This window comes from Aethalodelphis obliquidens, unplaced genomic scaffold, assembly GCF_003676395.1.
Source record: "Aethalodelphis obliquidens isolate GAN/ISIS:26980383/991018 unplaced genomic scaffold, ASM367639v1 scaffold8, whole genome shotgun sequence".
In the NCBI taxonomy this organism is placed as follows: Eukaryota; Metazoa; Chordata; class Mammalia; order Artiodactyla; family Delphinidae; genus Aethalodelphis; species Aethalodelphis obliquidens.
In genome coordinates, this window is record NW_020837952.1 from 48,159,791 (window position 1) to 48,231,879 (window position 72,089).

General features: G+C 42.2%; 1 protein-coding gene across 2 annotated transcripts; it reads left to right on the top strand.

The window, feature by feature from the left end:
• Positions 1–3,783: 3,783 nt before the first annotated feature.
• CUNH12orf75 (chromosome unknown C12orf75 homolog) lies at positions 3,784–41,455 on the top strand. 2 transcript variants are annotated; one of them, XM_027107424.1, is made up of 6 exons: positions 3,784–4,067; positions 18,454–18,478; positions 35,343–35,378; positions 36,200–36,279; positions 37,631–37,666; positions 40,581–41,455. In XM_027107424.1, the coding sequence occupies exons 1-5, from the start codon at positions 4,022–4,024 to the stop codon at positions 37,633–37,635; spliced, it is 192 nt and encodes a 63-aa protein (XP_026963225.1). In that variant the 5' UTR covers positions 3,784–4,021; the 3' UTR covers positions 37,636–37,666; positions 40,581–41,455. The 2 variants fall into 2 exon arrangements, with proteins under 2 accessions (XP_026963225.1, XP_026963224.1); XM_027107423.1 differs by having other exon boundaries at positions 3,815–4,067; positions 36,200–36,283; positions 40,581–41,449.
• The last annotated feature ends 30,634 nt before the right edge of the window (positions 41,456–72,089 follow it).

Below are 72,089 nucleotides of genomic sequence, written 5' to 3' on the forward strand. Positions count from 1 at the left end.
AACAACTGAACATTACACCTAAAGGAACTAGAGAAAGAAGAACAAACAAAACCCAAAGTTAGCAGAAGGATAGAAATCATAAAGGCCAGAGCAGAAATAAATGAAATAGAAACAAAGAAAACAATAGCAAAGATCAATAAAACTAAAAGCTGGTTCTTTGAGAAGATAAACAAAATTGATAAGCCATTAGCCAGACCCATCAAGAAAAAGAGGGAGAGGACTCAAATCAATAAAATTAGAAATGAAAAAGGAGAAGTTACAACAGACACTGCAGAAATACAAAGCATCCTAAGAGACTACTACAAGCAACTCTATGCCAATAAAATGGACAACCTGGAAGAAATGGACAAATTCTTAGGGGAGGTACAACCTTCCAAGACTGAACCAGGAAGAAATAGAAAATATGAACAGACCAATCACAAGAAATGAAATTGAAACTGTGATTAAAAGTCTCCCAACAAACAAAAGTCCAGGACAAGATGGCTTCACAGGTGAATTCCATCAAACATTTAGAGAAGAGCTAACACCCATCCTTCTCAAACTGTCCGAAAAAATTGCAGAGGAAGGAACACTCCCAAACTCATTCTATGAGGTCACCATCACCCTGATACCAAAACCAAAGATACTACAAAAAAAGAAAATTACAGACCAATATCACTGATGAATATAGATGCACAAATCCTCAACACAATACTAGCAAACAGAATCCAGCAGCACGTAAAAAGGATCATACACCATGATCAAGTGGGATTTATCCCAGGAATGCAAGGGTTCTTCAATATATGCAAATCAATCAATGTGATATACCATATTAACAAATTGAAGAATAAAAACCATATGATCATCTTAATAGATGCAGAAAAAGCCTTTGACAAAATTCAACACCCGTTTATGATAAAAACTCTCCAGAAAGTGGGCACAGAGGGAACCTAACTCAACATAATAAAGGCCATATACGAGAAACCCACAGCAAACATCATTCTCAATGGTGAAAAACTGAAAGCATTTCCTGTAAGATCAGGAACAAGACAAGGATGTCCACTCTCACCACTATTATCAACATAGTTTTGGAAGTCCTAGTCACAGCAATCAGAGAAGAAAAAGATATAAAAGAATACAACTTGGAAAATAAGAAGTAAAACTGTCACTGTTTGCAGATGACATGATACTATAAATAGAGATTCCTAGACTCTACCAGAAAACCGCTAGAACTAATCCATGAATTTGGTAAAGTAGCAGGATACAAAATTAATGCACAGAAATCTCTTGCATTCCTATACACTCATGATGAAAAATCTGAAAGAGAAATTAAGGAAACACTCCCGTTTACCACTGCAACAAAAAGAATAAAATACCTAGGAATAAACCTACCTAGGGAGACAAAAGACCTGTATGCTGAAAACTATAAGACACTGATGAAAGAAATTAAAGATGATACAAACATATGGAGAGATATACCGTGTTCTTGGATTGGAAGAATCAATATTGTGGAAATGACTATACTACCCAAAGCAATCTACAGATTCAATGCAATACCTATCAAGTTACCAATGGCATTTTTTACAGAACTAGAACAAAAAAATCTTAAAATTTGTATGGAGACACAAAAGACCTCGAATAGCCAAAGCAGTATTGAGGGAAAAAAATGGAGCTGGAGGAATCAGACTCCCTGACTTCAGACTATACTACAAAGCTACAGTAATCAAGACAATATCATACTGGCACAAAAACAGAAAGATAGATCAATGGAACAAGATAGAAAGCCCAGAGATAAACCCATGCACCTATCGTCAACTAATCTATGACAGAGTAGGCAAGGATATACAATGAAGAAAAAACAGTCTCTTCAATAAGTTGTGCTGGGAAAACTGGACAGCTACATGTAAAAGAATGAAAGTAGAACATTTCCTAACACCATACACAAAAATAAATTCAAAATGGATTAGAGACCTAAATGTAAGACTGGACACTATAAAACTCTTAGAGGAAAACATAGGAAAAACACTCTTTGACGTAAATCACAGCAAGATCTTTTTTGATCCACCTCCTAGAGTAATGGAAATAAAAACAAAAGTAAACAAATGGGACCTAAGGAAACGTAAAATCTTTTGCACAGCAAAGGAAACCATAAACAAGACGAAAAGACAACCCTCAGAATGGGAGAAAACATTTGCAAACGAATCAACGGACAAAGGATTAATCTCCAAAATATATAAACAGCTCATGCAGCTCAATATTAAAAGAAAAAACAACCCAATCCAACAATGGGAAGAAGACCTAAATAGACATTTCTCCAAAGAAGACACACAGATGGCCAAGAAGCACATGAAAAGCTGCTCAGCATCACTAATTATTAGAGAAATGCAAATCAAAACTACAATGAGGTATCACCTCACACCAGTTAGAATGGGCTTCATCAGAAAATCTACAAGCAACAAATGCTGGAGGGGGTGTGGAGAAAAAGGAACCCTCTTGCACTGTTGGTGGGAATGTAAACTGATACAGCCACTACGGAGAACAGTACGGAGGTTCCTTAAAAAACTAAAAATAGAATTACCATATGATCCAGGAATCCCACTACTGGGCATATACCCAGAGAAAACCATAATTCAAAAAGACACATGCACCCCAATGTTCATTGCAGCACTATTTACAGTAGCCAGGTCATGGAAGCAACCTAAATGCCCATCGACAGACGAATGGATAAAGAAGTGGTGGTATATATATTCAATGGAATATGACTCAGCCATAAAAAGGAACGAAATTGGGTCATTTGCTGAGACGTGGATGGATCTAGAGACTGTCATACAGAGTGAGGTAAGTGAGAAAGAGAAAAACAAATATTGTATATTAACGCATATATATGGAACTTAGAAAAATGGTACAGATGAACCGGTTTGCAGGGCAGAAATTGAGACACAAATGTAGAGAATAAACGTATGGACACCAAGGCGGGAAAGCGGCGGGGGGCGGGGGTGGTGGTGTGATGAATTGGGAGATTGGGATTGACATATATACACTAATATGTATAAAATGGATAACTAATAAGAACATGCTGTATAAAAAAATATAAATATAAAAAAAAATATATAAAATATATATTATATAAATATATAAAATAAAATCCAAAAAAAAAAAAAAGAGTGAGAAATATGTGGTCTCTTTATCTTCTATCCAAGCAGGACTCAGCTCATCTTGGCTCCTGCCATTATCTTTATCTTGGAGTATCTGTCCACAGGGGACAGATTCCAGCTGCTCAGCCTGGGGCCCACCTATCTCCTGCCTCAAGGTTCTGGATCCAGATCATCACAATTGTGGCAGATATCCATTTTAAAGTCGAGTAGGTTAATATGACCAACATGGGGAAGACTTATGTTGCAACTGTGGATGGGGGAACAGAGTTGCATTGGTTTTCTGTTAGAGCAGAAATGGATTTCAGTGTTGGCTTCAGTATGTAACATATTTTGCGCGCCCACCGTGCTCAAAACAGCTGTTTCCTGACACTTCCTCTCCTCCCCACATCCTGGAGCAGGGAGGGGAAGTGGCGAAAAGGAAGAAAAGGCAAAGAGGATGTGGAAGGCAAGCAGGTGGGCATCCTCTGCCGTCCAGCCTCACCCTCCAGCCTGCACCGGCAACGCCCCTCGGCCCCGCCCTCGCCCCAACCTACTTTAAACTCCCGCCCCCTCTTAACGACGACCAATGCCCAGCCGGGGAGCCCGCAGGAGGCTGCGGATTGGCCGGCGCCGCGGTTGCCCAGGTGACGGGTGGGTCCTGCTGGGTCCCAGAGCCGGGCGCGGCGGGGGCGAGGGTTGCCCGGTGGTTTCCGTCCCGGCCAGCCCAAGCCTGCGGCGCCCAGGTTTGCGCCCGTCGGTAGCTGGAGGGGGCTGTCCCCGCGCGCCCCTCCGCCCAGTGTGTTTCCTGCCGGCCTCCCGCCAGGGGCGCGACGCCCTCCGCCTCCGTCTCCGCCCCCAGGATCTGCGGCTGCCAGCTTCCGAGCGCGGCTTCCCTGGACGGCGGCGCGATGGGCTGCGGGAACTCCACCGCCACCAGCGCGGGCGCGGGCCAAGGTGAGCGCGGCGGGCGGCTGGGGGCGCGGTGACGGCGACTCGGGGGCTGTGGGGAGCTCTGCAGGGCGGGCCGCCTCTGCGGGAGAGGCCAGGAGAGAGGCGGCGAGAAGGAAGGATGCAGGGACCTCGGGCAGGGCGGGCGAGCAGCCCCCTCTCCCCGTCCCCATTTTCGGGACAGGTGCAGACTGTCCGGTTTTGGAAAGACCGAAAGCAGGGCATGTCCCCCCTGTGCGGGGGGCGGTCGCGCCGGGACGAGGCGAGCCTGCAGAGCGATCCTGCGGAGGGAGCGCGGGGAGTCCTGGCGGCGGGGCTCCCCTGCAGCGCGTAGACCCGGAACCCTCCTGGGAGAGAGGGTTCCTACTCGTGGCCGGCGTCCGCACCCCGTCGTCCCGCAGTCGCTCCCGCAGGCCTCGCCCCCAGCCCCTCGGAACCCAGAGGCTGCACCTGGAAAAGTGCAGCAGAACAATTCAGGACTTTTTTGGGGGGAGGGGGGTGCTAGTGCGTTGGGAAGAACTGCAAACAGGGCTCTAAAAATTCATCCGAGTCTGTCTTGATGCTTAAGACCCGCTGGGCTGCTTGTACGATTTCTCCGAGAACCTGCAGTATTGAGGATGCTTTAGAATATGTGTGACAGAGCTTTAATATTAGCAGTGATCTGTTCGTATATTTTTCATTTAAAAAATAAAAAAATATTGAAAGTTTTGTTTACACCTCTTCATTTTGTTGATTGGCAGGGGAAGTCTTTTACAGATTTACGCAGTCAGCCAGGCTTTGTATCGAGTGACTTATTCCAAAACTCAACCGTTCTCTTTGACCCAGCTAGTGTCTACTGATTTACGAGTCTGGATCTGTTTTGAGTAATATCTGCCGACCTATTTTGGTGTCTTTTGGATAAAGAACTCATATCTCATCCAGTTGAGATCAATCAGATGCCACATTCCATCCTAGCCAGCAAATGGGAACAGCACTCTGATGCTGCAGTATTTTCCTAGGCGGGCATGGATGCCCTGTCAATGACTTTGTGACCTTGGGTCTGTCACTTCCCTTAACCCAGACCTCCTGGAAGATGTAGTTTAAAATTTAAGCCTTTTTCATTTATTTAAAATTTATTTTGATGTTCACGTATGGGATCAGATATGGAAATCTGCTCATTTAATTGGCCAAGTTTGTTATTCCTCTTTGGCTGTCGGTGACCACACAAATGGAATATTTTAAGAAACGGTGCTACAATATGTGGGATTCTAGTCCTAGAGCTTTGAATGAACCCAGGTAATAATTTATTGAAAAGTTTATCTCTTGCAGGTAACATTTACCATCGCGAATTAAGTTCTCAATCTTGTGATAGGCAGAGAGCCACTGGGGAACACATTTTTCAATTCCTGTAACAGTGACATAGGTTAGTTAGCTTAGTTAGTGCCTTAAGGCAAGGACAGGATTCTAACTTGAGAGTGGCCAGAGAGCTCTGCGTGGAAACCTGGAACAGTGTCAAGGCCATATCCTGCACCAGGAATTACAATTGACCCTTGAGCAACATGAGGTTGAACTGTACAGGTCCACTTATACACGGATAGTTTTCAATAGTAAATACTATAGTACTACACGCTCTTTGGTCGTTTGAATCCGAGGATGTGGAACTGTGGATATAGAGGGCTGACCATAAGTTATACTCGGATTTTCAACTCTGTGGAGGGTTGAGGCCCCTAACCCCTGCGCTGTTCAAGTGTCAAGTGTATATCTCTCGATCTAACATGCACTGTGGCCCTACGCCTTCCACTGCATGTTCACCCTACTTTTAAAAAGGTTAAGAACCATTAACCACAATACACAAAAAAGGAAATCATAGGAAGGATTTGTAACAGATTTCCTTTAAAGTGGAGCTAGTTTACTTCATTTACATTTTTGTTTATTAATGAACTGCTTGTCAGGTTTGGGGATAGAGGGAGGAGTTCTACTGCTAAACCAGAATGATGATAAGGGAGCTCTGCAATGGTAATGTAACAAACAGAGAAAATATAATCCTCTTTACAAATATTTGGTTGACCTTTCCCCCCCCCCACCCCAGGAGCACATCCCTTATTATGTAAAGGGAAATACAGTTATATTGAAAAAAAACACTCCAAGTGCATGTCTTCTTGATGAGTAGCCTCACTTTTGTTCACGAAGGACAGCTCCCGTAAGAGCATGCTGTTCTCTCCTCAAGCTCGCTCTTTGCTAAAAATTACTGTATGTTCAGAGAAGAGCAAGATGCCGAGGGCAGACTGTAAAACATGAAGGAGGAGAAAACATTTGAGTTGGGAGTTGTTGCATCACTTCTTTGATGGCTCTGCCCTTGTCTCTGAGAAGTCACCCCCCCAAACATTTCTCTGCTAGTGAATCCAGCTGGCTAGCTTCGGGATTTGTTCATTGTTATTTTGAAATTTTCTATCAGCTGGTGGTAGGACTTCTGTTTCAGAAAGGAGGAGAGATGGAAGGTTAAGAAAACAGTTCAGAGAAAGATGGTGGGCAGGTGCTGAACTTGAGTCTGGAGAGTGAGGCTCAAGCTTGACATTGGCACTGTGCTGGCTGTGTTACTGTGGGCATTTCATTTTACTTTTTTGTACTCTGTACTGTAATTATTATATAGTAGTAGAAACTACAACGTTGAAGGTGAAATGGTTTTCCTTGAATATTTTTCTATAAGAACATGGCAAATCTACTTTCAGAGGATGCGTTTGCACTTTATAATGATGCCCCCAACCTGAAATCTCCATTGTAAGCCCTGTTTTACTACCTAAGTAATTCAGGTAAAACCAGATAATTGTTTCTGTTTTCCCTGAGCTATCTGGACAACTGCTTTTCTTGGCTTTTGTCTGGTGAAATTGGTTTCTATGACAAATTGATATTTAGTGGTGTACTTGAGTAAATTTGATTCTGTATGTCCAACATGTAGAAAAACTAAAGTGCAGTACGATGGTCAAATGGCCAGAAGGAATCAGATCATTCAGTCCCTAGATAATTCAGGTTAGATTTCCTTTATAGTAGATTTCTAACTCTATGTGCAAAGCTTTGTACCCTTTTAGGAAATTTTAGGGCAAGGGTAGGGGCAGCCAGCAAGGGATGATTGTAGAATGAAATCAAACTCTCCCCCTCTTAAGAAGGTGATTGTCTAGGTAGGAGGGTTAACCATTTGAGAACAGTTGCAAAGCAAGGTGTAGTAGAATATACATCGAACGTCCAAATGCCCAGGAGATGTTGAATAAGATGCTAGTTTAATCGGAGAAATCTTTGGGGAGGAGTCAAGCTATCAGTGCTTCAGTGTAGATGGGATCATGAGAACCGTTCTGCTTACACAAGCGCTCTCTCCATTCTAATGTTTTAATAAGATCACCCTCTCAATGTAGGAATTTGATTTTTCCCAACTTAGAATTATACAAGGACTTCTTGTATTTTCCATTCATTGAAGACTCAGTACATTTTTCCTGCATAGTGTAGAGTCTAGACCCTAAACTGTAGAGAAACATCTGGGTTAAAGAGTCCATTTTTAAAAATTGAAGTATAGTAGATTTATAACATTTTGTTAATTTCTGCTGTACAGCAAAGTGATTCAGTTATACATATATATACTTTTTTATATTCTTTTCCATTATGGTTTATCTCAGGATATTAAATATAGTTCTTTGTGCTATACGGTAGGACCTTGTTATTTATCCATCCTATATATAATAGTTTGCATCTGCTAACCCCAAATGCCCACTCTATCCCTCTCTCACCCTCCCTCCGCCTTGGCAACCACAAGTCTGTTCTCTATGTCTGTGAGTCTGTTTCTGTTTCATAGGTAGGTTCATTTGTGTCATATTTTAGATTCCACATATAAGTGGTATCATATGGTATTTATCTTTCTCTTTCTGACATAAAGAGTCCATTTTTAAGGAGTTCCATTTGCTATAGGGCAGGGAGCTTTTGCTTTCTGTGTGTTTTTCTCTGCTCTCCGTCCCCACCACTCTCTCACTCAGCAATCAGATTCTCTATCCGTTTGTTTTCCCTTGAATGTATTCTCTAATTAGGCTGAGACACGAACACCCTTGCATTTGAACTGATGATCCACAACAGGTCAGTCGTTTCCTGTATACAGTCATACATGTAGATTGTTGAGCAAGTCTGTAATGTAAACCAGAAAATCCTATTTTATGTGAACCAGAAAATCCCTTCAAAGTTTGCACGGTTCCAGATATCTACAAGAGCCTATCTCGATGCAGGCTATTTTGCAGGCTGTAGAAGCTTTTTGCAGGGCAGAGTCATTTCAGAAGTGTTCTGCTCATGGTAGTTGATTGAATTGATGAGTTGTAGGTTTTCCACCAGAGATGTGTAACTGGCAGCTATCTGACCATAGCTTACTACTAGAATGTTTCTATAATGGTTCTTCTGTTATTTATATACTAATAGTCTGAGAAGGCGTGGAGGAGGAATTTACCAGTTCTTTAGCCTATTTTATCAGTGTACCCAGGGAGTTACTCTAATTCTTTTGAGTCCAGTTACTTAGGTTAGTTATCTCCTTATCCTCAATTAGACAGGTAATTGCATTCTCTTCTTTTGCTGTAGCTGTATGGTCCGGCCTTAATCTACATCTGTAAATGGTTTGGTAGTATTAAAATTCTTCCACCGTGCTCAGCATTAGTCCAGGCCATGTGGGGGGGGGAAATACTATAAAATTTTGCTGATATCATCAAAGAAGTCATTAATATCTTGTGCTACGTCCCCCCAGCTCACTTAGGTCCCAGCCCCACCATCCTTCTTTCTGTTCTTTATGCTGAACTCATTCTTGTTTTCTATCTGTTTGAACCACTCTTTGCTGGAGAGCTGATATTTTGTTAATTTATTTATTGTTTTTTTTTTCCCCTTCCCCAAAGGTAGGCCTCATGAGAGCCTCGCACATCTTGTTCACAGCTGGACCCTCAGCCTCTAGACCAATATCCAAACTTTCAATGGAATTTTTAGGGTCTTAAAATTTTTTCTTTTGTTGAATGAATAACTATATTGGGGAAACAAAGAAGTTGTAAAATTGAGTCCTAAATTTTCATCATGTACCCTGTGACTGATGTAACACTGGAGGGAATGAAATAAAACCTTAAGCAATCAGGGAAGCCTGCTTGGAGGAGGTGGGACTCAATTTGACTTTGAAGAATAGGTAGGATTTGAATAAGCAGAAAACAGAAGGGAGGGCATTTTTAGAGCCGTATGAAAACATAGGGACAGAAATGGGTTCGGTGCATTTCAGGGCAGTGAGAAGTCAGGCCTGACTGGGTTAGTAGTTCATGTTGGTAGCAGGGTGTTGGAAGTAAGAACAGTTAGGATGGGGGTGAGGAGGACAGAGAGGCAGGAAGGCCTCAGAATTGAGAGGAGGCACTGGAGCCAAAAAATCCTAGTTTGAATCCTGCTTTCATCATTTATCAGCTGCATGACCTTGGGCCACTTGCTTAAACTGTCTGTACCTTAGTTTCCTCAGCTGTAAAATGGGAGAGTAGTTATAGAACCTACTCAAGATTAAATGAGTTAATATATGTAAAGTGCTTAGAGCAGTGCCTCATGTAAGTACTCAGTATGCTATTTATTATTAATATAGGGAAAGACATTCATGACTGGTATAGAAGGAAAGAGTGAGCATGTAGAGTGACATAAGTTAACGCTGTTGTCAGGAGTGAGTGAAGTGAGAGGGCCGTCGGTGAGTGATGGAGGCATTGATGTCAGGGACCCCTGGAAGCCAGCTAGGCTGAGGATGGGCTCCATGTGCGGGAGGAAGGGGAAGGGAGAAGGAAAAATGAACCCAAACTCTTAAAGCCTGGGCGACTGGGAGATGTTACTTCCTCTAAAGGAAGGTAAGAGGATGCAGGCCATCCATATACTCTTGGGTGTACCGCGTTTGACGTGATGTGAATGATGGGGGGTGTGGAAACGCCTGTGCTCAGACAGTTACCACTGATGCAGCAGAATCAGGAGGTTCACTTGTTCCAACTCCCCAGAATTGATGTTGCAACCATGTGAATGGTTCACGAAGGTGACCCAAGTGAATTACCCAAGTTCTGCCATGAGCCACTTACAGCTCAATCTAGACATGGCTTAAATTATAGCAGCTAACTGTCAACGTGTTACCTTATGTCTGTACTTATACGGCTACCTTTATTTATTAATTTTTACCTGCTGAAAGCATAGCTACTCAGCAAGGACAACCTGTAAGCAAAGAGATTTTCTGTAAGAGCTTCCACGTTCATTAACATAATTGTATTTGCAGTAACATGGATGGAGCTAGAGGGTATTATGCTAAGTAAAATAAGTCAGACAGAAAATGACAAATACTCTATGTTATCACTTACATGTTGAATCTAAAAAATGAAACAAATGAATAACTATAACAAAACAGAAACAGATTCACAGATACAGAAAACAAACTAGTGGCTGCCAGGGGTTGGGGGTGGAGTTACGGGTGAAATAGATGAAGGGGATTAAGAGGTACAAACTACCAATTATAAAATAAGTAAGTCACAGGGATGTAAGGTACAGCACAAGGAATATAGTCAATAATATTTTAATAAGTTTGGTGCATAATCTATAAAAATATTGAATCCTATGTTCTACACCTGAAATATAATATTGTAAAGCAACTATACTTTAAAAAAATTATATTTCTAGGACACGTTGACCTGAATTTTTTTCTGCATTACTGAAGAAATGACTAATGAATCTGTATCTCTTACTGGCTTATTAAAAAATAAACACTGCTTTAGATGAACTAAAGAGCTGTTGTTCTCCTTCTTTGGGCCAAATTGAGACTATGACATAGTTTTAGAACTATTATGGGTCAGAGGAGACGTAGCAAGCTGTCAAAATTAGAGGGAGCTCTGTTTATTTTTCTGTAGTTATGTTTATACAGTTCTCAGAGGGACGTTTTTCTTTTATAAAACAAATAAAGAGTAAAATGTTTCTGCATATTTTTATTATTTCCCATGAGAGCCATAATCATTTATATTTCTGATGATTTATGCTGAAAGAAGAGTGATTTGTAAATCTTTAGTACCTTTTAGAAATTCTTCATATACATAGTTTTATTTTTTGGTGTGTGTGTTTAAATTATCACTACTCAGTCTGAACAAAGAGACATGATTTAATATGTAATTTAGCAATTCATTTACTTGTGAATATTTCCAGTATGTTACATGAAAGCTATAAAGTGCATAGAGAACAGTGATGAAAAAGGCATTAATAGACTATATTCTCTAATAGACAGATGTATGTGACCTTTTAAAAGAGAGAAATATTTTCTTTATATTAGAATTTGGCACATGTAAGGAAACTCATAACAATAAACGTATGACTCTGAACAATATTGAAAACATACTGGGCAGTACAGCTCAATCTTTTTAACTTATAAGACTGATTAGATTACAAAGGAACATCTGTCTATAGGAACCAAGGTGTTATAAATATCTACTTAATATCACTGAACTGATGTAGTATCTTGCAGCTGGCTTTCTCATGCACAAGGAATAAAATTTTGTCTGTGTTTGCAGAATGTATGATATGTCATATTAAACTTAATTCTCCCCCAAGATTAATTTTGCTATGTATTTCTTTTCAAAAGGGAATTTCTGTTTTTGGAGAGGTGGAGGAGGCCAGGGATGAGAAGGTATAGTGGGTTGAATGGTGACCTCTAAAAAGATATGTTCGCATCCTAATCCCTGGAATGTGTGAATGCTATCTTGTTTCGAAAAAGGGTCTTTGCAGGTATAATTAAATGAAGAATTTTGAGATGAGGACATCATCCTAGGTTGTCTGGGTAGGCCCTAAATCCAGTGATAAGTTTCCTTATAAGAGACAGACGAGGAGAAGACAGAGATACAGAGAGAAGGTGGTGTGAGAACAGGTGTAGAACAGAAACGCACAAGCCAAATAATGCCAAGGAGGGCCTACTGCCACCAGATGCTAAGAGGCCTAGAACGGATTCTTCCCCGGAGCCTCTGTAGGTAGTTGGGAACTCCTGACACCTTGATTTTGTACTTCTGGCCTCCAGAATTCTGAGAGCACGTATTTCTGTTGATTTAAGCCACCCAACTAGGGGTGATTCGTTACAGCAGCGCTGTGGAACTAATACACAAGGCTTTTTCTGCACTTGTTCTGGGAATGGGATAAAATAAGAAAATATAGTTTACAAACTATACCTGGAGCATAAATAATTATTTGCTGAAGCAAATACAGTGCAACTTAATCTTGGTGTGATTCATAAAGCATTTCAAGGTTGTTCAGGGGGTACCCGATTTTTATGGGGGTACCTGATTTTTGTAAAACATGAAGAATATCTGAGAGGTTTATTCTCTCCAGATGCTATCCACTTCTCCAGTTCTCGTACACCAGCTGGGCTGTCCTACCATCCAGTTCAATTCTGATGCTCCTACCCAGAGTTAGTGTCTGTCACCACAGGTTTGAGGGCTCAGTCCCCCGAGATGGTCTCACCTCAGATGCCAGTAGCAAGGATCAGGTCCCCAGCTTACTTGCATTGCCATCTGACTTGACAGCAAATTTGGGGGTTCTCACAGCCCCCCTCCTCAGATTTGACAATTTGCTAGAATGCCTCACAGAGTTCAGGAAGGCACTTTTCTTACTGGTTTAAACATACCAGTTTCTTATAAAGGACACAAATGAACAGCCAGATGAAGAGGTACAGGGGACATGTTAAGGGTCTCAGGGGCAGGGGGTCTCTGTCTCCATGGAGTTGGGGGCTGCCCCCTCCTGGCACATGGATGTGTTCAACTCAGAACCCTGTCCTTATAGGGTTTTTTTGTTTGTTTGTTTTTGCGGTACGCGGGCCTCTCGCTGTTGTGGCCTCTCCCGTTGCGGAGCACAGGCTCCGGACGCGCAGGCTCAGCGGCCATGGCTCACGGGCCCAGCCGCTCCGCAGCATGTGGGATCTTCCCGGACCGGGGCACGAACCCGTGTCCCCTGCATCGGCAGGCGGACTCTCAACCACTGCGCCACCAGGGAAGCCCCTTATAGGGTTTTTTATGGAGGTTTCACTACATAGGCATGATTGTTCAAATCATTGGCCATTGCTGATTAACTTAATCTCCAGCCCCTCTCTTTTCCCAGGAGGACAGGGAATGGGGCTGAAAGTTCCAAGCTTCTAATCAAGCCTTGCCTTTTCTGGTGACCAGCTCCCGTCCTGAAGCTCTGTAGGGGCTGCCAAGAGTCTCCTCATTGGAATGAAAGAGGTTCCTATCACCCCTATCTCTCAGGAAATTCCAAGGGTTCTAGAAGCTCTGTGCCAGGAATGGGGAACAAAAATCAAATACCTTTCTGTGACTCCTCAATATCAGATTAAGTTTTTTAAATGTTTAAAATAAATTGAATTTGCTATGCATTTTTAAGTGACTGAGGCTTTTGACTTGGAGAATCATGAATACAATTTTAAAATCGTTTGATGAAAGTATTGATAAAAGGTATAGACTTCCCTGGCGGTCCAGTGGTTAAGACTCCACGCTCCCACTGCGGGGAGCACAGGTTCGATCCCTGGTCGGCGAATCCAACGTGCCATGCAGAGCGGCCAAAAAAAAAGAAACCAACGGTGTACATAATAACGGTGAAGTGAAGTGATATTGTGAACAAGCAATAATCTTTAAGTGTTAAAGAAACAGTTACATTCAGAAGGAAATATTCTTCTTTACATACCCTAACCATTTACAATATTTGTCACTGGAACTGTATATGATACTTTTCTGAGAGCAGACCTTCCCCCCTTCTACTTTTTAGGAAGATATTTAAAATTATAATTATCAGTACTACAATTTAGGAAAATCGTCATTAAATCTTTTGACTGACAAAAATTCTAATGGTCTAGATATTTTGTGGTGCTTTTATCACACAAGAAACATTTTTACCTTGCCTCCCTTCTATTAAGGTACCACGGCTATGTTCAAATAGTAAAGAGTCATTTTGGCAGGAAATGAAGTGGTACTAACAGGAACAAATGTTCTATCCCAGACGGCTTGAAAGAAGTAGCTACACCACTATAAATATTTGTTCAATAAATGATGAATCACATGAACCATAAACATAACTTAAAGCAAATGGGATTTTGGCACTATCTGAATAGTTGTAGTCAAAGGATCTTTTGCATGAATTATCTAGAGAAGAACTCTCCGTCTGGTTAATTATAATCAATACATAGGTGAAGTGTGATTAAAATGTTGCACTGAGGGTAATCAGAATTTTTCTTCTATTTCTAATAATTTTATGATTTTATACTTTTGCAGAACAAAGAGATATTTCACATTTTATATGCCTAGATATTCTGATAGTTTTGCTGAGGGTTTCAACAATTACAGTCGTCTTTTTTTTTCCTTTTTCTCTGTGAAGCTGTGTGTCGGGAGTCGTGTTCTACCTGCCCTGGTTATAACCTTATCATTAACCCCCTGCTACCTTGCTCCTAAGAAGATGCACATCTTCTTCCCTTTTATAAAGATGGAGTGTACATTACAATCATATGTATATACTGGATTTAGTGTTTTTGACTTCTTGGCCTCCTTCACTTTGCAGTTATTAAATAGACGTTGCCCTTTAAATGAGGGACATTTGAGAACAGAAGAAATGGCCTGCTGACTTCCTTCTGGAAGGTAGTACGTGGCATCTGCCTTGAGCCTGCTGGGATGTTAGATGGTGAACCCAGCAGGGAAGCGGCCATAAGGGTGCCTGGAGCCTGGTGCAGTCAAGGTGAAGTGGATGCAGGGTTGCTGGTGGCTGATTAAAATAGGCACTGAGGAGGCAACGTGTGGCTGTTTTGAAGTGAATTTCACAGCCATTTATTGTACTTTGTCTTCTCAGCTGCCTTTGTCGGCCCAGTATTAGAAACTGAAGCTGGGTGAACTAGTGACTGTCAAACAAATACTGGAGCAGGAATTTTACTTGGGTCTTCTGCCTTCCAGTTCCACGCTGTTCTTTCCCTACCACCCTGCTGCCATTCCCTGAGACACAGTGGGGCAGCTTCTGTCTGCTGTGCCCTCCCTGTGGATTGTGCCTGATGGCCCTTCATCTCTAAAGGCCCAGCACTCATGACCCATCATGATCGCTTTCTTCTCTCTGTAAGACATCACAGAATCAGTTCCCAACACCTCCAGCTCTCCCTTCCCCTGAGTGCAGCAACCCCCCAATCATTCCCTGTCCTTTTCCATGAAAATGAAAATAAGAAAATGAGGATATTTATTTTCTTTTTAGACTTTCTTCCAGATTCTTATGCTTGTTTTGACTCTGAAATAAAACGTTAATTTTTATGGGTTTTTGGTGGCACTAATCCTTTATTTTTACCTATCAAAACACTCCACTGTTCTTATGTTAAGGTTTAAAAAATTTTACGTTTTTCTTTTTTGGTTTTATGATCTCAGATTCCAAAGCAGTTTTTATTTATATAATTTTAATGAGAATTGTGGGAACAGAAATGTTACTCTTCCCTGAGTAAAGACTCAAGTTTGTTACAAAGTTCAGGTTTGGTCAAAGCCTTAAAAGAATTTATTTGAGACATAGTCTTGATTACCTTTATGCTCTGCTTTGAATTCGCAGAATTATAGATCCTAGATTAATATCACTGGGGTACAGTTTTTACAGTTTTGGCAATAACTTTTTTGCAGACTTACTTGTTTATTTTGTAGCACATTTTCCTTTATTTTCACACCTCTGTGACTTGTGCAGAAGTTAATTTAATTCCCATTTCATAGATATGGAAATTGAGATATTAAGGAAAATGTGACTGCTAATAATAACAACTTAGTGAGCTATTTTTATGTGCCAGACTTTGTGCTGTTTACATCTTTTTATAATTTTTAAAATTTATTAAATTTTTTTTACTGAGATGTCATTGACATATAACATTGTATTGGTTTCAGGTGTACAATGAAATGATTCTGTATTTGTATACACAGTGAGATCATCACCACAATAAGTCTAGTTACCATCTGTCACCATGCATAGTTAACTTTTAGGATTTACTCTCTTGGCAACTTTAAAGTATGCTCTACAGTATTATTGACTGTAGTCACTGTGCTGTACGTGACATCCCCATGACTTATTTATTTTAGAACTGGAAGTTTATATCTCTTGACCCCTGTCACTTGTTTTGCCCATTCCCTAACCCACCTCCCCTCTGGCAACCACCATTCCTTTCTCTATATCTTTGACTTTTGTTTTGTTTTCATTTGTTTTGTTTTTTAGATTCCACATATAAGTGAAACCACATGGTATGTGTCTTTCTCTGACTTATTTTGCTTAGCATAATTCTCTCAAGGTCCGTCCATGTTTTCGCAAATGGCAAGATTTCCTTCTTTTTTTTATTGCTGAGTAGAATTCTATTATTCTAGCCTCTTATATATATAGGTATATCTATATATATCTCACATCTCCTTAATCCATTTATCCAGCAATGGACACTTGTTTTCAATCTTGGCTATTGTGGATAATGCTGCAATGAACATAGGGGTGTATATATCTTTTTGAATTAGTGTTTTTGTTTTCTTTGGATAAATACCCAGGAGTAGAATTGCTGGATTGTATGGTAGTTCTGTTTTTAATTTTTTGAGGAACTTCCATACTGTTTTCCGTAGTGGCTGCACCAATTTACATTCCCACCAACATGTGCACTGGTGCCCCCTTTTTTCCAGATCACTTACCAATACTTGTTATTTGTTGTCTTTTTGATAGTATCCATTCTAACAGGTGTGAGGTGATATCTTGTAGTTTTGATTTGCATTTCTCTGATGATTAGTGATATTGAGTATCATTTCATGTGCCTGTTGACCATCTGTATATCTTCTTTGGAAAAATTTCTATTCAGATGTTTGTGCATTTTAAAATCAGGTTGGTTTCTCTCTCTCTCTCTTTTTTGCTATTGAGTTTCATGAGTTCTTTATATATTTAGAATATTAACCCCAATCAGATATGTGATTTAGAAATATTTTTTCCCATTCAGTAGGTTGTCTTTTCATTTTGTTGATGGTTTCCTTTGCTGTGCAGAAGTTTTAAAATTTGATGTAGTCCCACTTGTTTACTTTTGCTTCTGTTGCCTTTGCTTTTGGAATCAGATCCAAGCATTAATTTCCAAGACTGGTGTCAAGTAGCTTACCACCTGTGTTTTCCTCCAGGAGTTTTTATGGTATCAGGTCTTACATTTAAGTCTTTAATCCATTTTGTGTTAATTTTTGCATATGATGTAAGATAATAGTTTAGTTTCATTCTTTTGCATATGACTGTCCAGTTTTCCCGACACCATTTATTGAAGAGACTGTCCTTTCCCTATTGTATATTCTTGCCTCATTTGTCATAAATTAATTGACCATGTATGCATGGGTTTATTTTTGGTTTCTCTAGTCTGTTTCATTGATCTGTGTACCTGTTTTTTGCCAGTACCATACTGTTTTGATTACTATAGCTTTGTCATATAGTTAGAAATCAGGGAGCATGATGCCTCCAGATTTGTTCTTTCTCAAGATTGCTTTGGCAATTCAGGGTCTCTTGTGGTTCCATAAAAATTTTAGGATTATTTGTTCTATTTCTTTGAAAAATGTCATTAGTATTTTGATAAGGATATACATCTTTTAAAGAACTTCACAATAACCTTTGAGAAAGGTATTCTTATTTTCCTCATTTGTCACAAGAGGGAAGTGAGTTTTTAAGAGATTAAAGTCTACTTAATGCCATGTGGCTTGTAAAGTTGGAACCAAGTTCTGTATTGTTCAGGTAAGGATATTAGGGGGAGGAAGTGCAGATGGAACTGTGCTGTGGGCAGAGAATCTGCGTTAAGTGATAGGACTGGGGTCCAAAAGAGATGGGTTGTTTATGCCACGTGAGTGGGAAGCAGAAACGAGAGGGTTCAGTAGCAAATAGAAGCAGAGTTAGAAATGTATGTTACTCCTTTTGGAGCTGGGCTGGCATCCTTGAGTCTTGCTAATTTATTTAGGACATCACCTCCATTTTGTCTTGTGACTTTGCTTTACTGTATGATTAGTACATAGTGTGACTTATAACAGTTCCATGTAGGTACTAGCTTAGAAAAGAAAATATTTCTCAAATCTGTCAGTTTCCTAATCTGCTCATCTGTAAAATGAGCAGATTAGTTTGGGCGGTCTGTAAAATCCCTTTCAGAAACAACACCTTATAATTTATAGGAATTGTTAAAAATGGGCAGAATAAATTCTAAACCGAAGATTTGGATTTTATGATTTTCCTGCTCTCCTTTTCTTTTTTTAAGAGGATCTTTCAAAAAATCATATTCTCAACTCATCTCTTATAAAATATTATTTTAGTTGGGTATTGGGCTTAAGATTTTTGTAGCAATACTATCAAGATAATGGAAAACTATCTTTTTCTTTTTTTCTAGGCCCTGCAGGAGCAGCTAAAGATGTGTAAGTACTTAATATTATGATTTTCTAAACTCTTTCTGAGGAAGACACTGTTTTCATGGTTATGACCTTTAGATATGTAGGTTTGGCTGAAAAGACATGGAAGTACTTTCTGTACTGAGCACAAATTAAGATTATTGTTTGGTTTATAACTAAAGGGCTATTTGAAGAATGGGTTTGTTTGTGACTTTTCATTTTAGCGTTTCAGTTGCCCTAGCATTTTAACTCAGAGCTTTAAGAAAGGGAAATGTTTAACTCTGTTTCTATACCAGCTTGTGTAGAGATTTCTTCTAATTGCAAGCAAGTGATTATGGAAGAATTAAGCACCTAGCTCCTATGACTATGCAACATCTTAGAGTTTAGCCAGTGAGGAGGGCCTGGAGCCAAGCATTTACCAAATGCACGCTGAATCGTTTTAAAGTCGATAATTAGACGTTTGAGTGAATGTATATGACCATTCAAGGTAATCAGTATTGAGTTGAACTTCATACCACAGGACCCTTTCAGTGTTTCCATCATGCCCCTTCTTTGCATCTTCCTACCTCAAATCTAGGTATAGTAAGGACACTGCAGTAGTTCACTATTTAAGAGTGTTTGTGGCACAGGAAACTGTATTCAATATTCTGTAATAAACCGTAATGGAAGAGAATATGAAGAAAATATATAACTGGATCACTTTGCTGTATACCACAAACTAACACAACATTGTAAATCAACTATACTTCAGTGAAAAAAATAAATAAAAATCAGCAGTTCTGGAAAAAAAAAAAAGTGCCATTAGGGAGCTGGACATTGGGATTGGGGGAGGGAGAAGGTGGGGATGGAGAACCCCAAGAACGACAACAACAAAAAGAGTGTTTGCAGTCACTCCATGGATTGTGGAATCAACCTCTGCCCAAGCCACCCCAGCTGGTTTGGATGTCAAGACCGATGGTGCCACACACACACCAAGAGGGTAGGAAAAGGTGTATTGCTCACATAATGAGGCTTTCTGGGGAGAGCAGGGTGGCTCCCGAACTGGTCCATTCAGTCTGAGTGAAGGAAATGGGTGAGCAGCTTTGGTTTTTATTGGGAGTGGGGCTGGGGTGAAGGCTCCTGTGCATGGGCAGAGGAGCGCCTGGCTGTATCTTCCCCGCCAGCACACATGTACGAGTTCCCAGCTTTCTTAAAGGCTTTCACAGCAGGGGCAAATGGAGTGGTGGGCCTTAAAAGCTTTCGTCAAAAGCAGAGTTGGACTTTTTTTTTAATTATAAAAAGGAATCTGGAGAAGATTAGAATAGGGTTGTAAAGTTTTTTGGGAATTAAATAAGCTTTTTATATGGGACTTTCGAGTCCCATATAAAAGGAGGCAGTATAGAATGCTTCAGTGTCCTGGTTACAGTGGTTGAGTTTATTACCAAAACGTTTAGCAACAATGTGTTCAGCATCCTTACCTGTTCCTGTTATTGCAGTATCTGGGTCTCTCTTGTCTCTCCCTCCCTTTCTATATGTTGTTGCCAGATTAATCCCCTGCCCTTTTGGGCCCTCCACTCCCAACTTTTGATTAGTCTCCACTGCCCACGGGATTGAGCCCAGAATCCTTTGGGAATAGGAAGGCCCTTTAGGTTTCAGCCTTTAGGGGGAAGGAAACCCTGCAGTTAGAGAGTGAATGAGGCCAAGGACCCAGAGGTGAGCTGAAGTCCTGCTCTGAGACCACTCTCATGGTCTCAAACTGACCTCCTGTTTCCTGTCTTGGCTCCTTGTTTTTTTTTGCTGTTCCCTCTGCCTGGAATGGCATTTTCCCCAATTCTGTCTGTGAAAATTCTATCTGTTCTCCTGGGTTTATATCTTATCCTTTACGAGAAGAACTTCCTGGATCTCTCTACTGGATATGTCTTCCTCTTCTGAACTTTCACAGCAGCTTGGACCTGTCTTATGATATGTCATATTGGGCTTATAGTGTTATTTATCTCCTTGTCTTTTCTCCCTTGGGAACTGAGAGAAGTCCCCTCTAGTTAATAGTATCGTGCTGTGGACATAGTGTTTAATAAATGAATTCCATCATTTCTCTTTAAGGAGAGATTGATTTCATGACTTCCTCTTTCTTTCAGAAGCATGGAAATTTCTAAGAAGATTTAGTGATACCTTTGTGGACATTTTGTCAACATTAACTACTCCAGGACATGAGATGCCATTTAACTACTTTCTAAAATCCTGAATTCTCTAGAATTTAAACTTTCTGTGGCTTTGTGTACCTCATAGGTTCTATAACTAAAAAGACGTAATTTTACTCAATAAATGACCCTTTAAAAAATAAATATGGTAAATTTAATTGGAAAAAATTGAAGAATATTATAGTATTATTTTTCCTTGCACAAAAGGTATATTCAAACCCTTTTTTAAGAAAAAATCAGAAGCTGTAGATTTATAAAGCTTGACCATAACATTGGGGGGTGCTATGAAATTAGGGGGTGCCATGAAAGGAGCTAAGAAATTAAGACAATTTAAACTTATATTATGAAGATTTAAATTTTTTCTTTTTGTTTTAAATCTGAAGACACTGATTTCAAGGCAAAAGAAGTGGCCAAACTCACGTAATGGATGCTAAGAGTACAGAACCTCAAATAGGGCAACCACCATAGTGTACAGACCACGTAAAAGCCTTTGGGGGGGGGAATTACGATTGTTTTTTACAAGTCAGAAACGTTATGATTACTCCCTTAATATATAATAAAAATAGTTCTCTAGGGAAGGTTTGGGATTTTTATTATATCTCCACTTACCTGTTTATTTGCCTGTTTTCTATAGGCAAGAAGCCAGGATTTAATAACAAATAAAATGATATTTCTGCCCTAAAGTAGGTCAGTGGCTACTGGGGACCAAAATACAGTGTGATTTTAAGTGTTAATTATTAAAATAGTTAATTATTAAATAGTCAAAATTTAATGCTTGTCTGGGTCTTGAAGGGTGAGTAAGAGTTTGTGTAGGAAGGAGAAGGATGGCAACCCAGGGCAGGAGAAAGAGCACGAAAGGAGGCACATGGGTGCAGGAGAGCCCCAGCTCTTCTGGGAAGTCAACCAGTCTGCCCTGAGCCTGTGGTGTAGGCTCAGCAGAGGTGGAAGATGAGGCTGGTGGGCTGGAGCCGGCTTGTGGAGGGCCTTTGGTGCCAGGCCGGTCATTGTACTTGGTTTTTATATGCATTCAAGAGCCATTCAGAATTTTAAGGTGGGGAATTACATGACTGTGTTTGAGCTTTAGGGTGATGACTCCCAAGGCAGTGGGATATGTGAGATGGGGGAGGGGTGGAGGCACAGGGGATTAATGGCGCTGAGGCCACGAGAGGGTTAGACAGCAGACAGGACACTGGAAAGGAGCAGAGGTGGTGTGTTCAAGGCGCACTCGGAAATACAATTGATAAGACCCGTTGAATGACTGAATGGGGAAGTAAAGGAAAGGAAAATCTGAGGCGAAGATGACCCTGTGGTTTCAAACTTGAGCCAAGGGAAGGGATGGCTGATGATCCAAAGAGATCACATGGGCTAAAGGGAGAAGAGAAGCCAGTGCATGTAGAGTGACAGCCACACTGGTCACTTGGTTTCAGCTGGGTGATGTGAGTTCTCTGATAGAGTCAGGGTGAAAGCGAACTTAGGAGTGAGGAAGGGATGCCTGGTCTTTTGTTTTACAACAAAAAGGCAGTAAGGGATAGAAAGATGTTAGTAGCTTAAAGAGGAAGCATATTTTAAGAAATACATTTCTTTTTTTTTTTTGGCCATGCCGTGTGGCTTGTGGGATCTTAGTTCTCCAACCAGGGATTGAAACCTGTGCCCCCTGCAGTGGAAGCGCAGAGTCTTAACCACTGGACCACCAGGGAAGTCCCAGAAATATATTTGTTATAAAAGGAATACTAAGGAAGTTCAGAAAGTATGGAAAAGTATTTTTTTAAAAAAGAAAAAATCAGCTATTATTCTCCCACCAGAGACAATCATCATTAATATTTTACACTGTTTTCTTGCGTTTCTTTGAGATTATTTCTGCCTAGTTATGTGTATGGATGATTTTGTATATTGAAGTCTGTTTTTCTTTTTCTGTTTATTTTTTACATGGAGGAGAGGTAGGTGTGCCCATAGGCAAAAGGGTAGGAGCAAGTTGAGTACGAAGAGCTGAGGGTAGTTTGGGGAGGTGTTATCTGTGTGGCTGAGGGAGTTATCAATGTACATAGATTCTAGAACATGCAAGAAGGATTAAAAACATAGAAGGGTCCCCTTAGCAACTTGAGATAAGGAGGAAAGCATGGGTGAAGATATATAGAAATTTAATCATCATAAGACAGACCCACATGTACATCAGAGAGTGAGACTTTCTTTTTTTTTTTTTTGCGGTACGCAGGCCTCTCACTGCTGTGGCCTCTCCCGTTGCGGAGCACAGGCTCCAGACGCGCAGGCTCAGTGGCCATGGCTCACGGGCCCAGCCGCTCCGTGGCATGTGGGATCTTCCCAGACTGGGACACGAACCCGTGTCCCCTGCATCGGCAGGCGGACTCTCAACCACTGCGCCACCAGGGAAGCCCGAGACTTTCTTTTTTCTCTCCCTCTCTTTTCAAAAATAAATCACAGTACACTAACATGCAGAACAAAACAGAAGTGATTTCAGTGTGATGACATTTGGCTATTTTCACAAACCTGCGAATCAACCATGCTTTTATTTTTTTTAACATCTTTATTGGAGTATAATTGCTTTACCATGGTGTGTTAGTTTCTGCTTTATAACAAAGTGAATCAGCTATACATATACATATATCCCCATAGCTCCTCCCTCTTGCGTCTCCCTCCCACCCTCCCTATCCCACCCCTCCAGGTGGTCACAAAGCACCGAGCTGATCTCCCTGTGCTGTGCGGCTGCTTCCCACTAGCTATCTACCTTACGTTTGGTAGTGGATATATGTCCACGCCTCTCTCTCACTTTGTCATAGCTTACCCTTCCCCCTCCCCATATCCTCAAGTCCATTCTCTAGTAGGTCTGTGTCTTTATTCCCATCTTACCCCAGCCATGCTTTTATTTTATTTCTGCGAATTATCTTAGCTATTTGGCACAAATAGGTCGTGTTGGGATATTTTTGGTTGGAAATGGCAGAAGCCCAGCTTAAACTGGCCTAAACAAACAAACATAAAGGAATTTATTGGCATGTGTAACGGAAAACTTCCAAGGGTTAGGCCTTAGTCACAGCTGGATCCAGGTAATTGAATGACAGGAAGAAACTCTCATCTCTACTTTCCTGTTTTTGGCTCCATGCTAAGGCAGCTTTCCCCCAGTGGTGATGGAGATGGCCAGTTTCTATCTCATCAGCTTAATAATTCCTGTAGAAAAAGAGCTTCTCTTTCTCCGTAGTTTGATCAAAAGTCCTAGGGCTAGGCTTTCCCTGGCTAGGACGTGGGGTCAGGTGCCTCTCCCTGAACCAGTCAGTGGGCCAGGGGAACGTGGGCTCTCATTGGCCAGGCCTGGGTCACGTGCCCACTGCTGCAGCCAATTGGTGTCATTAACCTCACCTAACCATATGGCTAAACAGTGGGAGAGTGGTGATGCTGTTACCAGAATGGGAGAGAATTATAACTGGGCAGGCAGAAGAGAAGCAGCTTCTCCATGTAGGTCACCTTCCATGTTATTTCAAAAAAAACTCTTGATTTTTAAGAATACATATATTCTATATATATGAATTTTCCAAATATATGTTGAATAACAAGTTGACTCAAATTTAATGTCTGCTCTTGAACATAAAAGCTCACGGCCACTCAATTTAAACAAGGTTATTCAAATACTTCTTTCACTTAAAACTTGTAAAGTGATATTTCATTAAGATTTTTTTCTGGGGAAAGTAATTTTATTGTTATGGAAGGTGACAGCTATAGAGAAAAATATCTTGGAATGAGTTATCATAAAACACGCCGAAGGGACTTCCCTGGCAGTCCAGTGGTTGAGACTTTGCCTTCCAAGGCAGGGGATGCGGGTTCAATCCCTGGTCGGGGAAGCTGAGATCCCGCATGCCTCGAGGCCAAAAAAACCCAAAATATAAAGCAGAAGCAATATGGTAACAAATTAAATAAAGACTTTAAAAATGGTCCACATCACAAAAAAAAAATCTTTAAAACAACAACAACAAAAACATGCTGAAGCTCTTTTTTTTTTTTTTTTTTGCGGTAGGCGGGCCTCTCACTGTTGTGGCCTCTCCCGTTGCGGAGCACAGGCTCCGGATGCGCAGGCTCAGCGGCCATGGCTCACGGGCCCAGCCGCTCCGCGGCATGTGGGATCCTCCCGGACCGGGGCACAAACCCGTGTCCCCTATATCGGCAGGCGGACTCTCAACCACTGCACCACCAGGGAAGCCCAGCTCTGTCTTTTTTAAAACATGGAATTATGTATCTCTAATCTTGAGTTTCCTTGGAATTCTTTAGAAATTTCTCGTGTCATATACACCCGTGTCAGCTGAGCCCTCTCCTAATTACAAGCCTGAGGGTATCTGATAGCCTTGTTTCTCCTCTGTGACATGGCAGGCAAGGCTGTCTTCTGAAGTGAGGTAGCATTGAAAAATTCTACCCGTCTTCCGGGGTGGAAGTAGCATTGAAAAAGCATGCATTTTGGAAGCAGACAGACCTCTGTTTAAACTGCTCTCCATCCTTTACTAGCTGTGTGATATTGTGTCTTTAATCTTCTTATCCGTAAAATTGGGATAATAATAACTGTTCAGGGTAACTGTCTTCATCATTATCCTCATCATTCTCAATTTTAATAGCTCATCTTTATTGAGAATTGCATACCATAGAGTGATTTCCAGCACTTTAAGTACATTATCTCATTCAGTACCCCCAACAGGCTGATGAAGACAGTAGTGCTCTTTCATTTTACAAATGAGGAGATGGGACACAGAGAGGTTAAGTAACTGCTTAATGGTTATGATGGTTATTAGTACAGTATAGTCAGCTCCTAGGATAATACTTGGTATTATGTGTTGCTATCCTGCTCCCCCATCCTGTCCCCCCCGCCCCCTGCCCGTAAATGGTAGCTAAAATTATTAGGTGGTTTAAGGTTGTTGAAAAGATTTGGCAGTGCCTCTGTTATGAATCCCTGATGGCAGAAGACCCAGTGCATTGAGGGCCTTGCTATGGTTACAAATCTCACATTCCCATTGGTTGCTCATCAATACATGGTCAGATTTTCCTTGGTGGGACCCAGTGGAATAAAAGGCAGAGAAGCAATTGAGTGGGTTCATTCAGGGATAGAGAGGGGTTGGTGGTGACCGGCAAGTATGGTTGAAATGCTTGACTGCAAGGCACATGCTAGAGAGAGGGGGAGGGGAAGCCCTAAGGGGCTGATGAATGGGGAGAGCTGGGGCTGGAGGCTTCTTGGGAATTGTGGGGAGGGGAGAAAGAAGGATTTTTTTTTTTCCCCTAAGGAGTGGGATTGTCTACTCTAAAATATCAGAGGTGAAATAATTGCAGGAACTAAGCTCCATGGAGCACTCCTGGGATTAAGTTCTTAGAGCAGCAGTAAAAGTTGCTGGGATAGAGGAAGTCAGCAAAATGTGAAGCAAGAGGTCGTTTAGGTGGTTTTCATGGGATTTAAAATTGTCCAAGGTAATGACGGTTAGGAAGAAAACCTTTGAGTCAGGGCCAAGATGTTTAGTGCGTCCGGGGCTGTTATGGCAGGGCTGATGCCAGCGAGGAGAGTTTTTGAGTGGAAATGAAATTGGCCCCATCTAAAGGAGTGCTTTGGGGAGGTTGGGAGCATTCTGGCTCTGTCTCCTGTTTGGAGACCCTGGGACGAGGGAAAACAAGCTGCTTATTCCCAAGGTTTTGAGAAAAGTGATACATCTGGGAAAAGCAAGGTTTCTTAAAGGGGAGAGAACACTCCTGCCTGCTTTGTAGCAAAGGATACTTCTACAGCCAATGTTGAAATAATCCAGCACTGTGTGCTTCTTAGAAGGAGAACAGAAGAGGGGTAGGGAAATTGCAATTTAATTCTTGATCCATTACCCCATACAAAGAGCAAATGTCACTCATGTTCTCCGGTAGTACATTCTGGAAGAAAGAAAGGGACCCATCCAAGGAGAGGGACTTAAAGCTAACTGTCCTAAGAAGTTTTGAACTTGTGAAGACATGAATGAGATTACATATAGGCCCTAACAGTCAATGATAAAGTGTTAATTCTGTCCAATATCTTACGTAATTAAATGCTCGGTAGAATCGATTGGAACCTCCGTGAAAAGGAGGGGTCATCATAAAAACATATTATAGAGAAAATTAAATGATTCCACTTTATCTAGAGGATCGTAGTGTCAAATGGAAGTAAACATTGTCAATTAATAAGCTTATTCCAAAAGATGATCATGAATGCTAACTAAAAATAGATCATTGGAGCTACACGCATGATCTCCTGAGGCTTCCGTGTTGAAATTGTACCGTTTACAAATCAAAATAAGTTTGGCCTCTGTAGTGACACTGCAAATATGGAAAAAGAAAAGGCTGCAGCCTGTTTTTCTGCTTTTTAGATCATCGCTAATAAGAATAGCTCTGTATTTAGAACATTTTTGTTGGTGAATAAGTGAAAAATAAATCCTTTCTTTGCCACAGAACTATGTCATTCTGGAAGTCTAGGGCAGTGAGAACGTTCTGAATTTTCAGGCACCTGTAGCCACCGTGCCGTGAGGAGCTATTAATTGGAGTGGCTAGCGGCTGCCTGATGTTTATCATCTGTGTTTGTCCTAGAGAATGCACGTGATGTGTCCATGCCGTGGTTCCATTATTTTGCCTTTGAAACCCTTTTTGTAGGTCACTTGGGACAGCTATTTTATACAACCCAGAAACTAAGCAAATATTGTGACGAAAATATTTTGATTACCATGTGCTACTGAAGAAGAAAAAAAGTAGTGGTTTATATTTACTGTAGTAACTCTGAATAAGGTCTCGCTTCATTGAAGTGATCGTTATTGATAGGATGGTAACCAGAGCGGTATAAATGGATTGAAAGGTTTATGTGTTTTGTGTGGAGAGTTAGCTTTAAATAGGTATATGCACGAAATACATTAATGAAGAAAGGACAGGCAGAGGAAAGCCAGCCAGCCCCAAAGAGCAACCACAGACATGGAGCTGGTTTGGAAGTGTCTCACCTTCTGGAGCCTTGACTTAAAAGAATTCAGAGCTTTATGGTTAGAGAGAAATTCAGTGTCTCTGGTTCATTTAGGAGAAGGTCTGCAAAGCTAGTAGGAAGCAGATGGGTGTGCAGTGACCTAGAGAACCTGGATCAGTATAGATACTCAATCTGAGAAGTGTGAGGAGAGTGCCACGCTGGCTTCAAAGGAAGTAGGCTAGAAGTATTTGGTGGAAACTCTGAGATATAAGAAAGCAGTTTTGAAACCAACGGTTGCTTTTTTTTTTCTTTTTCTGACATCGCCCCAAATAGGGGCAACTTTGGTAAGATAGCGATCACTAAGAACTATATTGCTCTGCAAAGGTGTGTCCTTTTTTTTTAACATCTTTATTGCAGTATAATAGCTTTACAATGGTGTGTTAGTTTCTGTTTTATAACAAGATGTGTCATTTTTAAACTATCAACTGAGGATTTAGCTTTTCAGCAATCCCCAAAGTGGGAGGAAATGACGGACTGGTGGTCTACCCTCAATCACACTTTGCTCTGCAAACATTTTTATGAATGCAGTGGCCGAAAATCTGAGTCAGACACTGGGAGCATGTGATCTCACTCTAGGAGATTATCATGAGACTCAGTGGATGGCTTTAACTTGGACACATTGTTTCTCCTCCAACACCTGTCCTTTGATAAAAGAAGCTAAATCTTTGTTAACAAAGAGAGACCCGATGGTAATTAAATGCCCAGTGTATTTTTTAAACCTGGTCCCAAATTGTTAACATATGCTCCATGGCTCTTAGGAAATGTTCTTGTGGTTTAAAAGGTTTTTTTCAAAAGATGTGATGTGACCTTTTGATTAAACAATATCACACTATTACATTTTCTTTCTAAATGTGACATCACTTTCCACAAATTTTCAGATGCTGTATATGCCCAGAAATAAGACACTGTCTTGAGACCGGAGAAAGCAATTTACCAAGAGGCTTTTGGTCATGCTCCCTCTGGTTTATTACACAAGTTTACTCTGTAGAGTAGTGGCTCATGGGGATTTAAAAATGGAAGAACTAGGCTTTCCTGGTGGCGCAGTGGTTGAAAGTCTGCCTGCTGATGCAGGGGACACGGGTTCGTGACCCGGTCCGGGAAGATCCCACATGCCGTGGAGCGGCTGGGCCCGTGAGCCATGGCCGCTGAGCCTGCGCGTCCGGAGCCTGTGCTCCGCAACGGGAGAGGCCACAGCAGTGAGAGGCCCGCGTACCCGGAAGAAAAAAAAAAAAAAAAAAAAAAAATGGAGGCACTACTTGCTAAACTTAATCGAGGTCTTTCAGTACCTCTTCGCTCCTTTACTCTTTGGACCCAAGAAGTAAGTCTTCCTTCTAAAATGTGTCCTGGGCACCACTGTGAAACGGACCCTGTTTATACCCGAACCCCAGCTCTTAGTTCCAGCCCCTCCCCTGGGGCCCGGCCTCCTCTTTCACGTGCCTCTCCCTTCATTGACACTGAGGCACATGTGATGGATAATAGAGAACTTGAATTTGTAACTTTAGCCAACAGGTAAAATTAAACTATATTTAAATCTTAGCCTTTCCAGACCCTCAAAATTGTTCAAATGGGTGGTTGCTTACACCACTGAATAAAAAAAGCCAGCCTACCTGCCTCTTTACACTCCACCCTGCCTTCCTCTTCACTTAGTTGGGGACGCCAGAAATCGAGGGGGGCCGTGACCTTCTCTTGCCATGATATTAAGGCATTAAGACTGTGTTAAGTGGCCGGGCTTTCTCTGTTAGCTGTTTTAGATTCAGTTACACATTGCAGGGGGTAGTCTGTGGCCATTTAGTCCCCGGTTAGATTAGAGACAGCTGTTGTAGCCTCGTCTATTTCCCATTTCCTCTCTCAAGAGCACTAGACTGGGCTAAATTAAAATGGAGGTGAAGCTAATGATGAAGAGCTGACTTTCTCTCCCCATCTTTGCCAGCCAGAAACTTCCTGTTTTCCTGGCAGGGCCTTTGAGAATGGGGTAGACCAGCTGGGTAAGAGGCATGGAATTGGGTCCCCTCGCCTGGGTGATTGCCTTGTTAGGGGGTGCTTGTCCCCCTCAGGACCTACTGCAACCACCCCTTATTGCTACGGGACCCACAAATAGAATCAGATCTCAGGATGCTCCCACGGGACAAGCACAATGTCTGACCTGGGAAGAAAGAGCTTATACTGCAAAGTAATTGCAGGCTTGTGCATTTTCTTCTACCAGAATCCTCAGGAATATGTATGGAAATTGCTTCTAAGGGTGTGAGACCAAGGAGAAGCAGTGTATGCTGAGACTGAATTTATTGATATTGTTGTATTTAACAGAGATTCCAGATTTAATTTAGGTGCATGGCTAGGACTCTTAACAGTTTAGTCAACTTGATTGATGAAACTAAACTGAAGGAGCTTATGCTCTCACCAGGGGAGGAGTATGTCAGAACTTCTCTGGTGTGATGGAGAGGAAGGAATCCAAAGGCTTGAAGAGATAGGAAAGCTGGTGTGAATTTCTCAAGTGTGAGCTTCTCCCCACTGCGGAGGAGACCCCCTTCCCTAGGAGACTGAGCAAATTGAGAGACACATAGTGAAGGGAGTATCCAAGATGACTGTCCTCTATAACGTGGCTATGACAGTTGGGAGATGCTGCCCTTGAGATGGGTTCTTTGTTTCCTTGGGTGTGACAGGATCCCAGAGAAGCAGAGGCCAAGAACTGAACCACCTAAGACAAGGTGGGCACACTTGCCATAACAGACAGCAGGGATGAAGAGGCAGAATGTTTCATCCTGGAAGGAATTTTAATGAGAGCTAGTTGATCACAATCTCCCTAGGGATAGATGAGAAAGATGACCACCTAAGGGTTCATTTTCTCCCTCTGTATATTTTATAAGAGGAAGACTTCTGGTCTGTGAGCCAGAAAGCTAAGCTGAGTCATCACAATGGAAAGGCATAGCCTCTTAACCCAGTTTCCAAACCCAAGTCAGACTCAGAGTAATTAAGGCCACATTCCCTTGAGGGAATTTTAAACACGGCCACATGTATGTACGGTAGATATTTTTTCACATCTTCCCCAAAGGATTTGTGTTCATTTACTAGAGCAACTGTGTGCAGAACAAAAGGAAGTGCCTGGACCTTTTAGAGATTTCTAGGCACTGGCTTTGAGTTGCTGTTAACACCTGAGGACCCAAAATGCCGTTATGGGCGATCAGTCCATGTGTGGGCTTATAGTCATCAGGTAAAAAATGGAATTTTGGCTAACCTAAAAATTGCAGTGAGTCCAGTAGTCTGCAGAACCCATACTCTGGTTATTTCTTCAGTTTGTGAGTTCATAATCAGAGTAGATGTATTTGGCAACTGGAAGAATCCCCACATTGGCTCTCTGACCTGTGAAGGAAGGGCTATCTTGGTAGGAAGGGTCAAGTAGAAGCCTATGGAATTTCCCTTCTATACCAGAATAATATACAAAAAGGAATACTGCATTCCTGGTGGAGTTGCAGAAATTGGTGCCGTCCCCAAAGACTTGAAAAAATGAAGACGCTTCTCATGTCTCCTTTTAACTTGCCTCTTTGGCCCATGTGGAAGGCAGATTTATTTTAGAGAGTGACTTTGGATACTTGTAAACTTGATGAAATGGTGATTCCAATTTCAGCTGCTGTTCAAGGTGTGGTATCTTTATTGAAAACACTCAACATAGCCCCGAGCTCCTGTTTTGCAACCTTTGGCGAATACTTTACCTCTGAACTGGTTTGCGAGGATAACAGAAGCAGTTTGCTTTTACCTGGCAAGGCCAACAGTATACCATCACAGTGTTGCCGTTCATCCTCTATTCGGCAGTATCTTGATGTTACTGATGTCCCACAGCATGTCATACTGGTCCAATACACTGATGACATAGTAATTGGGCCTGATAAACAGGAAATAACAGGTACTTTAAATGCTTTAGTGAGACACGTTCAATGCAGGGCTGGGAGATAAACCCTACTCTTGCTACCAAGTAGTGTGTCAGTTCATGTCCAGTCAGGGTAAAGGAAACCACATTAAATATTTTAGCAGAGAGAAATTACTATTAGGAATTGGTTGAACAGGTCATGGAGGATTGAGGATGTAAGAAGGGAAGGCTGAGGTCGTAGGGAGAGTTATAATAGGAAGTGGCTACTGTTCCTAGGGCAGGAGTGACAAAGGAAGGAAGTTGGGGTTATTGGAATCTAGGACCTGGAAGAGGAGCGGTTCTCTGGGGCTGGGACACTGACTTCTGGAGAGAGGGCACTGCCAGGCTGGTGTAATCGCAGCTGAATGTTGTAATCCAGCAGTAACCACAGTTGGAGGCCACATAGTAGCCACTGCCCACCCACTTGAGCTGTAGTGACCCGAAAAGGAGTGTTAACAGGGCCTGTCCTGGAAACTGGAGCCAGCTGCTGGGGTGCTGTAGGCTGGAGCAGCACGCAGAGCTAGAAGGAGCAGCCCTTTCCCCTCTTTTTGCATTTTATGTCTCTTGAGCATCCCATCTGGTAGAACCTAACAGGGAGCCAGGTGGCAAAGGAGGATGTTTCTCAGAGTCCTCGCCCCTGCGTTGCAGAACGTGGGGAGGGTGAGTCCAGCACAGTTTCCCTGGCCAGAGCAGATTTTGTGTTGCTAGGCCACGTAGTTGTTTCCAGTTGGCGACCCCTTGGTAATTTGTGCTGGCTTTCCTTCCCCTTATTGACATCAGCCTCCATGGTGGTGAAATTGGGACCGGAGCGGGGGGAGTGGGGAGGGAAACTGGTGAAAGTTACCTTTCACTTTTTGTTTTTAGGTGATTTGATTGATGGTATCTGGTCCCTTGCCTCCTATAACCCCGTGTTTTGATTCCCTTGGTAGAAGCCTTATTCTCAAGGTTTCTTCCCTATTTATGGTAGATTCAGGGGTGTTCTCATCCCTGAATCCCTTCATTCACACTTCCCATTTTCAGTGCCCCTGCCTGTAGGCACCTGGGCATTGACTCCTGCACTGTGCTTCAGAACTATTATTTAGAAGTGGATTGCTACACTAGGAGATTTCTCCTGGCTGAGGTATGTCCGCTTGCTTCTTGTCTAAAGGAGCAAGCGTACGGGTAGGCTGAGTTTGTGGAGATATTTGGACCAATTAACTCCGAGCAGTGTGGTCTGGCCTTTTCCAGCTCATCTAATGTGAATCGGCCTCTTTTTCACTTTGTCGTTTCCAGCATGGACTAATTCAATCTTCAGTCTCTGTTTTCTAAGGGAAGACTCCAGGGTGAAGTCATCTCATTCTTTGTCTTTAGTACCAACAGAAAATAGGGCCATGATGTCCGTGATCGAGGGCCCTCCAGACTCTGTCAGCGACTGCTGTTCTCGCCAAGGCGGAGTCTGTGTGGCTTTCTGTCCTGCGCTTCCTCCCCACTTCCTTCCCTGCTTTAGGAACAAGTCTTGTGATCCGTCAGCAATTACAGCTGCAGGCTGCACAATAACCACTGCCCTTCCACTAAAGCTGTCGTGACCAGAAAAGAAGAATAATCAAGTCCCTCATGAAAAACACTGGCTCATCCAAGGGCTCCATGGTGGGGGGTGATCTGGCCCGAGCGCAATTCCTAGCCCGACGCTCTGGATTGGCAGCGTCGGAGAAGGACCACAGGCTATGTTCATTACTTTAGAAACTGAACGGAAATCTGCGTGTGCCTACAACGAGGCTGCCCAAGCTCTACATTAGCAAAATATAAGATCTATTTGCCTTGGATTCGAATTACACAAACACCCTGTGGGAACCATCCCATGCACATCAGAGGCTCCCTTTGGCACTTGTGTGTCTAAGAAAATTATCAGCAAGTGAGATAGTAAGGCCAGTTGATAACAAAATCTTTCAAAATATGTTCTGTGAGGGGAAACAAGTACAGTGATTTAAAGTTGTGCACAGGTGGGGCAGCCCAGGTGTTCGGACGGCCAGGCCATTACTCAAAACCTAAAACAGTTGGGTTTTAGGGCATTGAATAATTTATGAGATAATAGATTAAAAATAATTCACTATTTTTTTACATTAGGGGAAGTTAAATATATTTTAAAACACTGATTAAATCCTTAAGATGGATTAGGCAAAAGGGGAAAGATTTAAAATACACAGATATGTCATTGGATATGAAAAGAATATCTGTGAGAAAAAACGAGACATTGTATATGTCCAAATCTGCCAGTTTCAGCTTCACAAACAATTTCATTATAATGTTGGCCATTCAGAACCAGAGTAAACAGTTCTGATAATCTTGAACGAGTTTGTCACCATCATTTTTCCTAGTATCTGTACTAATGGGTTATAAATCCATTTTAATTAAAACTGGTAAACAGCACCTGAAAGTGTTATACCACTTCAATAAGCATAGCACCAGTTCTAATACAGTATGACTTTGACACCTTTGAATTAAAAAACGATCCAACTTTAGCAAGAGATAAATGAAGTTGATAATTAAAAGTGGGTTATGGGCTCAATTTGGACAAATTAGATTGCAGGGTGGCTTTTGCCCTCTATTGGAGTATTTTCTGTGTGCATGGCCAGTGTTTAACAGATAATTTCCAAATCTCCACTTCCTTTCTCTATAGACTTCTGATTTACGGGCTGTTGCAATGAAGCAAAATCTCATGTACATATATACATTCACAGCTTTTAAATGTGTGAAACCATGATATGACAATCCCAGCAATTAAAAGATTCAGTGAAGCTGCTTAGATGTTTTCAGTCTGCTTTCTTCTTAACTGAAGCCCCTTATAATTACAAGTTGAGTTCAGCGAGATACATTTGAACCTTGTTTTTTTTTTGTTTTTTTTTTTCTTTCAGAAAAATAACTAATGTATGCTAGCTAGTACTTCAAGGTAAACTTCCTGATCTAAAAATACGCCGAGGAATTCTAGTAGAATATGGATTCCTCTTATTCAAGGAAAGATACTGTGCATTTTAAAGTAGTGATTCCCTCTAGAAATTTCCTTTGAACATTTCCCTCTTTGCAGTAGATCATGTATAAAATGGCTGTTTTTTTTAGATAAAAGAAAGTTAAATTGACTTTAACTCTTTTTGCACTAAGGAAATCTTTCATACCTAGAATTGTGCTGCTGAACTGGCATAAGAGACACAAACTTATAGTGTGTTAGGACTAGAAGGGACCTTGGGCGTCATCTGGTCGACCCCGTTATTTTACAGATGAGATACAGGCCGGCAACTTACCCACAGCCTGTCACACAGGGAGCGGGTGGCACAGCCAGACAAGAACCCAGGCTTCCTGACACCCACTTTATGTGCTCTTTCCAGTATTGGCTGCCCTCAGGTTTTTGGTTTTTTGTCCCTCGAATTAGTGTTTTCTGTTTTTTTAATTAAAAATTTTTTAATTGAAGTATAGTTATAATTGAAGTATAGTGCCTATCTCTGCTGTACAGCAAAGTGACTCAGTTATACACATATGGACATCCTTTTCTTTATATTCTTTTCCATTATGGTTACCTTAGTGTTTGATCTTGTTCAGCAATTGGACTTATTGGCACTTGATGGATGTGCGCTTTTTGGTAAGTAGAAAACTGCCAATTTCTTAGTGTATAAATGATTGAGGTGAAGAGAGAATCCTGTGTTACAGAAATACTTGATGGAAGAACTTGAAATAGACAAAATTGGCTTTAACTCGTCAGTCCCTCTTTTCTCAGAGCCAAAAATGAAGTCTCTGACTGTGTAACCAAACAGCTCATAGCAAACGTTTTTGACCTTTTAGAACAGAAGAATCAATAACAGAAGATGACAAGAGGAGGTATGTTTGGTGTTGAAGCTACCTTTAATTTGAATAATTTTGGTCCCACCTCATGGATTTAATTTAACATGAATTAATTTAACTCATGCATTTAATCGACCACTGTAGCACATTGCCAGTAATACAGATTCCACCAGGAAAACTTTTGGCACAGAGAATACAGGTAGGAGCATGCAGTGTGATAAATATCTTGCCCAGGGACCATAATCTTTGCTTCTTCCAAACAAGCTTGGTTTGTCCTGTGTACACGGCTTGTGCTAGTTTCCATCTTGTGGCCTTTGGATGTGCTGTTCTCTAAAATTGGATGATATCTCTTCCTTCCTTCCGCCTTCTCCGTCCTTCCATCCTCTGATTAGCAGAACTCCACTCTCATTACTCCTTCTCTCTCTCTCTTCCTCCTCACTTTATACCTACCTACAGGGAAAGTGTTTTTGTGTGTCCATAGCACCTCGTACCACATTGACCACTCTGAATTCTTGATAAATGTTGACTGATTAACTGTAACATGTCACGCTACTGATATTTATTACTCTACTAAATTGTAAAAATCCTAACTTCTCTTCTTTCTCATTGCAAGTAAAATATCTAAAAATTCTACTACACAGCTTTCTTTTTTTTATACATAGCTTCTTTTTTTTAACATAGAAAAACAATGATCTCTCCAAGGGCAATAATATTCTGAATTCTACTTTGGAAAGTCATGAGTTATTTTAATAATTCTATAATTGTTTGAAGGGCCCCATGCTCTCATCATTTTCTGCAAATGTTTAGTAACCATGTAGTTTGGTCTGATTTTTCTATCTCTGCTTCTTTTCATCAAGAAACTATGGAGGGGTGTATGTTGGTCTGCCATCTGAAGCTGTCAATATGGTGTCCAATCAAACAAAGACTGTGCGAAAAAGTAAGTAAAACCATGTGATGTTTACTCTCTCTACATGTTTATTTTTTTTTGTTTTGTGAAAAACGTATGAAATGTATATTTCAGCTTGCCTGACTCACCCTACATATTTCTGACTTGCAGTGAACTGTGTATAAGAGCCATAGCTGGGACTTCCCTGGCAGTCCAGTGGTTAAGACCCTGTGCTTCCACTGCAGGGGGCATAGGTTTGACCCCTGGTCGGGGAGCTAAGATTCCGCATGCCGCTCGGTGCGGCCTTAAAAAAAAAAACCAAAAAAATCCATATCTGCTCATTGTAATCACTTGTTGAAATTGCCACCCACATGATGAGAGTAATTCCAGAGCAAAATTTAGCTTCTGTTTGTCATTATGCTCCATGGATATTTTAAATTTCTTGTTAATTTCAGTGATGATCAGTGTGAAAATGAAAGCAAACATTTCAGTAAGTTTATGGAGTTTTTGTAGAACATAAAGGTACATTCCTATAATACATTATAAATGTGACTGATAAGTAGTCTGGTGATTAGAAGAAAATTAACTGTCTTTTGTATAATGAAATGAAGTGGAGACTCCTTTTTCTGAGTTTTAGTAGTTAGTAATTGCAGGGCTAATGAAGTTCTTTTGATAATAGGTACGATTGCAGCCTTGTAGATAGCTTCTTGCTTAAGTAAATTTTTTTTTAATTTATTTTTATTTATATTATTTATTTTTGGCTGTGTTGGGTCCTCTTTGCTGTGCACGGGCCTTCTCTAGTTGCGGCGAGCAGGGGCTACTCTTCATTGCAGTGCTTGGGCTTCTCGTTGCAGTGGCTTCTCTTGTTGCGGAGCACGGGCTCTAGGTGCATGGGCTTCAGTAGTTGTGGCACATGGGCTCAGTAGTTGTAGCCCTTGGGTTCTAGAGCACAGGCTCAGTAGTTGTGGCGCACGGGCTTGGTTGCTCCGTGGCATGTGGGATCTTCCTGAACCAGGGCTTGAACCTGTGTCCCCTGCATTGGCAGGCGGATTCCTAACCACTCCGCCACCAGGGAAGTCCCTTAAGTAAATTTTTAAGTGTGGCTCGTGGTGAAGAATGCTGATTTACTAATCACTGTACAGTTGTCTGATAATATGGTTTTAAAGAACTGTTAATATGTACACATAAAATTACATATATGTAATATTTGATTTAATTTGTACACAAGCCTTTATTATTTCTTAACGTACTATGGTTATTTGTTCCTCATTTTTTTTTCTCTACTCAATGATTTAGACTAGCAAATACATATATGTCACAACTATTTGTAGTTTTGTAGGAAACTGGAATATATTCTTTATAACTGAATATTTAACTTTTCTTAATTTTCTCTTTTTTTAAGATTAGAAGAAAGTAATATCATGACAATAATCAAGAGGTACTGTATATTTTTCTAAATAATTCTATATATTCAGCCTGGATGAATGAACTGTAGATATTAATGCTCTATAGTTCTAAGAAATCTCGAACTTGAGTATGAGGAGGGGTCTCATCTTGTGGTTAAATCTATGGAACCCAATATATTTTATTGTAAAGAGGTCTTTAATGACTAGATCAATTTTCTTTGCAGTTACCTTTTTTCATTAATATTTTTTCAAATGTAACTTAATTCATTTAATAAGAACAAGCTGTTTGCCTATACTACCAGGGTTTCACTCTTCATTGCCAAAATCTTTGAGGGGCTAGGACCTTGGAATTGACAGACAAGGAGAGACTAGAGAGGTTGGGAATTAGATTAGGATCAATATTAAATGTTTGGCAATAGTCAGGGGTAGTTGACCTACAGAGAGAAGATGTACCAGTACCAAAACTCCAGTAGAGATAGGCAATTGTCAGTGTGCAAAGATGCAGTTTTTCAGGAAGGAATAGTAAAATATAGACCAAGTTTAAAAGATGAAGCACTGTGGACCTGGTGAAGAGCTTGGAGTTAGAATTATAAGACAAACAAACAAGAACAAGGACAGAAGAAAAATAGCTTTCATTTATTAACTACTGTTTGGGTACTAGTCTCTAGAAGCTACTGAGCAGCATTTCCATTGAGGAGAAGAGTTTCTGTTTACCTGGACCAAAATGCATGCAATGCTTAGATCCCCACTGTCTTTCAGTCTTGCTGAATGACATCCCACCTCTTTTGAACATCCAGTGATCAGGAATGCTCTGTCTCCTGAGATAGCCCATTCTCTTTTGGGTGTCAAACAACCGTGGATTTGAATTCAGGCTCTTTCACTTTCTAGCTGGGCAAGTTTCTTCCCCTGATGCTTATTGAAGGGTTTGTGTTAGGATTAAATGTGAAGTAGATGGTAGCTTCTGCTATAATTGTCATTGTCATCATCACCATCAATATCATCATCACTGTACCATCATCCTTTTTTGTAACCAGAATCCAGCCATTGGTAGATCAGAAGCAAGACTGATTTGATATTGAACCAGCTTCTGGCTGAGGGCCAGTACTGATGCTGGTGTCTGGGATGGGATGGGTTGCAGAATAAGCTCACAGGTGGAGACAAATAAGCTTTCCTCCTGGAGGAAAGGGACATGGAAGCTGTAACTGGTTTCTTCTGGACAAGAAATACCACAATATTGGGCAGCTGCTTTTTCAAAGACCCTGTCATCAAGGCTACAGCATTATGGAGCATTATTCCCTAGTGCCCATAACCGCGTTAGGGTGTTGAGCTTCTCTTTAGGAACTTGCTGGAGATTTTCTATTTCTAGTATTTTTAACAGAGTTCTAAGTCTCATGTAGATTTCTAAGTTCCCTGCTAGTTTTCCCTGATGCAGCAGTAGTTTTACTATTTGCATCAAATAGAAAAGATAATCTAGTTGAAAGTAAACATATATTAGTGTTTACCCTCCTGAAAACAGGGTGTATTTCAAAAAGCATCTGAATAGAGTGGGAAGAAGTGCTGTGTAGATAGATATCTGGAGACTCGGTAGCTCTGCTGTTAACACAGGACCTTAGATGAATCCCTTACCTTCTCCCAGCTTCACCCAATTTCAGTTTTTACATGACAGAGTTACACAAGATGATTGTCCAGCTTTGTATATGGATCTAAAATTTCCTGATAACAGTTGAGCACTATTGCTGGTTAGTCAGTCCACATAACATTAGACAGCTAGGTAGAATATTTCCCTACTGCTCGTGGCTATCAATATAAAAATAAAAACTATTTTATTGCCATCCCTCTCTCTCAGTTTCCGCCATTCTTTACCTCTATTGCTAAACAATCCATTTGCCTCTTTTGAGTTATCTGAAAAGTTTTCTAAGTTGATAGGCTGTCCATTTACTCAATTGCTAAGCGCCCATTGTGGTACTTATCTGTGAGGCATCTGTATGCATGGCATCTGAGCTTAAATTATTGGGCAGAAACCCTGATGAGAAGAGACATTTTATGGAAAAGATTGGAGACACTTTTTTTTTTTTGACCTAACATATAAAACCTCTCTAGAAATAAAGCCACCGAACTCACTCAGTGACCCAACTTCAAAGTTGATTTGGTAACTTTTTTTTTTTTTTTGCGGTACGCGGGCCTCTCACTGTTGTGGCCTCTCCCGTTGCGGAGCACAGGCTCCGGACGCGCAGGCTCAGCGGCCATGGCTCACGGGCCCAGCCGCTCCGCGGCATGTGGGGTCCTCCCGGACCGGGGCACGAACCCGTGTCCGCTGCATCGGCAGGTGGACTCTTAACCACTGCGCCACCAGGGAAGCCCTGATTTGGTTACTTTTTGAAGCAAATTGAGGAATGATTTCAGAATCAAAGTTACTTATATCACGATACAAATGTGTAGTTTCTTCCCTAGATGACCCAAGGGTGAAAGTTATGCCCATTTAGGTATACAGAGTGCTGCCAGCACAGTGATGCTTCTCAAATGCCAGTGGATGGGCTTGCTGCATCAGATCCCCTGGGGGAGCTCGAGGTGAAGTGGATGGCTCGCCCCTCTTCCCAAGAGGGTCTGACCAAACAAGGAAGGGATAGACCGTGGCTGAGCAGTTGGTATCTCTGTGAGGTTGCCGTGCAGCTTGGTTCAGGCATCCTCCTGTTGTATTTTGGTTATAAGTTTAGAAGTCTCTCTCTCCACCTGACTTGGTCTCTTCATATAAGTGTCATCAGTGCTTCACACTGTGCTGGCCACATATTCAGTCTCAAATCAGTACTGGACAGATGTTGAACGTGTGTTTTACTGAAAAGAAAATCAGTAAATAATTTGCAGGCTTAACGCTGATATGTTTTTATCTAAGTGGTGCCTTTTCGCGCTTGCTAACTCTTTTCCCTTTTTTGTTTGTTGCCTTCATAGCCTGCTCATCAAGATCTGGCTGGAATTTTTGCTTTGTGGGATTTTGTAACGTGCACAGACATCTCCAAGGAAATTCTAAGCAGTCGCCCCCCCACCGCCCCAAATTCTTAGTTTATAGTTAAAACCATGGTACATATTGAATGTTGTGGTACTAGAAAGGAATTGGTTAAACAACACACGTATATGGAACTATATTTGATCCACCTGCGGAAGACAAGCTTACAAAGGGTTCTTGCCCAGCTGGCTGCTGTGTCCCAGCTGCGTTCTCACCCTGGCCATCCCCACAGCTCATGAAGATCATGTCTTTTCACTGATACGTTTTTGATAGTTTTTATATAACAAAATCCTTCATCTATTTATAACTTACAATAATAAGGCACTATCGATGAATTACCCAAAGTAATATATTTGTCTGTTATCTTTCACTATTTCTACTTCATGTTAATTTTTAGCTGTAAAATTGTTAAATTGATTCTTACTGTTATCTCCTTCCTTTTTTACTATTTGGTTTTCAGCTTTATTTAAACATCAGAGGAGTTTCTTTATTGAGAACAGTGTACTACATGGCAGTACTTAAACTGTTGAGGTTTGCATGCCGTATGTACATTTTGATTAATCTCCTATTTTCTTTAGTCAAAGGCTTAGGTAACTACAAATACTTCATAGCCATTGAGTCTCCCATTCTACCTGTGTGTGATCAGAGCATCTCATCATGTTAATTCTACACTGTTTTCAAGGACTTGTCACTGATGTTAGTCGGATATTTGGAAAGTTCTTAATTCGATAGTGATCATGTGTATCCACTTAGTACTGAAATGTAAATCACTCAATTTACCAGTGTATTTCAACAATTAAAACATTTTTATCCCTCTTTACCTGGATTTCTTCATTATTTTTCAAAAGAGCACTTTCAAATAAGTCACACATTGTGATGTATAGATATAATATATCAGTATAAAAATAAAAATGTATAAATAGATTACTATGAAAAACCAAAATTTTTCACAAGAAGAAAAGCATTATCTTATATATTGGGTCCATACAACTATCATAGGGACATCAAATTTTTTTTTTTATCTCTTTACTGGAGTATAATTGCTTTACAATGTTGGGTTCGTTTCTGCTGTACAACAAAGTGAATCAGCTATATGTATACATATATCCCCATAGCCCCTCCCTCTTGAGCCTCCCTCCCACCCTCCCTCTCCCACCCCTCTAGAGGGACATCCGGTTGATCCGAAAAATAAAGCTGAAGATTAGAGTCACTGAGAAAAGATTACGATACACCTACTCCTGTCCCATGTCCACATGTCCATAATGGAATTTAGGTGAAACATCAGCAGTTTATCCCATTAGAGATAACAGATTCACTTTTTGAAAACTTTTAATTTTGAAATAACTTTAGATTTACAGAGGAGTATAAGGATGGTACAGAGAGTTCCTATATGCCTTCATTTTTAAAAACATTAATTTTTATTGGAGTATAGTTGATTTACAATGTTGTGTTAGTTTCTGCTGTACAGCAAGGTGAATCAGTTATACGTATACATGTATATCCACTCGTTTTTAGATTCTATTCCCATATAGGTCATTACAGAGTATTGAGTAGAGTTCCCTGTGCTATACAGCAGGTTCTTATTAGTTATCTATTTTATATATAGCCGTGTGTATATGTCAACCCCAATTTCCCAATTTATCCCTCTCTCTTCTTCCCCCGTGGTATCCATAAGTTTGTTTTCTACGTCTGTGACTCTATTTCTGTTTTGTAAATAGGTTCATTTGTACCATTTGTTTTTAGATTCCACATATAAGCAATATCATATGATATTTGTCCTTCTTTGTCTTTCTATGTCTGATCAGCTTCCCCTAATGTTAAATAACATCTTACAAAACGTAGCACATTTGTCAAAACTGAGAAATTGAACTTTGGTACAATGCTATAAACTAAACTGCAGCCTCTCATTGGATTCCATTAGTTTTTCTATTACTATCCTTTTTCTGTTCCGGGATCCAACCCAAGATTGCATTGCATTCTGCTGCATTTAGTCATCCTGTCTCCTGAGTCTCCTCTCCCTGGCATTTTTCTCAGTCTTTCCTTGTTTTTCACCACAGAGGTGAAGCGCCCCTCTCATCACATCATATCATAATATCTCATGATTTCAACATAACTTGTTATTGGTGATATTAACCATGATCACTTGGATAGGGGCGTCTGTCAGGTTTCTCCACTGTAAGTTTTCTTGTTTACTGTTTCCATCCTCTGTTCCTTATAAGTGAATCATAAGTTTAGACCACACTCAAAGGAGAGGGGAATTAAGCTCAACCTCCTGGAGGAAAGAGTATCAAGAAATTTCTGGAATTTTTTTTTTTTAATTTACTATCTTAGCCATTTAAAAAAATATTTATTTATTTATTTTTGGCTGCGTTGAGTCTTCGTTGCTGTGCGCGGGCATTCTCTAGTTGTGGCGAGTGGGAGCTACTCTTCGTTGCACGGTCTTCTCATTGCGGTGGCTTCTCTTGTTGTGGAGCACGGGCTCTAGGCGAGCGGGCTTCAGTAGTTGTGACACACGGGCTCAATAGTTGTGGCTTGTGGGCTCTAGGGCGCGGGCTAAGTAGTTGTGGCGCACGGGCTTAGTTGCTCTGTGTCATGTGGGATTGTCCCGGACCAGGGCTCGAACCCATGTTCCCTGCATCGGCAGGCAGATTCTTAACCACTGTGCCACCAGGGAAGTCCCTGGAATTTGTTAAAAGCATTTTTAATATATGTGTGTGTGTGTATGTGTGCGTGCACTTTTATATATAAGCATTATATATTATGTATATAATGAAATATTATTCAGCCATAAAAGGAATGAAAATCTTGCCATTTGTGACAACATGGATGGACTTAGAGGGTATTATACTTAATGAAATAAGTCAGACAAAGAAAGACAAATACTGTATGATTTCACTTATATGTGGAATCTAAAGAACAAAACAAAGGAACAAACATTACAAAACAGAAACAGAGTCATAGACATAAACAGCTGTTTGCCAGAGGGGAGGGGCTGGGGGGAAGAGTGAAATCGCTGAAGGAGATTAAGAAGTACAAACTTCCAGTTACAAAAAAAGGAGTCGCAGGGATGAAATGTACATTGTGGGGAATATAGTCAATAATAATGTAGCATCTTCGTATGGTGACAGATGGTAACTAGACTCGTGATCATTTCGAAATGTATAGAAATATCAAGTCACTCTGTTGTGCACCTGGAATTAACAAAATGTTGTAGGTCAATTATACTTCAGATCAAGAGGGAAAGGGGAAAAACCAAGCACCACAGTAATTATTAATTATTTGGGGGGAGATACTTTGAGACTCTGCACATGTCCTGTTTCTCCTTAAAGATTTGTCTGCTAATTTTAGCATTCACCTTTGGACCTTGCCTGTAGCATATACTGTGGTGTTCCAATGCTGATTTTCTACTCCCCTTGTTCCTTCACATGTGTTACTTGGAATTCTTCTCTAAGGAATATTTTGTCTTATCTCCCAAATTTACTTTTTATTCAATCATTTATTTATATCCATGTGGACTCATAGATATTAATTTCTTTAGGTTATAATCCAACACTATAGTCACTATTTTATTGCTCAAATTGTTCAAGCTTTGCCCATTGGTAGTGTTTTCATGTTGGTTCTTAACAAACCCCATCCTTTTTTTCTTCTTAGGTTGACTTTTAATAGCAAGCAGAATAAAAATCCAATTCAAAAGTTAGTTAAAACGCATTCCTAAAACTTCATCAAATTTAATTATAAATGAACAGTGTTTTCCATATTATGACAAGTCTTACCATTTTCCTTCAACTAGACATTATTTAAATTTAGAACCTCATGATTCTTACCAGTTAATAATACTTACCACCCACTTACCTATGTCTTAAGGTTAATGATTATAATTTTTATTAGGTATTGCAAAGATCTTGAGTGAAAGTCTTAGAGAAGAATAATTACTAACATTAGGAGCTTTCAAAAGAAAAGTGAGAGATTAGAGAAGCCTTTAAAATGCCTGAAATTTAAGAGTTAATAGGTTTTCAAACTATATTCTGCTTCTCTGTAAGATTGTTATTGAAATGTATGTGTACTGGAGAGAGGAGTTTCAGAGAATTTCTGATTAATAAAATTGTTTGTTTAGATTAGAAAAGGTTTTCTTAAGAAACCTTCTAGGTCAGGAGACATTTATTCCTAGACTTGGTTAAAGGAGACTGCTAGAATTTAGTTTTGGAAGAACTGTTTCAGTCTCTGGAATGTAGAAATCTGGTTTGGCAAGGACAACTAACTTGTGGGATTTTATGGAAAAGTGGCTGGCTTGATGAACTGAGTTCTCATAAGTGATCTGGAGGGCTTCCCTGGTGGCGCAGTGGTTGAGAGTCCGCCTGCCGATGCAGGGGACGCGGGTTCGTGTCCCGCTCCGGGAAGATCCCACATGCCGCAGAGCGGCTGGGCCCGTGAGCCATGGCCGCTGAGCCTGCACGTCCGGAGCCTGTGCTCCGCAACGGGAGAGGCCACAGCAGTGAGAGGCCCGCGTACCGCAAAAAATAAAAATAAAAAAAAAAAAGTGAGCTGGACTAGGCTTTGGGGAGAGGAACAGAATGACAGAAGGGGCTAAGTTAGTACAACTGGGAAGTTATCTCTCTGGGCTTTTGAATTGAGAAGAGCTTGAAGAGGAGAAGAAAATAGGTTCCGTTTTGCAAATGGGAGCTTTATGTAGTCATGTTATATCTATGCCCAAAGTTGTGAAGAATTTCAGGAGGGAAAAGTTATGTAAGGAACTCATTCGCAGGAAGATAGTTTACATTTTCTTCCATTTCATTTTACATTTTCTTTACATTACTTTTACTTAATGCACATGATAAATCCCAGCAGTACAAAATGATGTGCTTTTCCATAGATTGGGTTCGGATACCCCATTCTGATTTTTAGTTGTTTATCAATCATCACCACTTGAGTTCTTGCTGTGCCCCACTTGGGGCACACTAGTTACCAAGGGTACTGCTGGAAGACCCACCCCCAACATTCGGGGCTCTTTAGAATAGTGGGGTTACACTGGTTAACCTGTAATAAACACAGAGCAACGCCCAGGGGACCATGATGACTTTGGGAGCACAGCGTAGGGGCACCCATGTCAGACTCATGGCTTAGGGAAGACTCCGCAGAGCGCAGTCCCCTGCAGAGCCACAAGGGAGAGCACCAGCTAGCCAACTATAGGCAGGAAAAGAAGAAAAGTTTGGGCAGAGAGCCATAGGTGCAAAGGCGCAGAGCCCTGAGGACCCTCAGCGTGGTCTGGGAACTGCTGGGAGTTCATCCTGGGTGGGTGGGAGGAGGTGGGAATGGGGTCGGAGAGGTGGGCGAGGTGAGCTGCGGAGAGCATCATGGGCCGCGCTGGACCTTCTCCTGAAGCCTGTGCGAAACCACTGTGGACAGAAGCAATTGTGAGGTTTACCTGCTGGGTCCCTCCATTCACCAGGGGGCCGTCAGAAGGCTTTGTCTTATGGTCTGTTCCAACTCCTGGTTTGTGAGTCTCTCTCTGTAGGAAGCATGATCAATACTTGCAGTTGTGTTTTGTGAAGGTGGGCCTTTCCCATTTAATCCATAATACAAAAGACTTGGAGTTTTCAGACACAGTGCAATTTGTAGAAACATTTGTTAGACAAACAATAAGGTCCATCTCCTATACGAGACAATCCTTCCAGACTGGAGAAGTGGCTGGCTGTTTAATCTAATGCATAGAAACCAACACAGAGGGTCAAGGAAAATGAAGAAACAGAAGTGTATATTCCAAACAAAACATTCCATTAGGAAGGTCAGAAACATTCCATAGGGCAGGGCAATGCCTACCCTAGCAGCAGGTATAACCAGGTGTTTAGTAATTGGGTTTTTGATAATGTTGAAGCCATCACATTGCTCTCCCACTTCTCTCTCCACTAAAGCAATCCCTTAAACGAAGACAAACTGCTTTCTCCACCAGTAGAGTCTGTAACACTTAGATAATTTAGCACTTGATTACCTATTTTGCTTATCCTCTGAACATTTAATAGAAGAGTATTGCAGACTCCCTAGAATGCAGGTGCCTTGTATATTCTTTTCCATTCTTCTTAGAATTGGGTCCCAGGAATGTATTATGAAGAAATGGCCTTGGGTTGGTGTGAAAGCAAGATAATTTGTGACTCTCAGACAGGGACAGACTGTGGTGTCTTCTCTAGAGCAGTAGTATCTTTGGAACAGATTTAAGGCCTTTGGTAAATCATTTGGCTTTTCTGTGCCTTGGAAATTTTCAATGAATGGGACAAAATCTATTCTAATTTTCCTCTAGGATTATTAGCAGAATTAATTCATTCATTGATTCATTCATCAAACTATTATTTTCTGAGTGTCTACTCTAGGCCTGGCATTGTTTTAGGTATTGGAGATGCAGTGGTGAACAATTCAGACAAAGGTCCCTGATATCATGTGTTTTAGGTTTTACAGAGGGGAGATGCACTAAGTGAATAAATATTATATATGTAGTTGTCAGAGTAATAAGTTCTATGGGGAAAACTAAACTAGAGAAGGGGGAATAAAGAGCTAGTTGGAAAGGTGGGTATTGCAATTTTAATCTTAAATAGGACAATCCGGGAATTACTCACCGAAAAGATGACATTTGAAGGCAAAGAACTGACGGAGAAGTAACTACCCGTGTGGGTTCCAGCAGAAGGACATTTTAAGGAGAACTGGCAAGTTAAAATGCCCCATGCAAAAGTGTGTCTGGAATATTTGAAGAAGAGTAAAGAACTCAGTGTGGCTGGAAAAGGATGGCAAATGGGAGAGTCATGGTAGAGGTTAGAGGGCTGCTGGGAAGGGGGATTTTGGAGGAAGATCAGGACTATTACAGACCATTTGCTTTTTAATTTTTTAAAATGTATTTTAAAATAAAATTTGTATATATTTGTGGTGTTCAACATGATTTGATATACATAGTGAAATGAGTGCTACTGTCAAACTAACACATTATCTCCCATACATTTTTGTGTGTGTGATGAGATCACTTGAAATCTACTTTCGTAACGTATTTCAGGTATTCAACACAGTATTATTAACTATAGTCATCATGCTGTACGTGAGATGTCTAGACTTATTCATCCTCCATAATGGGAACGTTTTACCCTTTAACCAACATCTCCCCATTTCCCCCGCTCTCCCAGACCCTGGTACCCACTGTTCTACTCTGTTTGTTTGTTTTTTAAATTTTTATTTATTTATATTTATTTTTGCTGTGTTGGGGCTTCGTTTCTGTGAGAGGGCTCTCTCTAGTTGCGGCGAGCGGGGGCCACTCTTCATCGCGGTGCGGGGGCCTCTCACTGTCGCGGCCTCTCTTGTTGTGGAGCACAAGCTCCAGACATGCAGGCTCGGCGGCCATGGCTCATGGGCCTAGTTGCTCCGCGGCATGTGGGATCTTCCCAGACCAGGGCTCGAACCCGTGTCCTCTGCATTGGCAGGCAGATTCTCAACCACTGCACCACCAGGGAAGCCCTACTCTCTGTTTTTATGAGTTCATTTTTTGTTGTCGTAAGATTCCACTTACAAGTGAGATCAGACAGTATTTCTCTTTGGTTTATTTTACTTAGCATAATGTCCTCCAGGTTCATCTATGTTGTTGCAAATGGCAGGATTTCCTTCTTTTTATGGCTGAGTAATATTCCATTGTATATGTACACCACATTTCTTTATCCATTCCTCCATCAGCAGACACCAAGATTGTTTCCATGTCTTGACTATTGTGAATAATACTGCAGTAAATATGGGGGTGCAGATACCTCTTCGAGATAGTGATTTCATTTCTTTCAGCTATATACCCAGAAGGAGAATTGCTGGATCCTATAGTAGTTCTATTTTTAGTTTCTTGAGGAACTTCTTTACTGTTTTCCATAGTGACTGCACCAATTTACATTCCCATCAACAGAGTACAAGGATTTCCTTTTCCCCACATCCTCTCCAGGACTTACTGTTTGTCTTTTTGATGATGGCCATTCTGACAGGTGTGAGGTGATACTTCATTGTGGTTTTGATTTGCATTTTCCTGATGATGAGTCGCGTTGAACACTTTTCATGTACTTGGCTGTTTGATTTCTCCTTTTGAGAAATGTCTCTTCAGGTTCTTTACCCATTTTTTAATTGGGTTCTTTGTTTTCTTGCTCTTGAGTTGAGTTTATATTTTTTGGATATTAACCCCTTATCAGAAAGATATATGGTTCACAAATATTTCCACCCATTTCATAAGTTTCTCTTCACTCAGTTGTTTCCTTTGCTGTGTTCAACAATAAAGGAATACTTAAAAATTATGAGTCAGCTACACAGGAATATTACGTAGTCAGAAAAATCATGCTTTTGAAGAATATGTAATTCAATGGGAAAATATGCATAGTATATTTCAGAAAGCAGAGATAAAAATTATATACAGAATTATCCCGTGTGTGTGTGTGTGTGTGTGTGTGTGTACACACAGAATAAGGGTGAGTGGGGGGTAGTGCAGTGGTGAGGAGGGTCCTTGTCTCTCACTGTTCAGTGACCTTCATGCCTGGTACACCCTGACCCCTAGCACTAGTGAAGTGTTAGGCTCACAGGCGTGAATAAAAAATGAAGTGAGGCTCACAGGCGTGAATAAAAAACGAAGTGAATATTGATGGATGAAGTCCTTTCATCAGTTTACCAGATCTTGACAGTTTATAAGACATTTTAAACTATATTATATTTAACCCTCACAGCAATCTTCTACACTTTAAGGTGATAGGAAAAAGTTTGAATTGATTTCTTCCTTAACAATCGGCATAAAATCTGCGATAACTTTCAGACTTTAACGTCTTAAAAAAAAGACAAACTCCATGGGCTAGGGTCATGCCTGTGTAATGCATACATTTACTGCCCTCTGGTGGAATCAAATCTAATAGCAGCTTAATTTTTTTCCTCTTTATTGCTGGTGGGAAGTAATCCTTATCTTACTTTCCTTAATATATTCATGCATACGAGGATTCATCAGTTTCTTCATAATGGCCAAGAGTTTATATCCTGGCTTTGCCACTTACTAGCTATGTATCTTGGGCAATTTACTTAACTTCTCTGTGTCTCAGTTTCCTAATCTGTAAAATGGAGACAAGTAACTACGATAAAATATCAAAAAAGCAATAGGTATCAAGTGTTTCCTACATGCCATGCATTAACTCATTGAATTTCCACAATAATCCTATCATAATAGGAACAAATGTTATTTCCATTTTACAAAACAAGGAAACCAAAGACCCAGAGAAAAACAGTTTCTACTTCTCAGAGGTGTGAGAATCAAGTGAGTTAATATATGTAAAGTGATTTGAAGATGGCCTGACTGGAGTAAGTGTTCAGTAACGTCATCAACATTATGAGGATTACAAGACTGGATCTGTGCCAAAGACATTGCCATGGACCACGTGGATCCTTATTTATGTTTGGATTACTCCCATTTGTAACACATGCCAATTATTTGCATAATGAAACATACACTATATCAAAGAGTAAACTGTGTTTATTTATATGTATTCTTCTAGACACTTTTCTTAAGTCAGGACATAACTCCTTCTCATTTCTCCAGGGGCTGATGTTAGGTCAGCCTATTTCACTGCTGACTGCCCTGGGAAATTCAGGGGAGGGGAAGAAAGGATAAAAGGGCAGATGTAGTATTTATATTAGTTTGTGATTGTCTGCTGGTAAATGGGATCTCCACATATTTTCCCAGGTCTGAGAATGGGGAGTGTGAATGAGGGAACCAGGATGGTGCCCAAAGCTATTCATGTACCTCATTATGCTGCCCATTGCTTTATTCATCTACTCAAAAAATATGTACTGAGTCCCCTCACGTCTTGTATTATTCTAAGCACTGGCCTCTCCCTCAATTCTCCTTTACGAAATTCATCATGCTGCTGATACCAACAGAAATTAAAGAACTGGGGACACAGATCAAGTTGAGAACACAGCTAACATATGGATTTTCTCATAGACAAATTTTTTTTAAAGTTTTATTTATTTTTATATATATATTTGGCTGCATTGGGTCTTCGTTGCTGCGCCCTGGCTTTTTCCAGTTGCAGCGAATGAGGATTTCTCTTCATTGTGGTGCGTGGGCTTCTCACTGCAGTGGCTTCTCTTGTTGTGGAGCACGGGCTCTAGGTACGTGGCCTTCAGTAGTCACAGCACATGGGCTCAGTAGTTGCGGCATGGGGGCCCTAGGGCGCGCGGGCTTCAGTAGTTGTGGCGTGTGGGCTCAATAGTTGTGGCTCGCAGGCTCTAGAGCACAGGCTCAGCAGTTGTGGCACACGGGCTGATAGGCTTAGTTGCTCCGCGGCATGTGGAATCTTCCCGGACCAGGGATCAAACCCGTGCCCTCTGCATTGGCAAGCGGATTCTTAACCACTGCGCCACCAGGGAAATTCCAGACAAATTTTTTTACATTGCATCTTAAAAAGAAAAAATAGGTATTATGTAAAGAAATTCAATATATGTACTGTGAACATTTGAACGTTCAACAACTGACATTACATTTGATTCTTTTTTTAAAAACTATTTTATTTATTTATTTGGCTGCACCAGGTCTTAGTTGCGGCATGTGGGATCTTCGCTGCCGCTTGCGGGATCTTTTTAGTTGCCGCATGAGGGATCTTTAGTTGTGGCATGTGGGATCTAGTTCCCTGACCAGGGATCGAACCTGGGCCCCCTGCATTGGGCGCGTGGAGTCTTAGCCAATGGACCACCGGGGAAGTCCCACATTTGAATCTTGATCAAAGGGCTGCTCATGCAAAATTAAAAATTGAACTTCTGACAATTTAAATAATCAAGTCCGATACTAATGGAGGCCGATAATTGAAGGTGGGAGGGAGTACATTTTGGAACTTGATTTTTTAAAAAACAAATAGAGCACTACAGGACAGCACATAGAAAGCTGAGGGAGTATTAAGAGAATGTGCTAGGGAATGACCAGCATATAGGACGTTCCAGGGAAAGATGGGCTTGGTGTCATTTCACTTTGAAGATGAGTGGTATAATGACAGCATGGCTGCTTCATGGGAAACAGGCAGCTGCTCTGCAATGCCTGTTACCTGAAACTGCCGGTTCTTACCAATACTGTTGCTGTGCAAGTACATACTGAATCTGTCCAGCTTCCTACCCAGCATAGAGTGAAGTCTCATCCATGGTCTTTCAACTTAACCTGAAGACTTTAGAATCTAAGTCCCTTCTTCTTTCCTTCCTTCTTCCCCCTCTGCCTCCCTCCCCGCTCCTTTCCTCCCTCCCTCCCTTTCTTCCTTCCTTCCCTTCCTTCGTTCCTTCCCCCTCCCTCCCTCCCCCCTTCATTTCTCTCTTTCTCTCTCTCTCTCTTCCCCTTTCTTTCTTTCTCTTTCTTTCCTCCTTCCTTCCTTCCTCCCTCCCTCCCACCCTCCATCCCTCCATCCTTTCTTTCTTATTGTTGCCAGGATGGGGAATCCTTTCAGACAGGAACGCAGAAGTGCAGACCATGATCCGTCCTACCACCCACAGTCCTTGAATCCCTCAAGCCCTGGCACTGCTCAGGATAATGGCCATGTGACCCCTGGCCCCCCGCTTAAGCTTCACTTTTCAAGGACATTTTGTTTCCAGAGATCACAGGTGATAATATAATTGCTGGATTTACCCATGAAATGCCATGTACTACTAGAGTCCCATCTTACAATTTTACCTGTAATCTCCCAACTTCAGAGCCAGTCGAGCCAGAAATCCATCCTTGATGCCCTTGTCCTCGAGTGTCCACTGCCAGTGACAACCCCTGACACTATTTACTATCACTGTCAGGGCTTTTGTTGAAACAGCAGAGTCTGCCTTAACTAATTTTAGCATAAAATGAATTAATGAAAGGATATTAGGAGTGCAAGAATCTGGGGTGCGGGAGAAGAAGGAAGGCAGAGAGTGTCAGGCTCTGAGGCTATTTCAGCCAGAAGCAACACCCAGGCCATCCCATGGGGGCTGCCCCAGTGAAGATCCCACCGCTGCTGCTGCCGCTCAGTGCAGACACTGATGGTGATGGAACTGGACACTCATGCTGTTGTGACTGGATACCAGAAGTCCTGCCACTGCTGCCCGTCTTCAGCCACCTCTTCCAGGAAGCCTTCCCTGACTCCACGAGGAATCAGGCCCAAAGGGCTGGTAGATGGCAAGGTGGGGCTTGAGTCTAGGTTTGTACAACCTCAAGGACTTTCTACTACAGCATAGTAATATTTGTCACAGACTTAACTAACAAAAGAGTGGTTAAAAAGCAAAAAGAAAGAGAGATAAGAGGAAATGACAGGGAAGAAAAGAAAAAAGTATGCAGGAGAGAGATGACCTCATTACTGTGTGGTTTAGAGCAGGGGTCCCCAACCCCCAGACCACGGACTGGCACCGATCCGTGGCCTGTTAGGAACTGGGCTGCACAGCAGGAGGTGAGCAGCAGCCAAAGCTTCATCAGCCTCTCCCCATCGCTCCCCATTGCTCCCCATCGCTCGCGTTACCGCCTGAGCCATCCCCCCCATTCCCCCCATCCGTGGAAAAATTGTCTTCCATGAAACCGGTCCCTGGTGCCAAAAAGGTTGGGGACCGCTGGTTTAGAGATTGCAAATAGGCAACATTCGTGTTAGATACGACAGCTGGACTTTTAGGAGATAAAGAAACAACAGTCTTTTCTTCCTCTCCCAGTTGGAACCAGTGTAGAGATAGACACAGGAATCAGACAGGTGGAGATTAAAATATCACTCTTAAAAAAAATCTGTTGAGTTGAATAGCATCCCCCTCCAAAATTCATGTCCACTCAGCACCTCAGAATGTGACCTGATTTGGAAATAGGGTCCTTGCAGATGTAATTAGTTAAGATGAGGTCATACCGGCTTAAATGGGCCTTAAATCCAACATGTCCGGTGTCTTACAAGAAGGAAAAACAAAGACACAAAGGGAGCATGTCATATGAAGATGAAGACAGAGGTGGGAGTGATGCAGTTGTAAGCCACGGAATGCCAAGGATTACCAGGAGGCACCAGAAGCTAGCAAGGGCAAGAAAAGATTCTTCCCTAAAATCTTCAGAGGATGTATGGCCCTGCTGACACCTTAGATTTGGATTTCTGGCCTCCAGAACTGTGAGAGACTACCTTCTGCAGTACTTCATTATGGCATCCACAGGAAATTAAAACACCACAAAAGCAGTTTGGAGAACACGACTTTCTGCTCACAAGGAAGTGGGTTTGTGAGTGCTGCATCCCTCGATAGATGGACTTTCCCACCCAGCCTTTCTCTGAAGCTTTACCCCAGGGCAGGTTGGCTCAGGAGGAGGATGGAGATTAGCTGAGCAAGCCCAGTTCCTTCCTGGAAACTGACCAATCAGAGGGGAAGGATGGGGGACTGGAGGTAGTCCAGGTAAAGTTCTTCCCACAGGAAACACGAGGAGTGGGGAATAAGAGTTCCTGCCTAACAGTGGACTGCGGATGCCAGTTTTCCAGGCTGCACCGTGTTTTTTTCTAAAAATGTTTGAATCAGTTCCCATAAAAGTTGGGAGATTTCATATAAAATCCAGATTTCAAGCTTCTCTTGGAAAATGGAAAATCTGGCCACACTGGGCCACTTCCCCACAGGGCTAGGACTGGCTGCTGCCGCCAGTTGGTGCCTTCTTCAGATGGGGGCCCTCCGGCTCCCCGTTCTGCCTGCCGCTCCCCATGTCTTACCCCTGGTCCACACCATCCTCTCTGCTCCCACTTGGCGCCTTTAGACGTTTTGACTTAGGATTCTCAGATTAGTGGTTGAGAGCAGACTCAAGTCAGACAAACCCTGGGTTCAAATTTGTGCTCCTTACTTCCTAAATGTGTGGGCGTGGGCAATCTACTTCACCTCCTTGAGCCTCAGTTTCCTCATATGTAAAGTGGGAATAAAAATAGAACCTACCTTATGCGGCCATGGAGAGGATTCAAGAATATAATCACGTGAGTCTTACACACGCCAGACACATCGTAAGTGCTCAATAGACGGGGGCTCTTGCTGCTCTTTGAAAAGCAAAACCGGACATTGTAAGAGGAAACCTCACAGAGAGAAAGCCTCTGGCATGAAGTGTGCTTTGTCTGGTTTTAGGGCTGCCCTCCATCTCACCAATTTTCAGAAAAATATTTTAATAAGCCAGCTACCAAGGAGCTCCTTTCTGTAGTAAGAAGTCCAATAGCAGTTTTGGGAATCAGAGGTCCAATTAAGGTGGATTTTTCCTCCTCCTCGACAGTTTGATTCTCTTCTGGAAGGAGGTCTTGGGGAGGCAGGAAACTCTGGATCCCATCCAAATACTTTGATGTCTGGGTTTTAAAATAGTTGCGATCTTAGCTGGCTTTGCAGACTTCCTAGTGGCCCTCAAAGGACAGCTTCTGCTCGGACTGATCACTTCTCCTGGGAGGCCTGGAATGATGGAAGAGGCAGAAGGAACCAACTGACTTCAAATAGCCTACTTCCAGGTGGAGGCGAGAAGCCAGATGAATTGGGAAGGAGGCAGGGTGACAGAGGAACGGTTTTTTTTGTTTTTGTTTTTTTTTTTAAATGAAGGACATATAAACTTTTCCTTGTGAGAAGGAAGGCCCAGTTAGGAGGGCATCAGCCTCTGAAATGGTTGCAAGCTACGGAAACCAACTCAAGCCAGTCCTTGTAAAAACGTGAATTTATTTGGAGGGATAATGGAGTATTTCATAGAACCCAAGGCCAGTGAGGCTTCCCCAGGGACTAGAACCAGGAACTGGGAAGTGATTAGGTACACAGTGCAAAGTATACAACTTAGTTGTTGATACAACTGGACGGCTGCCTGGTTGTTCAAGCATCATGTATTGAATAATCCATCTTTTCTCAACAGCTTTGAAATGGCACCTTTATCACTTTTTTGGTGTTTGGGTCAATTCTGGTAAAATTCTACTTCATCTGCTATTCCTAGTTATTATGGGTTGAACTGTATCCCACAAAAGAGACATGTGGAAGTCCTAACCCCCAGGACCTCAGAATGTGGCCTTATTTGGAAAGTGGGTCTTTACATAGGTAATCAAGTTAACATGAGTTCATTAGGGTGGACCTTAATCCAATATAATTTCTGTCCTTATAAAAAGGGGACGTTTGGACACAGAGATAGATGTCCCCCTTCACAGAGGGAAGGCAGTCATATGAAGAAGAAGAACCGGGTTGATGTACCTATAAGCCAAGGAATGCCAAAGAGTACCTGTGAACCACCAGAAGTCAGTAAGAGGTGAGGATCCTTCCCCATGTCTCAGAGGGAGCATGGCCCTGCCAACACCTTGATTTTGGACTTCCAGCTTCCAGGACTGTGAGACAATACATTTCTCCCAGTTTGTGGTACTTTGTTATAGCAGCCCTAGCAAGCTAATACAGTGCTTCAATGTCTCAAACCGTTTTGGTTATTATAGCTTTATAATATTTAAAAATATCTGGTCATGTTAATCCCAGGGATCTTACTTTTGAGGTGGGAAAGTTTAGATCTCATGTAAATGCTAAAGATTATAATCTAGAATACTATTATTAAAGTTAATTTTAATTATCTAGGAAACTCATTGAAATGTACTCTTGAAATGGGTTCATTTCATTGCATGTTAACTATCCCTCAATAAAATTGATTAAAAAGAACAGTAAGACTCAAATGTATCATATCCTACCATGTAGCAAAGCGGGGGGGGGGGGTCACCACCATTTTGCTTTTTAACATATGTTGCATGGTTTATGCAACTTTGGACCAGAGCTCTGCACATATTTAAAATTCTGGTGGAAGTCTCATTAACTGATGGGGCTGGAGTGTTACACTAAAATTTAGAAACAATTTAGGCCAGCACGCATCTACTTGCCTGAAACTGCTAGTGGATAAATTCTTGTAACACAATTGTGGACTGAACATTCAAAACAAAATAAATTAGTTGTGAAGTATTCTGTAACAATCTGACAGAACAGAAATTGAGATTTCTAGTAATTAAAACTGTTGTCATCGAATGTTTCAAGGTATGTTTAAAAAGTGTTCTGGTTTTTCAAAACAAGGAAAATCAAAATTGGCTGAAGACTTGTTCATCACATCTCTCCTAAGACAACAGTTAGTAGTTAAGGAACGTGAATAATTGTTAATGTTAGTGATTCGTTGTTAGACCAATTAATTCCTACTATCTCTCAAGCTCTGAGTCTGTTCCAGTAAACTGAGATTGGAAGGTGAGCTATGAAAGCTTTTACCTGTGCAACTACTTATGTAAATTAAGTGAGAGCTATGAACGCTTTTACCTGTGCAACTACTTATGTAAATTAAGTGAGCCGTGGTACTATGGGTTTTGTTTGTCTAGCACACTGTCCTTTACCCCTTGTTCTGCTAACAGAAGCCCTCCTCCCCCTTGGAAACCGATTCTTCATGGATGGGAAGGGCTGACCTCACACCCTCCCTCATCCCGAGATGACAATATGACCCTAACCTGGTCAAGAAGAGTTCCCTATTGTCATTATCTGTAGTCATCCCTTCTGAGAAGAGAATGTGCATCTGCCCTGAAATTTTCTCCAGAACTTTAGGGAAAATTTTTTCCCTTTATGATCATAGCTTTAACTATAATGTAAGCCTACAGCTATTGAGGCCACCTTTCCTTCCAATACAGGGATGCTCTCTGAGAATAAGGAGAGCAGGGTTGAGAGGTGGGGAGAGGGGGAAATGAAAAGATTGCCAGGGCTGAAGCTCTTTAAGTCCTTGACTCTTTCTTATGGGAACTGATAAATGCTCCCTCTATTTTGTTTTCCTTAATCTGAGTTGAACTGAGTTTCTCTCACGTGCAACGTAAAGATGGCGAATTGTAATTATAATTACTGGCACATTGCCTAACTGTGAAAATCAAGGTCTTCTTGGAACTGTGCAACAGCAATAACACAACTTAGATGCTGAAGCTAATATAGGACCGAACTCTCCTACATTATGCAGAATCCCACAGTATAATTTGTTGGATTCATCCAAAGAGCCTCGATCAAATTCAATGGCAGATAACTTGAAATTAAAATGATACCTTTAACAACATGATAAATATAATTCACACTGCCGTGTGTTATATTCGAAAGTTAAGAGAGCAAATCCTCGAGTTCTCATCACAAGGAGAAAATTTTTTTTTCTATTTCTTTAATTTTGTATCTACATGAGATGGATGTTTGCTAAACGTACTGTGTTGATCATTTCCTGTTGTATGTAAGTCAAGTCATTATGCTGTACACCTTAAATGTATACCAGGCTGAATGTCAATTTTATCTCAATAAAACTGGAAGAAAAACATAAAATAATACATTTATATAAAAAATACTACTTTACCCATTTTCTGCATTATGGTTTTGGATAAAATTTCATTGGACAAAAGTGTTCTCTTGCTAGAAATGATTTGAAAATGACTATATTGGGTCATTCCTCACAGCTCTCCTAGCCTTGAGATTAAATTTCCTTCTCTAGATTGAATGGAAGAGAGAAAAATCTCATGGAGAAGGAATGTTAGTCTCGTTTAGTTTTTTTTCTGAACTAACCAGTCTGCGTTGGTCCTCAGCTGGGCTGTGTAGCCAGGGAAGAGGCCCCCTTAGGGGAATACGTGGATTCATTGGAGCCTGAGGTGGGGATGGATCTTCAGGGAAAATGGCCAGAAGAACTTTTGGAAGGATGTAAATGGAGATTTTTTTTTTTTTTTTTTTTTTTTTTTGCGGTATGAGGGCCTCTCACCGTTGTGGCCTCTCCCGTTGAGGAGCACAGGCTCCGGACACGCAGGCTCAGAGGCCATGGCTCACGGGCCCAGACGCTCTGCGGCATGTGGGATCTTCCCTGACCGGTGCACGAACCCGTGTCCCCTGCACCGGCAGGCGGACTCTCAACCACTGTGCCACCAGGGAAGCCCAAATGGAGATTTTTGAGGTGCTCCCCTTTATATTACTTCTTACCCAAGTTGCTCAGAGCTCTCTTCTTGGCAAGAGTTGTTTGGTTAAGGACAGGTATGCTCATTTGTTCAGCACTAGTTTTCTTTTTTCTTTCTTTCTTTCTTCTTTTTTTCTTTTTTTTTTTAATGATAAAGAGAAATGAACTGGTTTCCTCTCATGAGCAGGATATTTCTGAAGCCTTCCTTTATTGGCTCCATTTAAACACCAGGAGGCCTTTCTACTTGCTGTTCTTTCTACTTGCTCTCTCTGGAGAGGAGTTGGTTTTCCATCCCCCATCAGCTCTGAGGTAGAATGAACCACAGACACACAAGGCGGAACTGGCATGTTGAGCAGGAAATGTGGCATCTGTACCCTCATCAACCCCCCCCCCACCCCCCGCAAGGCTGACATCTTCCGTGGCTGAATAACAGAAGTAGTGACCATTTATAGATCTCTGGCCACATGCCCGGCACTACTCAGGTTCTCAATCTCATTTCATCCTCACAAGAATCCATGAGGTAAATACAGTTATCTCTCATGACCTCTCCAGGCTGAATTTGCCTCTCCCATACTCTAGTATGATGTTCTGTAACTTTCCCTCAGAGCACTTACGTCAATTTTATATAATATAAATTATACTTATTTATGTCTCCCCCACTGGAATGTAATCTTAACCAGGACATGTAATCTTAACTATGTCTATTAATTATGGATGTGCATCCCTAACACAGTACCTGGCATGTAGCAGGCACTTAGGAAACACTTGTTGAATAAATGAATCCTCATTTAATATGGAGAAATGAAAGCTCAGAGAGGCTAAGTATCTTGCTTAAGATTGCATAGCTAGCAACCAGTGTAGCCAGTGTTGGAATACATGTTCTTATTACTTTGCCTCCCAGGAGGGAAACCTTCTTTCCAGGCTGCCTCTGTTGATGCCGTCTTGGACAGGGGAGAAACTGTGTCCAGTGTCGTTAAAGCGACATTGTATTTGAGTAACTAGGGTGAGAATCCTGTACCAATTGATGGGCATCTGCAGGACTAGAGTGGACAGCGTGGACTCGGCATCATTGTAAAGGAGATGAGGTTGGCTTTTAGAACTCACCTGTGGCCAGTCCCTGATGTTTGACTTTTGTTTCTGGATGATAGTCACCGAATGTATCATTTTCCCCAGAAGTGCTTGAATTGTAATAGGGGAATAAGTATTTCAATTACAGGAGTGGCTGTCTTGCATTGAGGTCTCTAACTTATTAACTGATTACCAAATCATACCTTGGTAGAGGTAGTGTAGACCCTCTCCTAACTGATGTCCATTTAATGGTCTTGCCATCCTCTGACCATGCCAGAGGATGTGAGTACATCCACACTCTCCTTTCTCTCTCTAAAACTTACTGAATGAGGCTCAAGGTGTGTTAAATGGCCGTGGCTACTGGGCTGCTCTACAGAACCCCACACTTTTTCTCCCAACTCATTGTGTTCTTACCAAGAGGGAATTGTGTTTGTTTCCAGAACTATCCCACCAATTATACTTAATGCAACTCTTTACCAATAAAATTTTTTTTAATGTTAAAAATGGATGAAACATGAGTGTAGAAAAAGGGTTGTTTTATGAAAATTAGACTGTTTCAAAACGTAAAAATGAGATGCTTAAAAAACTCATTAAGGGACTTCCCTGGTGGTGCAATGGATAAGAATCCTGCCAATGCAGGGGACACGGATTCGATCCCTGGTCCGGGAAGATCCCCCATGCCACAGAGCAACTAAGCCCGTGTGCCACAACTACTGAGCCCGTGTGCCACAACTGCTGAGCCCACGTGCCACAGCTGCTGAAGCCCATGAGCCCTAGAGCCCATGCTCCGCAACAAGAGAAGCCACCGCAATGAGAAGCCCACGCACCACAGTGAAGAGTAGCCTCTGCTCACCACAACTAGAGAAAGCCTGTGCGCAGCAAGCAACGAAGACCCAACGCAGCCAAAATAAATTTTAAAAAATACTAAAAAAATGGGCTTCCCTGGTGGTGCAGTGGTTGAGAGTCCGCCTGCCGATGCAGGGGATGTGGGTTCGTGCCCCGGTCCGGGAAGATCCTGCATGCTGCAGAGCGGCTGGGCCCATGAGCCATGGCTGCTGAACCGGTGCGTCCGGAGCCTGTGCTCTGCAATGGGAGAGGCCACAACAGTGAGAGGCCTGCGTACCGCAAAAAAAAAAAAAAAAAAAAAAAAAAAAAAAAAACCTAAAAAAAACTCATTAAAATAGTTGTGGGATGAAAAAATTTATCAAAAATTTAGAAGGACTCTTCAATCAGATTACTTACAAGCACCTTTAAGTTCTTATTCCATTTTAAAGAAACAGAAATAGGATATCTTAGCTAATGCAAAACGGCGGTGATTTATGCCAGAAAGAAAGAATGGAACTCCAATCAGCCCATCCATATTCAAAGCAAAACCCTTGGCCCAAACATCTTAACGTTGCACTAGTTTGTTTCCTTTCTTCCTTTCCCTTCCTCCCTCCCTCCCTCCCTTCCTTCCTTCCTTCTTTTCTAATGATAAAAAGAAATGAACTGATTTCCTCTCAGTAGCAATAACAGAATATTTCAGGATTTTTTGTGTGGTTTTTTTGGTTTTAAAGTTAAAATAAAATACTCAAGGTATGTATGTATAATTAAAAAAAAAAAAGATTCCCTGCTTTCGCAATCTTTTTTGGTTGACAGTCTCTGGAGTCATTCAGGTCGTAGGGTCTTTACTGAAAATATCAACTTCTACAAGAGATTTCCAGATCCTTCCAAGATGGTGAATTAGCACAGGTTTCAAAAGCTCTACCTGTAACCCAACCCCCAATCAATTCAGAAAAAATTTTAGAGGAAAACACGGAATACAGGAAATAAATAAAAATTAAAACCCAGAACAAAACAACAGCAACCATCCAACCCCAAGCTCTTGGGAGACAGACAGCTGCTTTGAACTGTAGGTTTGGGTGGGGGGGGGGGGAAGGTGGAGGTGGAGGTTGCTGTAGCCTGGGGCAGAGGACCACATGCTCAGATAAATTAGAACTACCCGGCTAAGGTGCCCCAGAGTTCCTGAGCCACAGAAACTGTGAGATAATAAACATCTGTTATCATCTTAAGCTGCTAAATTTTGGAGTCATTTGTTATGCTGCAATAGATGTAAATACATTGTTCTCTATCCTTGTTTCAGTTCCTAAGTTCTTTCCCCCCTTTGCCTTCATATGGCTCTCAGGTGTGCGTGCGTGTAGTTGAATCCTTTCCCCAGCTGACATTTCTGGGCCTCTATTGAGCCCTTTCTGCCATTGCCTGTTTCAGGGAAGGATTCAGTACAGAAAGATCCTTTTTTTTTTTTTTTTTTGCGGTACGCGGGCCTCTCACTGTTGTGGCCTCTCCCGTTGCGGAGCACAGGCTCCGGATGCACAGGCTCAGCGGCCATGGCTCACGGGCCCAGCCACTCCGAAGCATGTGGAATCTTCCCGGACTGGGGCACAAACCCGTTTCCCCTGCATCGGCAGGCGGACTCTCAACCACTGCGCCACCAGGGAAGCCCCAGAAAGATCCTTTTAAACTACTGATTCATTCTTCTCCCAAGATACAGCACAGGGAGTTTACCGTGCAGAGTTAAATGGGGCCTGGGAGCCCATCCCTTGGGAGGGTGTGCCTGAGGAGACTGATGTGTTGGCCTTGCTCGATCATTGGTGAAAGCCACGTGAATGGAAGCAGTTCATTTTGGCTTTAAGATCAAGGCATTTTCCACTAATTGGGGAAAGGAGTAGCAGGGAGGCTTTGGCTGCAGAGAGGAGATTCTTTTCTGCTGATCCGTGGACAGTGACTTTCCTTTCCTGGCCTGTGTCTCCTCAGACGGCTTTTTTTTTTTTTTTGCGGTACGCGGGCCTCTCACTATTGTGGCCTCTCCCATTGCGGAGCACAGGCTCCGGACGCGCAGGCTCAGCGACCATGGCTCACGGGCCCAGCCGCTCCGCGGCATGTGGGATCTTCCCGGACCGGGGCACGAACCCGCGTCCCCTGCATCGGCAGGCGGACTCTCAACCACTGCGCCACCAGGGAAGCCCTCGGACGGCTTTTTAAATGATGTTCTTTCGACTAAGGATGTGTGGTTGAGAGTCAAGCTGTTGGAAGAGGCTTTTGGCGACTTGAGGACATTCTAATGAACTTGCGTCCTTCCTCTTGAATTTTAGGCTGTCCCCTGTTGAGTTCTACTGGACACCCAGAAATGCGTGTCTAAGTTGTTCCTTCTTGATGGTTGGCATCAGCATTTTTGTCCCACCCTAGCCTCAACATCTGGACTTTTTTTTATGTGAGCAGAGTGCAGGTTCTAATCTCCAACTGATCTCAAAGTCTCTACTTTTGATGTTCTTGTTTTAGGGGGCTGTGATGGGCTTGATAGTTTCTGTGCTAAAATGCTCTGTGTCTTCCAATAAAAATAAGAGTCGCCCTTTCCTTAGTGGTCACTCTGGGTCAGACACAAATCAGGCACTATGCTCAGTGGTGTATTTGTATTATCGTATCGAACCCACCACAAAGCTGTGTGGTGAGGACCTGTGCTGTAGACGGGGCAGCTGACACTGACAGGTGAAGTGATTTGTCTGTGGTCGTGTAGTCAGTGCAAGGGAAGAGAACTGACCCCAGGCCAGTGGGATCATAAAGCTGGTTGGTTTGACACAGCACCAGGAGGCCACCCCTGCTATGCCAGGAAGACTTCTGCCTGGATGGCATCTGGAAAAGCTGAGGGGAGCAGAGCAGAGGCTACCTGCTGGCCCAAACCCTCACCCAGGGGGTTTAGCAGGCTACCCGACACCAAACGTTGTGGTCCCACCTGGAAGAACTTAAAAACTGATCAGTACACCCATGACTGCAATGACAACAACAAAGGTCTTTTAGCAAATTCTGTCTTCCTTCGGGGAAGTCCTTATTGAAGAGCCTTGATGCACTGCATCATCTTGGGGTGTGTGTGTGTGTGTGTGTGTGCGTGTGTGTGTGTGTGTGTGTGTGTGTGTGTGTGTGTGTCTGAGTGTGAAGGTGCATATATGAGGCCTTGTCTCAAATATCCCAGCTCGCTCTCCTTTGTCCCAGCCCTGTCCCTGGCACATCCTGGATACCATCATTTCCACCTGCAGTAGTGCTCTGCATCCTGGGTATGCCAGCCACTCCCACTGGATGTGGCCAACACCTTCACTCACTCTGCAGCACAGGGCATTTTCCTTTAACGCTTTGAGGGGCACCCCCCATATCTGTGTCTCTGCTGAGCTCCTCTAGCCATTACCCAGCCTTTTGAGAGCGTGATTGCCCCTCTTCCAGAGCCAGGATGGTGTGGTGCTCAGCAACGGTCAGGCTGCCATGGTTGCTTTCCTGGCTTGACTCCCTGCTCCCTGTGTGTCCTCAGGCACGTCTGTGAACCCCTCTGAACTTTAGCTTCCCTATCCGTGAAGTAGAGATCATGGTACCCATCCCGTTGCTAGCAGTGAAGAGTAACTGAGATGATGTACATAAACGCTAGTAGATGGCATCATCTAGGAAACGGAGGCCTTTTTATGTTTTCCTTAATTCAAACATCATAATTTCTTTATTGCTATCATATCTTGAAGTCAGTGGGAATAGGTTCCAGCAGCTCAGGGTCTGCAGGGCTCTCGGTTCTCATAGACTGTGGACAGGCTGCGGCTTCAGGTGAATCCGGGAGTTACCCAGCAAGGGCTCACTGCCTGACACTCAGAGAAGCCAACATGACAGAGCCAGCTTTATGAGAAAAGGAGTTGTATTGTGAGATCGACTGACGAAGAGACAGGAGGCAAGGCTCACCAATCTACCTCCCGGATCCAGGGTCCAGGGAGAAATTTACAGGGTCAGGGGAATTTCAAACTTGGAGGCTGATTGGCTAGTCTCCAACCCGTCCGTATTAGCTACTCGGGCTGCTGGAGGCCAGATGTTCCTTATTGAAGCACCTCTTGCTTCATAAAAGGCTCTGGTGGCAGCATTTCTATACTTTGAGCTCCGTAGACTGAAGATTCCCGGGTCATCCTGGAGACGGCCTCCTGTCTTGCACATGCCAGTCCTGCCTCGGTAAAAATAACTCAAAGTTTGACTAATCAATCATCCTATTTAAGGAGGCAAAACGCATTTTAGCTGGTAAGTGTTTCACGTGCTGTTTCACAGGTGCTTCCCTTTTTGGTTTTCTCCTCTTCCTTCACGGGTTTCAGGGTCTGACTCAGCATTGAGGACTCAGTGTGCTCAACACCGGCCTCCGGCCCCCTGGTGAGATCCCCCACCCTCCCTGTTCAGCTCCAGGCCTCGGAGACGAGTGTGTGACATCGACATGACCCCTCGTGGGGCCCCTGTGCTGTGCTAGCGACATTATCATCCTCCGTGCAGTTTCACTTGTAATGACCTGAGAGACAAGATCATGCTTGTGAAAGGGCCCATCTCCTCTTTCCCTTGGCTGGAAAATGGTGATCCTGGCTGAAAGAGATTTTCACAATCTTGAGAACCATGGAATGCGAGCGCTACAAAGGCCTGCAGTTCAAAATCCGTTTTACAGAGGAGGAAACCCGAGGCCAGGAGAAGGGAGAGGGCTGTGTGTTACAGGAAGACAGTGCAGGCTGGTCAGGAAGCCGACTCAGGTTCAAATCCAGGTTCCTTCACGTACTCTGTGACCCTGAGTAGATCATGGGGTGTCTCTAAATCTCGACTTTGTCTCCTGTAAAGTGGGAATGACAGTAGTGCCTGACTCCTCGTGGAGTCCTGAGGATTAAATGAGGTTGTGTGTGTATCTCTCAGTCCAGAGCCTGGCACCAAGGCAGTGCTCGACCAGTTCTAACGCTTGCTCTCTGCCCTAATTCCCCTTCACTTTTCTTCATCTATTCAGCGCCCTTGCTGTGGAGTGTGCCTCACAGCACCCAAGGGAGCTGGAGCAGAAGCCCCACTCCTTCCCCTTCACGATGTCCATGATTCTGGAAACTGGGGACCTGGGAATTACCCTCATTTTGTTTTCAGGTTTCCCATGGTCACATATGTTGCATAAGCTTTGGGGACAACTTTGGTTTTCCTTACTTATAATTATGTCATAGTAATTGCAAAAATTGTATAATCACGTTTTTTAAAATTGAATTATAGTTGATTTACAGTGTTGTGTTAGTTTTAGGTGTATAGCAAAATGATTCAGATATATGTATATAAAACTCTGTTTCTCTCTCTCTCTCTCTCTCTATATATATATATATATATATCTTCTGTTTCAGATTCTTTTCCCTTATAGATTATTACAAGATATTGACTGTAGTTCCCTGTGCTATACAATAGGTCCTTGTTGTTTATCTATTTTATATATAGTAGTGTGTATCTGTTAATCCCAAACTCCTAATTTATCCCTCCCTCCTTCGGTAACCACAAGTTTGTTTTCTATGTCTGTTTTGTAAATAAGTTCATTTTTTTAGATGCCACATCTAAGTGATATCATATGATATTTGTCTTTCTCTGACTTACTTCACTTAGTATGCTAATCTCTAGGTCCACCCATGTTGCTGCAAATGGCATTAGTTCATTCTTTTTATAATTACATTTATCATAAAGAGTAACAGGCACCTATGGCATGTGTCCACGATGGCACTGTGCATGAATCTTCCCGGCAGCCCCCTGAGGCAGGGCCTATCTTTATCACCCTCCTTATGCAGATGACGAGGCCGAGGCATTGAGAAGCTAAGGATTTGCTCAAGGTCACTAGCTGCTTGGTGTCCAGATACGGCCCCAGAGCACTCTGGTTTTGGAGTTGCTGTGCTTCTCTCTCCACACGCAGCCAGCGTGCCTTCACTACTCTTAGCTATTGCCTTATTTAAAGAGGATCATCCACTTTTCTTTTGTCTTTTAAATCCATGTTGGCTTTTCAAGTTTTATGAAATTGGAGATGGCCGAGGTCTCCCCGTCGGCTTCAGATGTTTGACAGCTGGTATTCTCTGCCACATTTGCTCTTTCCATTTAACAACTTTTGCCTCAGATGGAAAAATTTATAGTTTTTTAAAATGGCTTTTTACAAAATTTGAGGGTTGGAGGTGATGGCTGGAAAAACAGGCAGGGTAGAGGAGAAAGTCTCTATTTTTAAGTCTGGTCTCATTTAAAAAGCTCTTTTTGCACTCTCTTCAACGTTTTGGCTTTCCAGTTTTTCTCTTGTTAGTGGTTTTGCCCTGTCTCAGTTTATTCTGTGACTCGTGCCTGAGGGGACATGTTCTCCAAAGAGAACGCCCCACACTACATCTTGTTCTGGCCAGGTACTGCCCCCTGTCTCTCAGTCAAGGCCCTCTCTGTGAGGGGAGCGGAGGGTTCACTCTGGTGAACGGGATGCCATATAGGAGCAACCGTTAGATGGGGTAGGGTTGGAATGAACTTCCCTTAGAAGAGCCAGACATTTGAGTGAGTAAACCCATGACACGATGTTTTTCCTGGCACCAGGACCCCTTAAGCAGCAGATTAGTACAGAGGATTCTCCTGTGGGTGACGGAAGCACATCATGATTCCTGTTGTTTTAGTCAGAACGGAGAACAGAACACTTCACTCAAATGAGCGGGGGCTCAGGAGAGGCCACCCTCTTTGTTCCACTTGGAACTTCCAACCCATAGGCACATTCCAAGAAACACAAATGACCAAGAAACCCAATCATATCCTTTCTGATATGTGTTACTTCCTCGTAGTTGCCAACCACTTATGTTGAAAATGATGACAAAGAAGGAAAGACAGAACAGCCCGCAGTTCCAGTTCCATTCTACACGTGCAGAATGTGCACATGTGCACGTACCAAGAAGTAAAATAAAAACAGTTGAGTCAGCTTTGTGCAGCATTTCCACTGTTCTGGGAAGAAATAAATACACATGCATGTATGAGCTACAAAATATGAATTATGCAATTTGAGTAATTCTGCACGAGTCAAGTGCTCTTGTATTTGCTCTTTATATTGTACATCTTTGTACAATATCAAGATGGACTATAATTTATGCTAATAGTTAAAATTTTCAACTTTACTTAGAACAGCATTAAATAATAAATAAAAAGCACCATGTTAAGGTCAACATCAATGGTCATAAATCACATCGATAGCATGTAGCCTTGATAGGATGTCATGAAATAGCACTTTATCCTGTGATCTTCCTCCCCACACCCATAAGCGCAGTGTAACCAAGAGAAAAACACCACACAAATCCCAATGGACAGGCATTCTACAAATACCTGGCTAGTACTCATAATTGTAAAATCATGAAAATCAGTAAACGTCTGAGAAACTGTCACAGCCAAGAGGAGCCTTAAGGGCACATGACAACGAAAAGTATGTGGTATTCTGGATGGGATCCAGGAGTAGAAAAAGGGCATTACCTAAAAGCAAAGGAAATTTGAATAAAGTGTAGACTTTAGTTTAGGAAAAATGAGGGGGGCTCACTCAAGGGCTACGGCCGTTACTTCATCGGAAAACTAAGATGCTTGGGTCTCAGAGGACCCGGGTCCAGACTTTCGGGCCCCAAGTCACACTCTCTGGCTTTCACTCAGTGCAGGGGTTCCCTTCTCCTGCAATTTCTTGGGGCTGCCTAATCTCCTTTGAGCCCCATTTCCTCATCTGCATAAGCGTCTCAGAGTGGTTGAGGGCGTAGGCTCAGGAAGCAGAAGCTGGATGTTCATCCCCACCATTGCCACTTCCTAAACCTTTGGCAAATCGGTGTGTGCCTGTTTCCTCGCTGGTGAAGTGAGCGTCGTCAGACTCTTGGTGGCTGAGAGGTTCCAGTAGGTTATCGCTTGTCAAGTACTTAGCACAGTACCTGGTGCCGGGCAGTGCTCAGCATAGGTTAGTGTGGTTGTCTCTTGTGACTGGCTTCCTTTGCCCTCACGTGGACAAACAGAGCCACAGCCTAGGGTAGCATGAACCCTGCTAGTATGAATCACAATAGCTCCTAGTTATTAAACTTTTGCTGTATGAGTATTTCATAAGTATTTTCATTTTATCCTGAAAATCACATTGAAACAGTTACCTTTATTATGCCCCCATTATCCGTGAGGGAACTGAGGTTCGAGGAGAACAGGCAACTCACCCCAAGTCACACAGGTAAGTAGGAGCCAAACCCACATGCATATTTTGGGAACACGTGACTTAGTCTGTTGGGGCTGCTATATCAAATTACCACTGACCGGGGGGCTTATAAACAACAGGAGTTTATTTCTCACAGTTTTGGAGGATGAAAGTCTGAGATCAGGGTGCCAGCATGGTTGGGTTCTGGTGAGAGTCCTCTTCCAGATTGCAGACTGCCAACTCATCATTGATTCCTCATATGGCAGAAAGAGGTGAGGGAGCTCTCTGGGGTTACTTTTATCAGGCACTAATCCCATTCATGAGGGCTCCACCCTCATGACCTAATCACCCCCCATAGGCCCCACCTCCAAACACCATCACATTGGGGATTAGGTTTCAACATATGAATTTTTTGGAGGGTGGGGGGAAACGCAAAAATTCAGTTCACAGCAATGACCTTCTAAATCCAATGCCTCTACTATCGGATGGTGTGGTCTGCAGTTCTCAATCTGGGTTTCTTGGTTTACTAGTTTGCATTCTTGAGGAGAAATGTGATGGACTAAGCTCAGTCTATGGATATTTTCCCCCTTGGGTTAAGTGTGCATTCTTGGATAGGTCAGCTGTGACCAGAGGGGTCGGGTCATGTGGTTCCAACATGGTAGCCTAAACCATATAGAGGCTGAGAACTTTTCCCAGAAAGGAACCTTTCTATTATGCACTCCCACTCCAATCCTAACATTGTCTCAGTGTTCCCTCCAGAGGCTTAAGCCACTGCAGGTATTACTGTCTGCCTTCCTCCTGCCGAGCTTGGCTGGAGGCATGGGGGACCTTCACTGGCAAGCTCAGTCCTGCCCAGTTCTGGAATCCATCTACACAGTGTTGGCAGTACATTGAGTGCCCTGTGTCTGCCAGTGGGTGGGATCTGGAAATTAGTCTGGCAGTCATAAGCAGCAAGTGTCTATGTGTTTACCATGCTGATTTCCCCCCACCTCTTGCTAGGTCTTTCTGATGACATTCCCGCCTTGTTCTTGGGATGGTACTTCAATAACCCAGATTATCTTACCACTTCCTCCCCATTTCCTGGGCATGCAACCACTAGGTGAGGTCCTGTCCTAATTTAAACATAAGGCTCTGAATTATAAACTCCCTCTGCTATCACCCACACATCCAGCCACCCACCCATCAAATCAGGTCCCTCTGCATGTTTTTCTTTTAACTTTTATTGTAGAAAATTTCAAACATTCACAAAAATATACAGCCTCATATGATAAATCTTCATGTACCCGTCACCTGGCTTCAACGATGATTAAACCATGGCCAAACTTGTTTTATCTATACTTCCACCTAATCTCCCTCAGTATTATTTTGTAGCAAATTTCAGATCATACCGTTGCATCTGTAAATAGTTTGGTGTACCTCTCTGAAATATTAGAATTTTGTTTTTAACATAATCACAAGCCTATTAATTCACCTAAATATATTAGCAATGATTTCTTAATATCACCAACTAATCCAGCCAATGTTTATATTTCCAGTTGTCTCACACATTTGAAAGGTTTTTTATTAACAGTTTTTGAGTCAGCATCCACATAAGGTCCCATATTGTGATTTGTTGATACAATCTCTAGATTTTTGTCTCTATCTCTATTTTCCCCTTTATTTCTTAAAGAAACTGGGATGTTTGTTCTGGAGAGCTTCCCAGTTGGTACTTGCTGATGGAACATTAAGAATGAGGGCCCTCTTCTGGGTTGCAGGCTGCCAACTTCTCACTGTGTCCTCATATGGTGGAAGGAAGAAGGGAGCTCTCTGGGGCCTCTATTATAGGGCACTAATCCCATTCCTGAGGCCTCCATCCTCATGGCCTAACCACCTCTCCAAAGTCCCACCTTCCAATACCATCACATTGGGGATTGGGCTTCAACATATGAATTTTGGGGGATAAATATTCAGCCTGTAGCAGGGTATAACTTGGACTAGATATGAAATAGACCCCAAATAATGATATATTCAATTAGGTAGAAATTGATTTCTCTCTCGTGTAAACATCTGAGCTGACGACAGTGGCTCTGCTTCACAAAGGCATCAAGAGCCCAACTCCTTCCATTCTTTGGTTGAGAACTTAGTCTTTGGTTGCAGGAGATAAGAATTTTCTTTATGTGAGGCTAAGGAGGGCTTTGTGCTTTTGTGCTTATTTTTAAACTTTTATTTACTGTTAGTCATTCGCAATCTTTTGTTATCTTTTTTCCAAAGGATACATTGTTCTCCAGTGATGGCCATTCAATTCCATTTTCCTTATAATGACTATTTCCTCCATCTTTTGCAAAAGCCTGATATGTCACACCCTCTAGGACCATTTCTTCCACCAGTATCCCATTCCATTTCACCACTGGTGGAAGTTTTACCAGTTTCATTGCCATCTGTGTCAGGGGCTAAATTAGTTCTGCGTATCAACAGTAATGGGGTTTTCATTGCCTGTCGGCTGGCAGGTGATACAGCCTCAGAGTCCATTTTAGCATCTGCTTTCTCAGACTACTCCTGGCATCATCTGTCAGGTTGGGGTCCCCAGGGAGCAGCCAGTGGGACAGAGATTAGATTGTGATAGGTCTTCTGGGAGATGTGATCAGGATGGACACCTGTGGTGGAAGGGAAGTCAGCAGGACTGACCAGACAGAGGAGTTCGACTGAAATTCAGGTTCAGTAAAGGCCTCAGCCGACCACTGGGGAAGCTGTGAAGCTGGGATGACCCGTTGGACTTGTCTCAAGTTTGGGCAAGGGGCTAAGCCTTTATATCCCTGTAGTGACCAGTTACCACTGCAGGCTGCTGCCCCTGGGAAGGAGGTTCGTCCTTGAGTGAGGTGGCTTTCTTCAGGAAAACATGAGCTGTTTCGAGAGGGCTGATAGTTGAGGGACCTCAGCCAGCAAAACTCCCAGCAGCTGAGGGAATATGAAAAAAAAATGGCCACAGTATTTTTATAGATCCACCCACTTAAGAGGTGGAGTCTGTTTTTCCACCCCTTGAATTTGGCTTGGCCTCATGACAGGCTTTGGCCAATGGGACAAGGAACACACGTGATATGAGAGTCCTGAAACGTGCTTGTCCACTGAGCCTTGCCCTTCTCTTGCTGTTGAGAGCTCTTTCACCGGTATGTGGAGAAGTCCAGGCCAGACCCCTGAGAGGAGAGGGGCCCCACTCAACCCAGGTAAGTCCCAGACACGTGAGTGTGGCAACCTAGCTCATCCAAGGCCAGGCCAGAGGCCCAGGTGAACCACCTAGCAGACCCACAGGATCAGGGAAAATGATAAGTGTTTATTACCTTCAGTCACTGAGTTTTAGGGGTCATTTGTTACACAGCAAAAATTTACTGATGAGTAGACCAGCATGAACTTGGCACTTGATCTGACCAAATGGGGAAAATGTTTTGGGATTTGGCAAACATACATGGTTTTATTTCCCCTTCCCAGGTTTCTAGATTTCTAATAAAA

Coding starts and splice junctions, on each gene's coding strand:
- CUNH12orf75 (XM_027107423.1), top strand. CDS start 4,022: ATGGGCTGCGGGAACTCCACCGCCACCAGCGCGGGCGCGGGCCAAG. Junction 18,479..35,342: donor GCAGGAGCAGCTAAAGATGT/GTAAGTACTTAA, acceptor TTGACCTTTTAG/AACAGAAGAATCAATAACAG. Junction 37,667..40,580: donor ATCATGACAATAATCAAGAG/GTACTGTATATT, acceptor TTGCCTTCATAG/CCTGCTCATCAAGATCTGGC.